The following is a 72,089-nucleotide window of genomic DNA, read 5'->3' on the forward strand; positions in this document are numbered from 1 at the left end:
CTCTGTTGTCCGGATCCTCCCGCTCTGATCCAGGTTGAGTATGGTTGGATGGGTAAGATTTTACACTTTTCAGATGGCTTGATCCACTGCCGTGACACTCTCCACGTTTCTGATGGAGCGGAGACCTTGACTGGCCCTTGTTGGGCGAACTTTTCGTATGTTTTTGTATGTTGCATGTTTTTAGTTTTACAGTTTGCAATATTCTTCTATGCAATACTGGTCTGTACTGGTGGTGATCCTCGTTCCCCGCCGGCTCCTCGCGGTCAAATTTTGAGTTGAATTTTTCATTTTTTCATTTTTTTTTTATTTCCGCTAATTTTTTTGTTATACTAGGATTTGGATCCCCGACTCCTGCTGGCTCCTTGGGTTTTTTTTGGGGGGCGTGTTATTGTACCTCTTTATATATATACCTGGGGCCTCCCTGGCTTATGGTCCTATGCCTTACATGATTGGTGCCAGCTTCAGATCTAACGGGGCCGTGACCCGGGAATGCCTCATTTCTATTTTGCTGATATGTCTGTGTACCTGTTTAAATTTTCTTTATATATTATGGTGTCATATTATGCATTCTTAAGGTAATATACTTGACGTTGCCTTTTTGCCTGTTATGTTCCTCCCCCCCCTTTTTGTATTATATTGTTTATGACGCACCCATGTGCTCGGTGGTAGAGCCACCCCCTATATGTGTCCTTACGGTTGGGACGCAATTTCCACTGATTGTGGTTTCATTACACTACCTTAGAGTGTACATTTTCTTCTTCTGTCTCTTGTTTCTTGTCTGTTTTTTTTTTTCTCTTTTCTCACGGATCCGGGGCAGCCCAGGGTAAGGTTGCATTTGAGGATTGAACTGTTATTCCTAGCGTACTTTGGCAGCTGAATTCCCCTGACTCAGTATGGCTTCAAAAAACCTTTGAAGATTTTTTCTCAAAATAGCCATGGTTTTAATTCTCAGACCAAGCGTTCTAAAGTGTTCCATCATCTTAAGTCCCAAGACGTGGATGTAGTCTGCCTGCAGGAGACAAGTTTTTCTCAATCCTCTGCGCCGCGCTACCTCTCCCACCATTATCTGACCTTTTTCTCTGCTTTGACCCTTGAGAAGCATAGGGGCATGGTGATTGCTTTTAGACGCAATCTGCTGTTAACCTGGAAACAGCTGACCCCACCGGTAGGTATTTGCTCCTCCGGAGTACCCTTTGGGACCAGGAGGTGTCCCTGGTGGGTTATTATGTGCCAAATAGATTTCAACACAAATTTTTTTCTCACTTGCTGAAGGTGATTTCGCACCACCAACGTGGTATCCTCTTATCACTGGGTGATTCGAATGTTGCTCTTAATTCCATCTCCATTACCCGATGGGAGGAACCCCTAGCCACGACCTTTCTCAGGAACGCTGCAAGCTTACGGTTTGGTTGATGTCTGGCGGGAAATGCATCCTACGTCACGGGAATACACTTTCTATTCGGCCCCACACTTGAGTTTTTGTAGAATAGATCACGTTTTCATTTCCTTCCAACATTTATCTTTAATTCAAAAGATTGTCATCTCGACCTCACACTGGTCTGATCATGACGCATTGGTCTTTTCACTGTCTTTCTGGTATGGCTCGGCCCTCTTTTCTGTGGAGACTCCATGATTCCCTGCTCACCACTCAGGATTCTTGCTCCCAGGTTCTTTCGCACATTCAATCCTATTTTACGGACAATGTGGGTTCTGTATCCTCGGCCGTTTCTCTGTGGGAGGCTCACAAAGCCACCATTAGGGGTCATTTGATTCAAATCGCCTTGTCCACGAAACGGGCCAGGGAGAAGAGGATGTTGGAATTGACCTTGAGATTTGCCGTGGTAGACTCTATTTAGAAAGCCTGCCTGACTACGGCCAATAGGAAAGCTTGAGATGTGGTGGCTGCGGAACTTTTTCTTCTCTCCACTACGTGAGCTGAGAAGGCCTTACGATGGGCCGGACATAGGTTTTATACATGTGCCAATAAACCGGGGCCAATGTTGGCCAAGAAACCTAATTCGCTTGGTCGCACGCATAAACCTGTTCAGCTCCGAATGAGGGGCGGTGGCCTCACCTCGGACCCTGTGAAGATTAATCATAGATTTGCAGATTTTTTGTCCTCTCTTTACCAAAAACCGAACACCTTTGTCGCTGAACATGCTGATAGCTTTTTTGCTGAGCTACACCTACCCTCTTTATCCGTTGCAGCCCGAGATGCCCTGAATGCAGATATCTCTGAATCTGAACTCTACCAAGCCATCAAATCTTTGAAGGCCTCCAAGCAGATGGGTTTTCTGGGCTCTACTATAAAAAATTTGCCACAGTTCTGGTTCCTCATTTGATGGCCAGGGTCTCTTTTATCCCTAGACATTTATAAAGGGTTCTATTCACTTTCTTGGGAATATTTGACATATACGCTGTCTAGATGGGGGTTTGGTGATGCATTTCTGGCTTGGATCTCGGCTTTATATTCGTCTCCCTCGGCCTCTGTTAAATATGCAGGTTTTTTTTCCTCATCCTTCTCTATTTTCAGGGGCACGAGACATGGAAGACCATTATCACCTGCTCTTTTTGATCTCGCTCTTGAACCTTTAGCTGCAGCCATTCAAAATCACCCGGATATTTCTGGTGTCCCCTATGTCGGCACTCAATACAAGGCCAACTTTAATGTGGATGATGCCCTTTTGGTTTTAACCAATCCTTTCATCACTCTCCCCAATCTCCAGGTCATATTGGACCATCTTTCGACTATATGTGGCCTTCGCATCAATTTTTCTAAAATCACGGCATTGAATATTACGCTCCCTGCCGACCTGGTTGAACGGTTGCAGACACAATTTCCCTACCGTTGGGCATCCCATTCTCTGGCTTATCTTAGCGTTACACTTACGTCCTCCTATTGTGCCTTATTTTCGGCTAATTATTACCCCTTATTGCGCTCTGTTACTTCCCTGCTTCATTCTTCGCAGTCTCCTTCTTTATCATGGATTGGCCGGATGCATGCTGTCAAGATAACTATCTTGCCAGAGATCCTGTACTTATTCCGTACTCTCCATATTCATGTCCCTGCGTGTTTTCTTCCTGTACTACAGAGCCAGATTCTCAGTTTTATTTGGGCTTATAAACCTCCCAGAGTGCCTAGAACCACTCTGTATACTCCAATATTACAGGGAGGTTTGGGAGTTCCACACGTTCCTAGATACTACTTGGCTTCTCAGATTTCCCAGTTGTCTATGCTTCATGCCACGACAGATATCCCGTTATGGGTACTCTTGGAATTACCCAACTGTGCTCCGCTTTCCTTAACTACATTGCTTTGGCTCCCGCCTAAGTTGCGCCCTCCGGATTTGAGCCCTATCATGCTTCACAGTTTACGAACCTGGGATTCTGTAAAATATTCGGGTAATTTGATTTCGTCATTTTTACCTCTTTTGCCGATTACGCATAATCCTTTATTTCCGCCAGGCCTAGCACATCCCCCTTCTTTCTCTTGGTGGACCTCCCATGTCTTTGTTATTGTACATGATTTTCTGAGCGCTCGTACGTTTCCATCATGGGAGTCTCTTCGAGAATCAAGGGGGGTCCCGCCTTCACTCCGTGTTATAAAGAGGTGGAGATAGCCACAGGTATGTAATAATTTCCTCTAATGCCTTCTACCACAGGTTTACAAAACTGTTGACATAGCAATTGTTGAGAGGACTTTGTGTGATTTGGCATTAGGAAATAAACCACAACTCCCTACAGCTTTCAAGTAGGTATTAAACTAATGTAAAGTGTTTCTGCAGTTTAATGTCTTTTTGGTACCTTTTTGTTTCCTTTGCTTTGAAACTAACAACAAGCATACATAAACGTATTTCATGTTCTGTGTGGAAAATTCTAATTTAGCTTAATCGTCTATTCTTTAGTTACTGGAATTCGTGTTTTATAATTTTAGTACGTTGTTTATCATTATGATCTATGAAGAAGTACTACCTATGTTAAAACAAATATGCCCCTCCATCCCCAGCAACACCCTTGTCTATGGGAGTCTCAAAACTTGAGGTTACCTGTAGTATGCCACTTCTAGGTTTAAGACACTCATTACTAAGAAATGCACACAGAGTATCCTGTAATCCAATGGAGGCATATCTCAATAGATTACTGAAGCCTCAGATTTCATGCAGGATGTTCTTTAAAGCAATCCTCAGCATTCATTTTTTTTCCTGAATCAATCTTTGCAAACTGCGGGTGCATTGGTTTCAGGGGTGTTGGGAATGCTCTGCAACATAACAAAGTTATCAGCATCAGTTGGCACTGGTCGGTTTCTACTTACATTGTTAATATTGATGTAGTGCCCTCTAGGTAAATAGTATTTGTTGTTTTCTTTAGAGGCTTGTTAGAAGCTTGGGATGAGTCAGCCTGGGAGTGAGATAGTGAGTTCACCTCAGTACAGGCTGGGAGGCTCTACATGTCAGGGCTTCTGGAGCCCTCCCAGCCTTCCAGAAACTTCTGACAATTTCTGGAAAAGGGGCAGAGGAGAGGAGGAGGCCCAGATTTGTATGTTTAGGAGGCAGGAGGCTGGGCAGGGTGACCAAGGTCAACACTTAAATATGACAGAGCCGGTGCAGCAGGGGAGCTGGGTGGAAGATGGACTGAAGGAAGGTGCTGGAGAGTGGAACCTGGGAGGGGGCCCCAGGGAGGGGAGCGTACCTACAAGCTGGTTGCTGGAAAGAAGGATCTACATTGTGCCAAGTCACCTAGGGAGGACAATCCTGTCAGCAGGGAAGGAGCCAGCCAGTATAAGGCCTGAAAGCAACTGCGACCCACCAAGCTAACCGGACAGGACAGTGTAAGTACTTCTACACGCCATGGGCCAGATAAAAGGAAGAGGGCGTTCAGTTGCAAGACCCAACTAGTTCTCATCCAGGACTACTTAATTGGCAGATCTTGGAATCCCTTGCCCAGGGATACCCTCAGTGTAGCTGGGTGAAAGAGGAAGGATTCATCTGGGGTCTGAGGAGGTACATCAAGGGGACTTCAGTGCTCCTTAAAGAGACAGTGCTATTTTTGCTGATCCACATTTTTGTACCGTGTACAGTTTGCTACGATGTTTGTCCTCAAGTTTTCAGTTCCTTGGGCATCATATATACTCCTAGACCCCATCCAAGTTGTTAACCCCTCAATAAAAACAACAAAAGAAAACAGCTGAAGGACTGTTTTACTGATTCTTTTTACTGTGTGAAGATGTGAAAAATGCACAATGCCTGGCCACACAGAGCTTGGGGGTACCCAATCAAACATAGTGGCTTCTGTGGGGATAGCACTACATTAGTTTTGGTAAAGTCTATAAAGGTAAGAGTGAAGTCCAGGAAATCAGCCAGTCTGTAAAATGCGTTGGCATACTATAAATGCATGCCACCTCGTGGACTTTTTACATGTTTACGGGGCTCCGGGAATGCAACTATCGCAATGCTCCCGGTACACTGAGAAGGGAGATGCTGCCTTTTCATCCACTGCATCTTTGCCCACCCTCCTTTCTGCTGCTCATTCATTGTATTTTGTGAATGAGTTTACATAAAATGAAGCACTCTATGACTGGACAGGTGGAGAGGAGGGGCAGGCAGAGTGGCTGCATTGAGAGGTATACTTCCAGTTCTCCATTAAAATGTAAACTGTAAATTTATGAAATAAGTCCATGAGGTTGCATGCATCTCATTGGGCCTAACCCCTTGTAATTCAGAACATTTTTTAAAGTGACTGAATTCTTGGAATTCAGCTTTAAAGTATATGTAAACTCCAGCAATGAATTTCTCCAATTTGCTGCTATTTGTCCTGAAAGTGCTTTGTTTTCTCTTTATCTAAATTGAAACTTTCAGGAGTTTAGATCTCCAGGGTCCCTTCAACATTCACTAGTTGCCTTCTCTCCTTCATGTATTACAAAGTATAGTAGTGACATGGAAATCAGCAGGAGACTTTGGGAACAGCTTTGGGGTACCCAGGAGATTGATACTCCTGAAGTGTCAGTTTCTATACAGACTTCAGGGAGGAGATTTATACTGAATGGTGTGTCATTTTAGTGGTGCAGACAGGGGAATGGTAAATGTTGTCTTTTACTGGTATGTTTATTTTTGCATTTTTTATTTTATCACAGGGACCGTTAAGATATTCAATTATTACAGTCATCATGGCCACAAATATTGGCACCCCTGCATTTCTATCAGATAATGCACCACTTCAATCAGAAAATTGTTACAATTACAAATGTTTAGGCATTCTCATATTTATTCTTTGGTTTGTATTGGTATGACACAAAAAAGTGGAGAAACAAAAAGCCAAATATGACACATTCCACGCAAAACCCCAAAAATGGGCTGGACAAAATTTGACGCCTTCTCAAAATTGTAAGAAATAATTGCATTCCAGGTTCATGATGCTCCTGTAATTTGTAATTGAACTCACCTGTATCAATTAACAGATCTTAATGTTCCTGTGTTCACTGTGTTCAACATTGTCAAGAGGTTTACAGCCCATGGCACTGTAGCTAATCGCCGTGGATGTGGATGAAAAAGAAAAATGTGATCAAACCTTGCAATGAAGGATTGTTCGAATGGTGGATAAAGAACCTTGATCAACTGGAAAGTGGTGCATTATCTGACAGAAATACAGGGGTGCCAATATTTTGGCCATGACTGTATGTTGTCTGCTAATTTCATGCATGTTAAATGAACTGTTAACATGGCAAACATAATTATTACCACTTAAGGAGATCACAGAACTTCCCCTGACAATGTTTTCATCTTCCTTTCTTTCCAAAAGGCTGGCACCATTTTTGTTCAGGCATGTTACATGGGCAGCATCTAATTTCTAGACAGAAATGCTTCCTCAGGGGGACACAATCATATATTGTGGTGTCTTTATGTTTTTGGCTGTGTGTGTGCAAGTTGTCTCATACAGTTAAGTCGGTTAAATATTTCTATTTTACAGTCTGAGTGATTGGCTTTTTTTGTTGTGTAGAGAAAGGACAGGCTTTTATCGCAGAAGAGACTTGTAAAGTCTGTTTTGCACCCTGGTGCACTGAAACTGGTGCACTCAGAATCTGGTGCAGCCATGCATGGCATCCAATCGGCTTCTAACTTTGTAACTGCAGCTTGTTTAATTAGCCTTTGACAATAAAACCTGGAAGCTGTTTGGTGCAGAGCTGCACCAGATTTTGTACCATGCAGTTTTAGCAAATTAACCCCCCTTTTCTTCCTAAATTTATACTTCTTGAGGATAATCAGAGTTAATTGTATAGTCTGCCATTGCACTGCCCTCCTAACCTCAGGCTACTTGTTGATTATCACTGCTGCAAATACAAGTAGGTGTCACTGATACCTCTGGCAGTAGAGTGAGAATGTACAGTGGTTTTGGATTATGACTATTCATATCCTTCTCTGGCCATCAACTGAGAGTTTTCTTGCCAGTGGTGCATTTATGCGAGTCTCCGACCTGACATAGTACTGAATTTCAATGAATCAAAAAGTTATAATTAAAATAACAAATGCATTTGCTTTATTCGGATGAAGTTACATTATGCGATAGTAGTTTGAGCCCATAGAGAAACAAATTCAAGTTTCAACTTAGTTCGATAATTTGAATATGGATATCGAATGGATCTGAATTTTGTTCCATTCGTTTATTCAGATGCACATGACGCCAGTAGATATTGTCCAATCAGCTCATTCTGTTTCTGCTGGGGAATCTGACTAGCGTCCCAAAATATTGAACCCTTCCGATTTGAATCCATCCAATTCAATAATGTATTGAATATATAGCAATCTTCTGGAAAAATTGCTACATTTTCTGAATCCAACAACGAATATACAAAATGAATGCCGAAGATACGAAATTAATTCTGAAAACGAATCAGTTCAACATAATAAATATGCATGTTCTCCCTGTGCCTGCGTGGGTTTCCTCCCATACTCCAAAGACATGCTGGTAGATTCATTGGATCCTGTCTAAATTGGCCCTAATATGTGTATGAATGTAAGTTAGGGACCTTAGATTGTACACTCCATGAGGGTTAGGGACTGATGTGAATGTACAATATATATGTAAAGCTCTGCGTAAATTGACGGTGCTATATAAGTAGCTGAAATAAATAAATAAATGACAAAACAAAATTCTTCAATGAACGAATTCATACCAAATGAAATTAAAGTTCCTGATGCGCACATATCTAGCGCATGCTGGGGGAGGATATATATTTATGGGCTGACGTAGAGCATGGTCTCTACATGGTCTCTGTGTGTGGTGTTCAGCTATCCAGCTAGGTCTGTAGCCTAGGAGGGCTTTTGTGCTGCCTAGTGCAAAGCCTACATGTATGAGTAAGTTGCCTGCTACTGCAGGTCCTGGGGACAAGGAACCACGCAGAGAGGCTGGTAACTTGTTTTGGAGGATCACAGAAACTCCTTAAAGTACAACTAAAGGCAAAACCTTTTTTTTTAAGTTTTGGATAGAATGGAGAGGTATTAGAACACCTGTCAGTTTTTATTGCAGTCTGTGCTCCCATTAAGCTGATTCACCCTCTTTATTTGTCCTGTTTATCATTATCATTGAAAGTGAAAGTAAAAGAAAATTCCACATTTTGGGTTGTCCCCAGAAAAGTAATAGAGGGAAAATCTTCCAATGGGGACACTAGTTCTGGTGACCTGGGGGTTCCAAAGGAATTCCCTTAATATACAGGGATTTCCTCTCACTTCTTGTTTGGCTATGGGAGAGAGAGTGAAGAGAAATCTGCGCAATGGGACACAGACACAAAAATCTGAGAGTGGTTATTACTCTAGCCAAAATGAAAAAAAAAAAGTTTTGCCTATAGGTATAAAATTATATATGGAGTCTTCCATCTGATTGTGGTTATTTTGACCCACTGTCTTCTGCATGGAGAGAAGGTCGTGCAAAATAAATAAACTTGACTATGCATTATATTTTAATTTTATTATTTTTATTTACAGTATAATAATGTATTTTTGTTGTACATTACATAACCAAATAATTGTTTTCATCACAGTTTTCTGGTGCATTACTTTGCTCTGCATTTTCATCACTTTTCTTTTGATTTCAAAGTGGGTCATACTTTAGCGTGAAGCTGATTTCACCACTAGGTGCAAAGAGTGCATATCTGGCTGTCTGATAGATGATGGGTATTGTGGACGATTCACTAGCTGCTACATCTGGACACTCCGCTCATATTCATAGGTCATTGCTTGTCTTTTCTACAATAAAAAAGGGAAAGAGGGTATTAGAACACTGGCGGTGTGCCTATTTTACCCATAGTAATAATAATACTAACCATAGTAGCAAAATTAGGTCGGAATAAAAAAGAAATTTATTATACATGCAATACCTTAATTTTGTATAAACTTGTATAGTTAAGTTAAAATGTAAAAATATATTAACATTTTCAATTTATATTTTATTTATTAGACCAGTTGTGGTATAGTTTGAGAATTTAAGTTTAAAGTGATGGTGGTCAATATTGTCAAATTTAAATGTGTTAGATTTAGATATGTTACCATGGTAGAAGATATTTTTGATTGACTCTAGAGGTAAATGTATTTTGTATATGTCTATTTTCTCACGTACCTTATCCTTTACACTATATTTAATGCTCAGCATTGACTACAGCTAGGACAGTTCACCAATCAGGATCTATTAATAACATAAGGTAGATTTGTCATTAGGCCTTGGACCCTTTTAGCTGTTCATCTGTGTTACAAGAGCTACCCTGGCTTTAAGTGAGAGGGATGCTGTTTATGAGAATAAGTGCAAGCAGCAGTTAGTTTTCTTACCTGTTGTACTGAAGTAGTGATACCCAACTAGACTCTCTGTTGGTATAGATACTTATATAGAATATACTACGTAGTCACATTACCCTGATTGAACCACAGAGGCATTGCAGTGAAAAATTCATGTTTGTGCAGCCTCTATAATGTTTATTTCTTATTATTTCGCAGTATATGCATGTTCTTTGTCAATGCTAACCTGGTTTGCATTATTGCTTATAACGTTGCACCTATTAAGCAAACGTCAAGTTACAGCTACTCCCTGATCATTTGGCCAATTACCTATCCTGTTAAACATGGCATATGCAAAAAGGATCAACTGTGTCAGACAATGGTAATGGTATTGTCGCAAAAGCAACACCCGATAGTATGACTCTAGATTGAAGCAGGCAACCTACCACCCTTGCAATAATAACCATCTTCTAGCTGCAAGACTAACCCTGCATCCTTCATTGGAAGACAAGGATTGCCTCGACAAGATAATTAACCAGTTTGAATTGTGTATAGCTATAACAGTCAGGGATCGTAATCGAGAGAAAGCAGAGAGCAGAGTGCAGCTCATGAGCCATTTGCATTGAAGCACTGACAGGAATACTTCTCTAAGGAGCAAGGAGGGGAATCGCTGTCATGGAGAAGTCGGAGAGACACAGAGAAAAGATCTAGTAGAGACAATACTTTTGTAGCTGTGGCCCAGTCCCAGAGAAAGATTGAAGCTACTTCCAGCAACCAACAAACTGCTGAATCAGTGGTCCCATCTTGACCCGATGGATGGTATAATCAAACCACATATAATACTGCTCCAGGGTTCACACTTGCCACAATATAATTGGTTGTACATACAGCTCATGACTAAAAATCCTTGAAACAAAATAGTGAATGACCACACTACAAAAATTAGATTTCTTTATTGATGTATATCCATAAAACGAATACAGCAGGAGTAGCGATGCACTTCATGCCGATTAGAGATGAGCGAATCGAACCAGGCGAACCGGAATTCGAGTCGAATTTCAGGAAATATTCGATTCGCGTCGAATCCGAAATTTTGCCTACTTCGGGTGCGCGAATCGAACATTTCCCGATCGGCCGGCAAAAGTGTCCCTGCAGTGAGCTCCGCTATTTCTGACAGTTCTCTGACAGAAGGAACACATGTTTAGCGGTTGAAACATTGTATCTATTAGTTTCCATTTAGGATACAGATGTTTCAACCGCTGTACATGTGAAGAAGCTGTCAGAGAACTGTCAGAAATAGAGGAACTCTGCACATACACTTTTTGCCGGCTTGGAATTATTCTTCTTTTCATCCTACTTCTTCTTCTTCTTCTTCTTCTTCTTCTTCTTCTTCTTCATCCTCATCCTCTTCTTCTGAGGATGAGGATGAAGAAGAAGAAGAAGAAGAAGTAGGATGAACAGAAGAATAATTCCAAGCCGGCAAAAAGTGTATGTGCAGAGTTCCTCTATTCTGCAGATACACTTAGAGGAGCTCTGCAGATACACTTAGAGGAGCTCTGCACATACACTTTTTGCCGGCTTGGAATTAATCTTATTTTCATCCTACTTCTTCTTCTTCTTCTTCATCCTCATCCTCATCCTCAGAAGAAGAAGAAGAGGATGAGGATGAAGAAGAAGAAGAAGAAGTAGGATGAAAATAAGAATAATTCCAAGCCGGCAAAAAGTGTATGTGCAGAGTTCCTCTATTCTGCAGATACACTTAGAGGAGCTCTGCACATACACTTAGAGGAGCTCTGCACATACACTTTTTGCCGGCTTGGAATTAATCTTATTTTCATCCTACTTCTTCTTCTTCATCCTCATCCTCAGAAGAAGAAGAAGAGGATGAGGATGAAGAAGAAGAAGAAGAAGTAGTAGGATGAAAATAAGAATAATTCCAAGCCGGCAAAAAGTGTATGTGCAGAGCTCCTCTAAGTGTATCTGCAGAGCTCCTCTAAGTGTATCTGCAGAATAGAGGAACTCTGCACATACACTTTTTGCCGGAAACCGCTGTATGGAGGGAATGTCCCATAACTGTCAGAAATAGACTATTTCTGACAGTTCTGGGACATTCACTCCATACAGCGGTTTCAACCGCTGTATGGAGGGAATGTCATAGAACTGTCAGAAATAGACTATTTATGACAGTTCTGGGACATTCACTCCATACAGCGGTTGAAACATTGTATCTATTTTTTTCCATAAATGACATTCTGCAAATACACTTAGAGGAGCGCTGCAGATACAATTTTGCCGGCTTGGAATTAATCTTATTTTCATCCTACTTCTTCTTCATCCTCATCCTCATAAGAAGAAGAAGAAGAAGTAGGATGAAAATAAGAATAATTCCAAGCCGGCAAAAAGTGTATCTGCAGCGCTCCTCTAAGTGTATCTGCAGAATGTCATTTATGGAAAAGAATAGATACAATGTTTCAACCGCTGTATGGAGTGAATGTCCCAGAACTGTCAGAAATAGACTATTTATGACAGTTCTGGGACATTCACTCCATACAGCGGTTTCAACCGCTGTATGGAGGGAATGTCATAGAACTGTCAGAAATAGACTATTAATGACAGTTCTGGGACTGTCCTTCCATACAGCGGTTGAAACATTGTATCTATTTGTTTCCATAAATGACATTCTGCAGATACACTTAGAGGAGCGCTGCAGATACACTTTTTGCCTACTTCTTCTTCTTCTTCTTCATCCTCTTCTTCTTCTTATAAGGATGAGGATGAAGAAGAAGAAGAAGAAGTAGGATGAAAATAAGATTAATTCCAAGCCGGCAAAATGTGTATCTGCAGCGCTCCTCTAAGTGTATTTGCAGAATGTCATTTATGGAAAAAAATAGATACAATGTTTCAACCGCTGTATGGAGTTAATGTCCCATAACTGTCAGAAATAGACTATTTCTGACAGTTCTGGGACATTCACTCCATACAGCGGTTGAAACCGCTGTATGGAGGGAATGTCATAGAACTGTCAGAAATAGACTATTTCTAACAGTTCTGTGACATTCCTTCCATACAGCGGTTGAAACATTGTATCTATTTGTTTCCATAAATGGATCCATTTATGGAAACAAATAGATACAATGTTTCAACCGCTGTATGGAAGGAATGTCCCATAACTGTCAGAAAAAGACTATTTCTGACAGTTCTGGGACATTCACTCCATACAGCGGTTTCAACCGCTGTATGGAGGGAATGTCATAGAACTGTCAGAAATAGACTATTTATGACAGTTCTGGGACATTCACTCCATACAGCGGTTGAAACATTGTATCTATTTTTTTCCATAAATGACATTCTGCAAATACACTTAGAGGAGCGCTGCAGATACACTTTTTGCCGGCTTGGAATTAATCTTATTTTCATCCTACTTCTTCTTCTTCATCCTCATCCTCATAAGAAGAAGAAGAAGTAGGATGAAAATAAGAATAATTCCAAGCCGGCAAAAAGTGTATCTGCAGCGCTCCTCTAAGTGTATATGCAGAATGTCATTTATGGAAAAAAATAGATACAATGTTTCAACCGCTGTATGGAGTGAATGTCCCAGAACTGTCAGAAATAGACTATTTATGACAGTTCTGGGACTGTCCTTCCATACAGCGGTTGAAACATTGTATCTATTTGTTTCCATAAATGGATCCATTTATGGAAACAAATAGATACAATGTTTCAACCGCTGTATGGAAGGAATGTCCCAGAACTGTTAGAAATAGTCTATTTCTGACAGTTCTATGACATTCCCTCCATACAGCGGTTGAATCCGCTGTATGGAGTGAATGTCCCAGAACTGTCAGAAATAGTCTATTTCTGACAGTTATGGGACATTCACTCCATACAGCGGTTGAAACATTGTATCTATTTTTTTCCATAAATGACATTCTGCAGATACACTTAGAGGAGCGCTGCAGATACACTTTTTGCCTACTTCTTCTTCTTCTTCATCCTCATCCTCTTCTTCTTCTTATAAGGATGAGGATGAAGAAGAAGAAGAAGAAGAAGTAGGATGAAAATAAGATTAATTCCAAGCCGGCAAAATGTGTATCTGCAGCGCTCCTCTAAGTGTATTTGCAGAATGTCATTTATGGAAAAAAATAGATACAATGTTTCAACCGCTGTATGGAGTGAATGTCCCATAACTGTCAGAAATAGACTATTTCTGACAGTTCTGGGACATTCACTCCATACAGCGGTTGAAACCGCTGTATGGAGGGAATGTCATAGAACTGTCAGAAATAGACTATTTCTAACAGTTCTGGGACATTCCTTCCAGCGGTTGAAACATTGTATCTATTTGTTTCCATAAATGGATCCATTTATGGAAACAAATAGATACAATGTTTCAACCGCTGTATGGAAGGAATGTCCCAGAACTGTCATAAATAGTCTATTTCTGACAGTTCTGGGACATTCACTCCATACAGCGGTTTCAACCGCTGTATGGAGGGAATGTCATAGAACTGTCAGAAATAGACTATTTCTAACAGTTCTGGGACATTCCTTCCATACAGTGGTTGAAACATTGTATCTATTTGTTTCCATAAATGGATCCATTTATGGAAACAAATAGATACAATGTTTCAACCGCTGTATGGAAGGAATGTCCCAGAACTGTTAGAAATAGTCTATTTCTGACAGTTCTATGACATTCCCTCCATACAGCGGTTTCAACCGCTGTATGGAGTGAATGTCCCAGAACTGTCAGAAATAGTCTATTTCTGACAGTTATGGGACATTCACTCCATACAGCGGTTGAAACCGCTGTATGGAGGGAATGTCATAGAACTGTCAGAAATAGACTATTTATGACAGTTCTGGGACATTCCTTCCATACAGCGGTTGAAACATTGTATCTATTTGTTTCCATAAATGAATCCATTTATGGAAACAAATAGATACAATGTTTCAACCGCTGTATGGAAGGAATGTCCCAGAACTGTTAGAAATAGTCTATTTCTGACAGTTCTATGACATTCCCTCCATACAGCGGTTGAATGTCCCAGAACTGTCAGAAATAGTCTATTTCTGACAGTTCTGGGACATTCCCTCCATACAGCGGTTGAAACCGCTGTATGGAGTGAATGTCCCAGAACTGTCAGAAATAGACAGAAACTGTCACAGAACTGTCCTTCTTCTCATCCTTCTCCTTCTTCTCATCCTTCTCCTTCTTCTCATCCTTCTCCTTCTTCTCATCCTTCTTCTCATCCTTCTTCTCATCCTTCTCCTTCTTCTCATCCTTCTCCTTCTCCTTCTTCTCATCCTTCTCCTTCTTCTCATCCTTCTCCTTCTCCTTCTTCTCATCCTTCTCCTTCTCCATCTTCTCATCCTTCTCCTTTTCCTTCTTCTCATCCTTCTCCTTCTGCTTCTCCTTCTCCTTCTTCTCATCCTTCTCCTTCTTCTCATCCTTCTCCTTCTTCTCATCCTTCTCCTTCTTCTCATCCTTCTCCTTCTCCTTCTTCTCATCCTTCTCCTTCTTCTCATCCTTCTCCTTCTTCTCATCCTTCTCCTTCTCCTCATCCTTCTCCTTCTTCTCATCCTTCTCCTTCTTCTCATCCTTCTCCTTCTTCTCATCCTTCTCCTTCTCCATCTTCTCATCCTTCTCCTTCTCCTTCTTCTCATCCTTCTCCTTCTGCTTCTCCTTCTCCTTCTCCTTCTTCTCATCCTTCTCCTTCTTCTCATCCTTCTCCTTCTTCTCATCCTTCTCCTTCTCCTTCTTCTCATCCTTCTCCTTCTTCTCATCCTTCTCCTTCTTCTCATCCTTCTCCTTCTCCTTCTTCTCATCCTTCTCCTTCTCCTTCTTCTCATCCTTCTCCTTCTCCTCATCCTTCTCCTTCTTCTCATCCTTCTCCTTCTTCTCATCCTTCTCCTTCTCCATCTTCTCATCCTTCTCCTTCTTCTCATCCTTCTCCTTCTTCTCATCCTTCTCCTTCTCCTCATCCTTCTCTTTCTCCTTCTTCTCATCCTTCTCCTTCTCCTTCTTCTCATCCTTCTCCTTCTTCTCATCCTTCTCCTTCTTCTCATCCTTCTCCTTCTCCTTCTTCTCATCCTTCTCCTTCTTCTCATCCTTCTCCTTCTCCTCATCCTTCTCCTTCTCCTTCTTCTCATCCTTCTCCTTCTCCTTCTTCTCATCCTTCTCCTTCTCCTTCTTCTCATCCTTCTCCTTCTCCATCTTCTCATCCTTCTCCTTCTTCTCATCCTTCTCCTTCTCCTTCTTCTCATCCTTCTCCTTCTCCTTCTTCTCATCCTTCTCCTTCTCCTTCTCCTTCCTGATCTCCAAGGGCATTTAAATTAAATGTACAGTGTTCTGCACTAATTTAAAGGCTGTCTGAAGCCTAGAAACCCTTTTTATAAGCCATCTTCGTAGCGAAGAAATTCGCATCGAATCGAATTTCATACTGGAATTCGCCGAATCAGCCGAATCGAATTTTTCAATACTTCGCTCATCTCTAATGCCGATATGTGAAGAATGATTCTAGTAACCATTATTTTGTTTCAAGGACTGATGAATGGTATACTGTGCTGCAAAATAATGTTCCTTCATGACTCATCACTGAACTGGCAGATCATACTGTCAAGAGCCTGGGCCCTCTCTGAGGTGGTGAGAATCTACATGGAATTAGGACACTGTTAAGTCCTCAAAACATTCACCTGGTCCAAGAGAAAAATCATGTCTGTGAGTTTGTTCCAGTTGGTTAAACAAGTCTTCCAACACTGTGTGGTTTGTTCAGTGTTGAAGGGTGCTGCAGCCCGAATTTCTAACTTGGGACACTGTCCTACTGGAGGTACTGGCCATAGACTTTCTTATACTTGAAATGTCAGAAAACAGATACTATCACATTCTAGGCATGGTGGACCACCAGTGACAATACTGTCCTCTGACCACACCACCAACACTGCCGTCCTGATGGTGTTGGAAGCACTTCTGCATTCCTTATGGCTGTTTGCAGAAGACACATTTAGAACAGGGATTTTAAAGAAAGCTCTTCAGCCTTATTCTACCCCATGTTTCCCACAGGGCAATGGGGTATGTGTGAAGTTCAGTTACATCTTGATGCAACTGTCTGACGTCCAACTGTTTGTTTAATACCAGTCATGGGTTGAGCAAAGAGTGTTGGAAGCATCAGATCCTACCCTTCAACCTGAGGTCAGAGTGCACTCCAGCAAGGAAAATTGCAAACCGTGTGGGAAGAAGTCCCTGAAGTTGTCCTACAACAAATCATTCCATTACATTACCGCTGTGTCTGGTCAATCACATGGTGTTTTACCATGTGATTGCTGTGTCCGATCACAGCAATCCCATAGTAAACACTAGAAAGTGAAAGTAAAGTTTGGTTCTCTCTGTGAGAGCATAGAAAACCAATGCAGCATTCTGTAAGTTTACAGAAGCCTGTCAGGCTGCTTGTACACTCACAAACTGCAGTGCCAGCCACTCCAGTGTCAATGATCATTACCCCTGTATCTCTGATCACTGCCCCTTGTAGTCCTAATAAATAATGCAGCCAGCACCTGTCCCAGCATTCACAATAACACTGCCATAAACCATACCAATGTCCTGATCACCACTATGCCATCGTCCTGATCACCGCCGTACCCCATACCAACACCCTATTCATCGCCATACCAGCACTCTGATCACCTCCATACGCTATACCAGCACCCTGATCACCGACATACTTCATACCAGCATTCTGATTAACAGCATCCTGATCACCATCATACTCCATACCAGCATTCTGATCACCGCCATACCCCATATCAGCACCCTGATCACCGCCATACACTATATCAGAGCCCTGATCGCCGCCATACCAGCAGCATGATCAACACCATACCAGCTTTCTGATCACCACCATACCCCATACCAGTGTCCTAATCACCGCCATACCCCATACCAGCATCCTGGTCACCCCATATGCCATGCCAGTGTCCTGATCACCACCATACCTCATGCTAATGTCCTGATTACCTCCATACCCCATACCACTGATCACTGCCATATGTCATACCAGTGTCTAGCGTTTTAGGGTCTCAACTGATCAATGTTCCAAAAAAATATATATACCATAGTTTGTAGACTCTATAGCTTTCACACAGACTAAATATACACTATTATGGGTTTTTTACCAAGAAAATGTAGCAGAATACATTTTGACCTAAATTAATGAGGAAAAAGTATTTATTTGCAACATTTTAGACCAAAAACTAAGCAAAAATATTTTTTTTCAAACTTTCCAGTATTTTTTCATTTATATAGCAAAAAACCCAGTGGTAATCAAATACTATCAAAAGAAAGCTCTATCTGACTAAAAACAATTATAAAAATTTCATATGGGTACAGTGTTGCATGACTGAGTAATTGTCACTCAAAGTGTGATAGTGCTGAAAGCTGAAAATTGGCCTGGACTGGAAAGGAGTGAAAGTGTTCAGACTCGAAGTGGTTAAAGTGGACCTACATGGTTAGAGAAACCTAAGCAACCCCCCCCCCCCAAAACTAATGGACTGATGGTAATTACTCAAACTGATCAGCAGTTCTTAGCTTCCTCTAGCGGCTGACCCTGAAACACAGATGCATCGAGAATCATATGGGGTCTCATGAGTACTGTCAAAGGATACCTCTTAAGGTGAGAGAGCCACTCAGTGATTTTCCTTGAATATGGAGGGAGTTCAGTGCTACTGGTAGGAAAGCATTTCAATAATGGGAGTGGAAAATAGCTCAGGTTTTTTTTAGAGGCTCTACTTTTTTAAGAAACTGCAAGTAACCGTGAAAGAAAAAAATGTCATTCTTTTACTGTATGCCAATTCCTCCTATCCTGTCAATGTTTCCTCTAAGAAAATAGAATGGAAAACAGCAGTGTTGCTATCTCTGTGTCCTGTATCCTGTGGAGCTGGAATCCCTCTGTGATATGTTTTCACAGTATATGTTACATTTAGACTACTGCTTTGTGATAGAGGTCTTCTGTTGTAAATTGAAAATACATTTTTTTGTCAAAGTAGATGGCCTTTTAAAAATATATTTGGAATGAAACCTAGCCGTCCTAGCTATAAACTTTGTATGACAAAATAGCATCATTTTAGATTGTCATGACCTTCCTGTCATTGTCTTCTTCAGGGTTTTTCAATTCTAGAGGATGAGAATTCATTTCATTAGAATGCACTGTTCTTCCAAATCGCAGTGGTAATGTGGCAAGGGAGTGAACAAAACGGTTGCTATATTGTGATCTTCCGAACCTCTGTGGTAAATTAGCCACTGACTGGACATTAGCCTTGCCAGACAAGTAACGCCCAAACCGTTGAGGTAGATTGGGAATGCTTTTGGCTATTTTGTCAAGATTGGGAATGCTTTTGGCCATTTTGTCATCAGATGCTCTTCCAAATCTCAGAGGCAGATTTGCAGCAGGTTTAAGGTTTCGTTCCTGTCGAAATTCCCTCTCAGGCTGCATGGACAGGCTGCTGAATCTGTTCATGTCATTTAGGCTGTTGGATCCCCAGTACAGATATTCATCAGAATTAACATTCCTCTCATTCTGGAAGTCTTCTTTGGACTGTAAAGATAATAAAAAAGAAACTAAATATTTAATAACATTAAGTGAATAAGATAGAGTGGTAGATTTGTTTTATTTTAAATAATGTTTATTTGTTATTTTGCATGTACAGCTGTCCCCATGTCTAATTACAACCGTAAGACCAGAATAAACCAGATAATCATCTTTACCTTTGGTAACAGGAAAATATGTTTTATATATTTTGTGTAACACCCTGCTACAAGTGACTACAAGATGTTAAAACAAACACAAGATGGGAGTGTCCTGCAGAACAATGGCATCCACTCTCTGTGGAGCAGCCCCATGGAACATGAATGCTGAACCGCAGGATTTTGCAAAGGGACAGTGTAGTAAAAGAACTACTATTCCCAGAGGAGCTGACATGTAGGCTGGGGTGTATATGTGTGTGTGTGTGTATATATATACAGTGGGGATCGAAAGTTTGGGCACCCCAGCTAAAAATTTGTATTAATGTGCATAAAGAAGCCAAGGAAAGATGGAAAAATCTCCAAAAGGCATCAAATTACAGATTAGACATTCTTATAATATGTCAACAAAAGTTAGATTTTATTTCCATCATTTACACTTTCAAAATAACAGAAAACAAAAAAATGGCGTCTGCAAAAGTTTGGGCACCCTGCAGAGTTAATATCTTGTACTGCCCCCTTTGGCAAGTATCACAGCTTGTAAACGCTTTTTGTAGCCAGCCAAGAGTCTTTCAATTCTTGTTTGAGGTATCTTTGCCCATTCTTCCTTACAAAAGTCTTCCAGTTCTTTGAGATTTCTGGGCTGTCTGTCACACACTGCTCTTTTAAGGTCTATCCATAGATTTTCAATTATGTTGAGGTCAGGAGATTGTGAAGGCCATGGCAAAACCTTCACTTTACGCCTCTTGATGTAATCCCCCATGGATTTCAAGGTGTGTTTAGGATCATTATCCATTTGTAGAAGCCATCCTCTCTTTAACTTCAGCTTTTTCACAGATGCCATCAAGTTACCATCCAAAATTTGCTGAAATTTTATTGAATCCATTTTTCCTTCTACTTGTGAGATGTTCCCTGTGCCACTGGCTGCAACACAACCCCAAAGCATGATTGATCCAACCCCATGCTTAACAGTTGGACAGAGGTTCTTTTCATTAAATTCTGTGCCCCTTCTACTCCAAACGTACCTTTGCTCATTCCGGCCAAAAAGTTCAATTTTAACCTCATCGGTCCACAGAACTTGTTTCCAAAATGCATCAGGCTTGTCTATATGTTCATTTGCAAAGTTCAAACGATGATTTTTGTGGTGAGGACGTAAAAGAGGTTTTCTTCTGATGACTCTTCCATGAAGACCATATTTGTACAAGTATCTCTTTATAGTGGAATAGTGTACCACAACTCCAGTGTCTGCCAGATCTTTCTGGAGGGATTGTGCAGTCAAACGTGGGTTTTGAATTGTTTTTCTCACAATCCTGCGAGCTGTTCTGTCTGATATTTTTCTTGGTCTTCCAGATGTTGCTTTAACTTCCACTGTTCCTGATGACTGCCATTTCTTAATTACATTCCAAACAGAGGATATTGACATCTGAAAATGCTTTGCTATCTTCTTATAGCCTTCTCCAGCTTTGTGAGCGTCAACTATTTTTAGTTTCAGTTTTCTAGACAACTGCTTAGAAGAACCCATGGTGCTGATTGTTGGGGTAAGGTCAGATGAGTCTGGGCATTTAAAACCTTTGAGAATGAAATCACCTGGTCTTCCCAGACGATGATTGAGAACAATCCATGACACTGGCAGGTCTCAGCTTGGCAAAGGGGGCAGTGCATGCTATAAATTCTGCAGGGTGCCCAAATTTTTGCAGACGCCATATTTTTATTTTCTGTTATTTTGAAAGTGTAAATGATGGAAATAAAATCTAACTTTTGTTGACATATTATAAGAATGTCTAATCTGTAATTTGATGCCTTTTGGAGATTTTTCCATCTTTCCTTGGCTTCTTTATGCACATTAATACAAATTTTTAGCTAGGGTGCCCAAACTTTCGATCCCCACTGTATGTATATATATATATATATATATATATATATATATATATATATATATATATATATATAAAAGCCTGGGAGAAGAGACAGGAAGTGGGAAGGGAGAGGTCTGGAGAGAGTAGTGTTCTGACTGTGGGAGGGCTGGACCAGGCTGTGGAGAGAGAGAGAGAGAGAGAGAGAGAGAGAGAGAGAGAGAGAGGAAGCAAGGGGAGTCTGCTGTTCGCTTACCTTGCCGCATAATGGAGAGAGCTAATCTGCTAGCAGGTAACCAGACGGAACGCTGCCAGTGGGACCAGAGAGTGTGTTTAGGCCTTATTATAAGAGAGAGAGACCACCAGTGTTCGCCAGACGCCATCCCTCAGGTGAGAGAGTCCCAAGCATTATCAAGAACAGAGAACACTGACACCTGCTCCACCTTTTGCTATTTCCCTGCACACAGTTGCAGACATTGCATACAGTGATTAGAATTTCCTTCAGCTGCTATTGTCTGACTACTTTTAGCACAGTCTTATCATCAAAACTGGTAGCAGGACAGTCAATCCACAGGCTGAACTACCTCTGTTTCACCATCATCATCTATTCACTCTACTAAGGAGACCTTTTCCTATTGTACCAATAGTCTTGCAGTTCAAAGAAGAGTTGTCCTGTGCCAACAATCACTTTTACCAGCTTGGCCGCTTGTTGCTTCAGTTTCTCTAGTGACTAGTGCCGTAAAGAAGGAACATTACATCAGTAAAATTGCTTCTTTCAGGGGGGGGGGGTGTTATTCTTCCCTTTCTTTACTGCATTGTTCCTCAGAGAATTACAGTTCTCACTGTGCACCAACAGGGCTCCATTACGCGCACAGAAGATTCTTCATTGCCTATAAAGAACATTGGTTGTTTTGAGGTAAAGAGCTCTTTTCCTTATTTTAGGCAGTGCTATTTTTATGCTTTAATAGCTGTATAATTTATATTTATGAGGAAGTCCTTTTTAGGACTGTCCACAACATGGTCTATTCTTTTGGGATCCCCCTGTCGACTTGTCTGGGCAGTGGATGCCTTATCCCCCTCTGTAACCCCTGCAACGATGCCTGTGGTTTAAGGTATATTCAGAATATGTATAATGATGAATGATTGACAATACAACATGTTATGTTATATCTATACCCACTTTTCTCTTATGTAGTAACTACTGAAGAAGTGATATTCTCGCGAAACATGTTGAGTCACTATGGTCATTGACACCTGATTCATGTTTCCTGATACCCATACCGTGATACTGTATATTTGTACGGATCAAAAATTTTTATGTATCTACGAGATTTGTAACTGCATAGAATGTACCACCCCAATGGAGGTCTTACATTCTTAGCAGATGTTTATGTACTGTTGTGTAATTGTGTACATTCAAATAAAGAAACTATTTTAATGAATATTGTTGCAATGCCTCTAAAACTTCTGGCCTTTATCCTTTGGTCGATCTATATGTATTCCAGTTATGAGTGTACTATGGTATCAGCAGGGGTTTGGCTTTTTAGAGAGGGGTCCAGATCCACAGGGAACCTGAAAACAATTCAGCAACTCCCAAGGGGGTAGTGCTACAATAATGTAAAAGTAAACATCTAACAGTGGTGTCATTGAGCATTATACATTTTCTAAAGAGAGAACACAACAGTAGCTTTTTCCTTTCACACTATCACTCTTCAGCTGAAGTTCTCTACAAAGCTGTATAGAACTGGAAGAAAGGGAAAGATGAGGAACTCAGACTAAATCATGTGTAGGCAATTTCTACTTCAGTTATTGAGCAACAGGCTTTTTTATTAGCAAAGCAGTTCTAATTAGACTGGTAAACACATTAAGCAGAATCTAGTGCTCCCTCTTTTGGCTGTAAAAGCTTTAAGATTGCCTAATCCTGTCTGTGTAGAGGAATAACATTTTTGTATCCTGCCTAGACTCCTTTCTGTGGGTGGTGAGAACTTCTGGCAAAAAAGCAGCCTCCAGTAACAATGACCAAAGCACTAAATCACTCTAAGAATGCATCCATTCACCATTGATGCAGGCCATTTATTGTTAGCTGTAAACAGCAAGCACATACGGGAAAAATGAAAATGTTCAATTTTAAGAGAGCTAATTTTCCAAGGCTGAGAGCTGCTCTCCAACACTTAGACTGGGAGGGAATATTGGCATCAACGAACACAACACAGGAATGGGAGTTCTTCCAAAAGACTGTATGTGAACACACTGCAAAATATATTCCCATGGGCAACAAGTTTAAAAGGCTAAAAATAAAACCAATGTGGCTTACGGCCAAAGTTAAACAAGCTATAGATAATTAGAAAAGAGATTTTATTAAATATAAAAATGAAGGAATGCTATCATCATTTAAACATTGCAAAGAATATAACAGAATATGCAAAAAAGAAATAAAGGCCGCAAAAATTGAAAACGAACAACAGATTGCAAAAGATAACAGGACCAACCCCAAAAATTCATCAAATATATTAATAGTAAAAAGGTCCGGTCCGAGCATGTAGGCCCTTTACAAAATATTCTAGAGTGGCTGACTGCGGACAAAGAGAAGGCAAATTTATTAAATACATTCTTCAACTCAGTGTATACAAAGGAGCATGGGGGGCTTTTGTCCATAATGGGCATGGGATTGACACAGCTCCACATGATCCACATTGGCTCACAATTGATATGATCCAAAAATATTTAGACAGAACAAAGGTGAATAAAGCACCTGGATTGGATGGCATACACCCACAGGTCCTTAAAGAATTGATCTCTGTCATTTCAAAGCCATTGTTTCTAATTTTTAGGGACTCTTTAGTGACTGGCATAGTACCACTGGATTGGCGTAAGGCCAATGTGATGCCAATATTTAAAAAGGGGTCAAAATCTTTACCAAGTAATTATAGACCTGTTTGTTTAACTTCTATAGTTGGGAAGATACTGGAGAGTTTAATAAAAGACCACATCGTTGAGTTCTTGATGGAAAAAAATATTTTAAACAACAGACAGCATGGATTCATGAAAGACAGAAGTTGTCAAACAAATCTGATTTCTTTTTATGAGGAGGTGAGCAAAACCTTGGACAGAGGGGTGGCAGTGGATGTGGTACACTTGGATTTTGCAAAAGCGTTTGACACAGTTCCCCACACACGGCTAATGTGTAAGGTAAAGTCTACGGGCTTAGAAAAATCTGTATGTAAATGGATAGAAAGCTGGCTAAAAGATCGTATTCAGAGAATAGTGGTTAACGATTCATACTCTGAATGGTCTAGGGTTGTCAGTGGTGTACCCCAAGGTTCAGTGTTGGGACCCTTACTTTTTAATATATTTATAAACAATATAGGGTCTGGGATTATAAATCCCATTTCAGTCTTTGCAGATGACACCAAGCTGTGCAGTGGAATAACGTCCTTACAGAATGTCTTCAATTTACAAGCTGACCTCAATGCACTGTTTAATTGGGCAACTATGTGGCAAATGAGGTTTAATGTTGATAAATGTAAGGTTATGCACTTGGGGGCTAAGAGTAGGCATGCATCGAACATACTGGGGGGGTACAATTGGGGGAATCAATGGTTGAGAAGGATCTGGGAGTTCTGGTAGATTACAAGCTTAATAATGGCATGCAACGCCAAGCTGCGGTTTCTAAAGAGAGCAAAATCCTCTCCTGTATTAAAAAAGGTATAGACTCCAGAGAGAGAAAGATATCATATTACCCCTGTACAAATCATTAGTAAGACCTCATCTGGAATATGAAGTTCAGTTTTGGGCACCAATTCACAAAAAGAACATTGGAGAACTGGAAAAAGTACAAAGAAGGGCAACCAAACTGATAAGAGGCATGGAGGAGATCAGCTATGAGGAAAGATTAGAGGAACTGAATTTATTCTTTCGTGAGAAGAGGAGATTAAGGGGCAATATGATCAACATGTATAAATATATCAGTGGTTCATATAGTGAACTCAGTGTAGAGTTATTATCCCTGAGGTCATCACAGAGGACAAGGGGGCAATATTTACGTCTGGAAGAAAAGAGATTTAATCTCCAAACACGGAAAGGTTTCTTTACAGTGAGAGCTGGGAAAATGTGGAATAGACTCCCTCAAGAGATGGTTCTGGCCAGCTCAGTGGATTGCTTTAAAAAAGGCCTGGATTCTTTCTTAGATACACAGAATATAACTGGATACTAACATTTATAGGTAAAGTTGATCCTGGGAATATCCGATTGCCTCTCGAGGGATCAGGAAGGCATTTTTTTCCCTGCAGGAGCAAATTGGATCATGCTTTCCTGGGTTTTTTTTGCCTTCCTCAGGATAAAATGTGGGTATAGGATTATAACTTTTTTTTTTAATGGTTGAACTGGATGGACTTTTGTCTTTTTTCAGCCAGACTAACTATGTAACTATGTAAAACATGCATTTTCTGTGCAGATTGCCATGCGTTCAAAAACACATAGATGTGAATGAATAGAGCCCCCTGTGATCTACACAAGATTTCTTTGAGGAGCGGTTGGACATTTTGCCACTGTTCTCTACCCGTATTTGGGAGCCCATACAGGACTATTTACAGCCCACCTCTCCGACACCACAGAGTCTGCCATTCCTGGACAGAGGTAAAGAACCTACACTTACCACAAGCAGAATTAAGAACAACCATGCATGCTTTATGAGAAAAGTCAGGGGATTCAAACTTGAGTTTAATATGCTGCACCAGGATCTCCAGAAAATATGGGGCAGACCAACTGCAACCAAGCAATGTATCAGAGAAGTGCAAGATACAGTACAACCTCTTCTGTCACATCCCCTGGTTTATATACTAAAATCAAATAGACTGAGGATAAAATCGAGGACATGGAAAACAGACCTCATCCTAATAACATACAAGTAGTTAGCCTTTCAGAGAGAGTAGAGGGAAATAACCTGGAGACGTTTATGGCTCTTTGGTTTCTCACTGATTTTGGTAAGTCCATCATTTTAAAATGCTTCATTACAAAAAAGGGCTCACCCCCTGCTGCCAATCAACCCCTGGACACCCTCCTAACCCCATAGTAAATTAAAGAGATAGAGACCATATCCTCTGTTAAGCTTGAATTAAAGGTCAATTACACATTGTAAATTATCAGGTTTCATCATATCAAGATCTCTCCACTGAGTAGCACATGCTTCAAGTACAGATTAATGCTGCCAAGCAAAATCTACAAAGCCTCAGCCTTCAATTTGAAACACCTTTTCCTGCAAAGCTTCAAATAGGACACTATGCATGAGCAAAATTTCAGCATTCCAGAAAGCATTCACTCTTAGATCTAGAACTAATCCCATCTGTTAAAGTCATTGGAAGCCCGATCAGTCACTTGGAGTACAGTATAATTGATTACATATTCTTGCCTCTGACCTATTGGTAACTCTGCTTGTCTACTCATTTACGAAACTGGCACAGTGTGAGCGCTAGGTGAACAACTTCTACCTCCATTTCTAGATCCACATTTCCTGCTGTTAATTCTAGTTTGGGGGAAGGATTAACTGATAGGTCATGCAAATGTATCTGACTCAGCCAATCCCTGATGGTGTTGTTCAGACATATGGTTTGGAAAGATGGTTGCTTTTTTTGCCAGAAGTTCTTTGGCAGGTGTTTGGGAGCACCTTTTTCAAAAATCTCTCTCTCTCCTGGGGTTTCTCTTTTGGAAGAAGTCTACATGAAGAATTTCTGTCAGGGCCGTGCCTCAGCATGAGCCTTATGCTGAGTGCCTTGGATATCAAATTACTTACAGGAGTGTATGTCTGAAGAGAGCTGGACTGAACAGAGATACTCTTACCAGAATCGGGTCAAAGAGTAGCCAGGTAGAATCTGCCATCTAAACCTACAAAGAGGGATTTTTGCCCATGGACTCTGCTTACAGAGAAATAAAAAACAGATTCAAGAGCAAGAAAACACTGATGGCTTTCAAAGGATTACAGATTTATCTGGCTGTCCTCTATCAGCATCTATTTTAGAAGCTGCTTACATAAGACTTGAGTGCAGATTCAGTTTATTTTCTGCTTTTTGGATATCCTGTGCTACTGTACCCTCTCCACAGTTTGAGTGCCACAATAAATGGTAGAAAAACCCAAGTGACTGGAGCCTGATTATCGTCAGAGCTTTGTCAGTGAGCTGTTGGACCCAATTACAGGGCAAGTAGCCATGGGGCAGGTAATGAAACCCAATTATTTCTTACAGATCCCTAGGGATTCATCTCTACATATATCCACAGCCTGATTTCCAAATATATAAGTGAACATACTTTTACATTTCTAAGTCACCTAGTAGGGTCGCTACAGGGTCATCTTCTTAAGGCCCATAGTCTCCAAGAGGCACATCTCCCTGGACCTGAAAAGGTTTTTGGCATTTCACTCCACATATTTCATTTTTCCAAGGGGTGTTTCAATACTTATTCTTTTGAGTGCCTCAGAATGACTTGTGGCTCTGGAGATCAATATATATCCTATTGTTTTATTCGCAACACTACAATATTGCTAGTGGCAATAAATGTACCACTGCCTGCAAACCTTGCTATTTTACCCAAGCTGAGTAAAAAGGTCTTCCAATTGTCAGGATGCCCTAATAATATTGCTGGAGATTTTATTTTTGTGATGGACCCTAAATGTGATAAGCTGAGACCATTGCAGTCAGAGACCTCCTTTTTTTTCTTCAGTGGTGTAAGGTGTATGATTTCTGTGATATATAGAAATGGAAAAACCCTAATGCCAGACAATGTTCCAGCCAGTCTAAATCTTTTAGGGCCCTTTTAAGGACTGATCTGGCAATACCTTCCTCAAACATATTGCCCTGGATGCTTGATATCAGCTATATTACCCAGTCTCTCTCTGACCATTCTCCAATAAAACTGCATTGTCTTTTTAGCACATAAGTCCCAAATTAGAACCTGGAGATTAAATCCCTTATGGCAGTGGTTCTCAACCTTTCTAATGCCGCGACCCCTTAATACAGTTCCTCATGTTGTGGTGACCCCCAGCCATAAAATTATTTTCGTTGCTACTTCATAACTGTAATTTTGCAGTGGGAGGACTAGCGCCCCATCACTGATGTCAGTGGGATGAATAGTGTCCCATCGTTGGTATCAGTGGGAGGAATAGTGTCCCATCATTGGTGTCAGTGGGAGGAATAGTGTCCCATCATTGGTGTCAGTGGGAGGAATAGTGCCCCATCATTGGTGTCAGTGGGAGGAATAGTGTCCCATCATTGGTATCAGTGGGAGGAATAGTGTCCCATCATTGGTGTCAGTGGGAGGAATAGTGTCCCATCATTGGTGTCAGTGGGAGGAATAGTGCCCCATCATTGGTGTCAGTGGGAGGAATAGTGTTCCATCATTGGCGTCAGTGGGAGGAATAGTGCCCAATCATTGGCGTCAGTGGGAGGAATAGTGCCCAATCATTGGCGTCAGTGGGAGGAATAGTGCCCCATCATTGGCGTCAGTGGGAGGAATAGTGTCCCATCATTGGCATCAGTGGGAGGAATAGTGTCCCATCATTGGCGTCAGTGGGAGGAATAGTGCCCCATCATTGGTATCAGTGGGAGAAATGGTGCCCCATCATTGGTATCAGTGGGAGGAATAGTGCCCCATCATTGGTGTCAGTGGGAGGAATAGTGCCCCATCATTGGTGTCAGTGGGAGGAATAGTGCCCCATCATTGGTGTCAGTGGGAGGAATAGTGCCCCATCATTGGTGTCAGTGGGAGGAATAGTGCCCCATCATTGGTGTCAGTGGGAGGAATAGTGCCCCATCATTGGTGTCAGTGGGAGGAATAGTGCCCCATCATTGGTGTCAGTGGGAGGAATAGTGCCCCATCATTGGTGTCAGTGGGAGGAATAGTGCCCCATCATTGGTATCAGTGGGAGGAATAGTGCCCCATCATTGGTGTCAGTGGGAGGAATAGTGCCCCATCATTGGTGTCAGTGGGAGGAATAGTGCCCCATCATTAGTATCAGTGGGAGGAATAGTGCCCCATCATTGGTGTCAGTGGGAGGAATAGTGCCCCATCATTGGTGTCAGTGGGAGGAATAGTGCCCCATCATTGGTGTCAGTGGGAGGAATAGTGCTCCATCATTGGTGTCAGTGGGAGGAATAGTGCCCCATCATTGGTGTCAGTGGGAGGAATAGTGCCCCATCATTGGTGTCAGTGGGAGGAATAGTGCCCCATCATTGGTGTCAGTGGGAGGAATAGTGCCCCATCATTGGTATCAGTGGGAGGAATAGTGCCCCATCATTGGTGTCAGTGGGAAGAATAGTGCCCCATCATTGGCGCCAGTGGGAGGAATAGTGCCCCATCATTGGTGTCAGTGGGAGGAATAGTGCCCCATTGTGGGTGTCAGTGGGAGGAATAGTGCCCCATTGTGGGTGTCAGTGGGAGGAATAGTGCCCCATCGTTGGTGTCAGTGGGGGGAGGAATAGTGCCCCATCGTTGGTGTCAGTGGGGGGAGGAATAGTGCCCCATCGTTGGTGTCAGTGGGGGGAGGAATAGTGCCCCATCGTTGGTGTCAGTGGGGGGAGGAATAGTGCCCCATCGTTGGTGTCAGTGGGGGGAGGAATAGTGCCCCATCGTTGGTATTAGTGACACCAATGATGGGGCACTATCCCTCCCACTGACACCAATGATACTTACCTTGCTGACTCCTGCTCCAGCCTGGGCTCGCTCTCTCCCTCTCCCATCTACAGCCTGCATACCTGGCTGCAGCAGCAAAATTTGCACTTACCTGTCAGCTGTCTTCCTTCTCTGGCCTCTCTCTTCACTCGTTCCTGCAGCTCCCTCGATCTTCTTCGATGTCCGCGCGCTGCCGCTCGGCTCCTCCTCTCCAAGCTCCACCTTCTCGCCGGTGATTGGCCGCCTGTGTGCCTCTCCTGAGCTACAGTTCCGGTGGCCAATCAGCGGCGAGGAGGCGGTGACAGGGGCAGCATATCATCCCGCCCACACATCGCCGGAGACAGGAGCGGCGTCTCGGTTCCTAAGACCATCGGAAATATGTGTTTTCCGATGGTCTTAGGCGACCCCTGGGAAATGGTCGTTCGACCCCCAAAGGGGTCGCGACCCCCAGGTTGAGAACCGCTGCCTTATGGCTATGGCTGGAAAGTGTAAACATTGTAATAAGGAACGATATGGAGGAAAATGTATTCACTTTAAATGTATTCATTATTTTCATTATACTCCTGCAAAGCTAAACCGCATGGACCTACTCTCCAACGCTGCTCTGAATCTCAGTCTATTGTTTCCATTTTTTTTGGACGCTTTCCCATACTAACCCATACTTGACTCGTAACCTTCTATTGCCTTTCTGGGTCCCAAAACACCAGTGGAAAACTTTTTGGGGTTGACTGACCTATGCATCCTCCATTTCTAACAAACCATGATTTGTGACTACAATAGAAAAATTCCAGTCCACCTGGCATTAGGCTGATGGTTAAAATTATAAATTATTTGCTATCTAAACTTAAAACTATATCAGAACAGCATGCCCTCAAAGATTTAAAAAAAAATGGGTAACCACGGATAGACATGATGCATGACCCCACCTTGCATTCTACCCCCAGTAATGGATCTACCTGATGTACCTAAACAGAATATTTATGAAGATCATATATTTCTGTACTCTTTGCCACATTTTAATTAATATTTATAAGATGGTCCCCTCTTGCATTTCCCCCCTTTCTTTATAATGTTGGATGGAGGTGGAGAACAATGAGTGAGTGTGTTATTGTGTGTATGAGATGTTGAAAATTTCTATTATGTTGATATTATCACACCAACTGCTGTCAGATTTCTTTATTACATAGTATTTTATATTTCTGTTTTGTAAAACTGGAACTGAAACTTCTCAAGTTATGTGCAGGGACCTCTAGGTCCCTGCATTTTATACTTGTTAGCACATTACATTTTTTCATACAAAATCACTTTTAAGAAGAATTCAGGTCTAAACCAGCTTCTAAAAATACAGATTTTAAGATTCTTAAACATAACCTGTTAACAATATTAAAGGGTTTTTTATAATATGTAAATTAGCTGAGCTCCCTATTTTAATATTGAAAGTCAACAGCAAGCAGTGACATTTTGATATTTCCATCCCAGTAGGTTCCCTTTAAGATATCATCAAAACATTGAATACTTACACCACGGTTTACTCAAGGTATTAATTGCCCCTAGTTCCCACCTTACATTGAATTAGGTATGCACAGAGAAGTTCAGTTTTGTTAAAGGACAAAACAGGATTCTATGACAATTTTATGAAAAACCCCTCAGCCCCCCCATCCCCCATACCTAATCTCCTAAACTACATTAAAATGAAACAAATTGTCTGCAGATGCATACCTCCTCCAGGCTGTCTGTACTTACACACCAACTTTCCATTGATGTGAATGGGGCGTGGTGCTTCTGTGGTATGTCCCACACAAGCCTATGGGATGTTAGAGCACAGGTGCTACACCCTAGCACTAGATTTTTACCAGCTATTCTGTAAATGACATGTGAAGCTGCTGCTATTGGAGGAGGTAAACACCTGTGGATGGTTGGCTCAGTTTAGGGTAGTTTAGTGTCCTAGGGAAGGAGACTGAGGTGTTTTTAAGGAAGTTCCAAACTGGACCTCTAAAGGGCCACCATAGAGAAAACAATTGTACTCTGGTAACCGTATGTTGTTAATATCTGTAATAATAAGTAGTATTTGAATTCCTGTTTAATTTCAAATACATTTCTTTATTTTTTTATCCATCTTTATCTGCAAACCAAACTGTCCAGAAAAAGTGACAGTTACATGTGTTGACACAAACCAAATAACATTGACAAGGGTGCTTACATTGGGCATTTTTATTCATATGGTTTAAACCTTTTTTCCAAAAGTAAAAAAAACTTGTTCCTCTAACTGCTTAAAAAGTGTTAACCGGGGTTTCAGTTTTAATTGTTTGTTGATTATTTAAAGCCCATTTAAACCTATATGCCCAACTGAGACTACCCTGTCAACATGGTGAGAACACTGCTATGTGATTGAACTGCAGATCAAATTGCGTTTTCACTGTGTTAAAGGAAGTGGAAAATATAGATCTACTGGCAGAATCAACAGGTATTAGGAAAGGGTAATAGCTGAGACTGGAAAAAATGAAAACCACTGTACTCATTCTAGTGTTGTATCATACAGTATATGTTATTTGTTCTTTTGCTTTTAGAGTCAATTTAATGCTTTTTTTCTGTGTGGAACTCCCCAGGAATCCATATTGCAACAATTATTAGGTAAAATGGCACAAATACACTGACCCCAAGACAGTACAGTTTAGATATGACACAAGACACCCAGCTACATGTACTTAGCTGTACATAAAATGTACCCACAAAACAGACTTACCTCAAACAAGTCATTATATGTCTCTTGACTTTCTAGATTAGTTGCTTTAGTCTCCTCAAAGCAGGTGGAAAAGGCAAAAAGAGTGAGGAGGGTGCACAGCGTGAAAAGCATGATGGTTCTTATGTCAATGTGCCTATTTTCAAGTGCATTCAGCTCATTTGGAGAGGTTGCTGCTGGGTATCCTTCATTATATATAGGCTTTGAACAAAGAGCACCTGTAAACATTGCATTCTTAAGCCGTCTCAGTTTTAATTAATATGAAAGTCCTAAATTAGATCATAAAGAATTAGAAGAATTTGTTTGTGAAGAGCTTACAAACAAATTGACTTAAGGAATAGAATTGTTGAAACCCAATTAATTATGACTCTTTGGAGGGCATAGCAATTAAGGGCTACAACAACAATGTTCAGTTAGTACATAGTCCAGATTTTAATTGTGCTAATTTAGGTTAGTGAATTCCTTTTATTTATATTGTATTTTATTAGCATAAAGATCATTTTAATTAAAGATTATGCATGCAGATCATTTCCCAAACAGATGTATTTGGCTCTGACTGTGGAACAAGAAGGTGAAGAATAGAAGCCATATATTTATGGTGTGATGAAATATTAAATGATACAAAGGCAGCAGTTTTATAATTACATATTTCAGACCATTGCTTGTATTCATGAATGTCTAATTACAGAGCTCATGACTGTTCTACTCTGTGTATGTATGACCCTGAGAAAAGTGTTAATAATTCTGAAAAACTTTGCTGATTTTCAAGGGTTAATACACAAGTTTAAATCAGGCCTAGACTGGCCATTGGGTAAACAAGACATTTGCCCAGTGGGCCAGGGCCGCCTGGCTTAAAAAGAGCGGCCTGTTGATGACTGGGCTGCACAGCAGGAGGTAAACGGCGTCCGCAGTCTGGAAGAGGCTAACACAGACCGTGGTCATGGCTCACTTCCCACTATGTCTAAAGCAGTGCCGACAGGCGGAGTGGCTCCAACGACAAGCAGGAAGCACCGCCGAGGACACACAGACACCTCCCCAGCCGGACGTTGCAGACACAGCCACACTGAAGGGACAACGGAGGCCTCTCTCCTTCACCAGCCAGCACACTGTGACAGCTCTGTAACGGCAGTGGATGGCCTATCTCTTTGCTTTACAGGCTGTCTCTTTGCTGGACAGTCTGTCTCTTTGCTGGACAGGCTGTCTCTTTGCTGGTTGAGCTGTCTCTTTGTTGAACGGGTTGCCTTTTTGCTGGATGGGATGTCTCTTTGCTGGATGAGCTGTCTCTTTGCTGGATAGGCTGTCTGCTGGACAGGCTGTCTCTTGCTGGACGAGCTGTCTGTTTGCTGGAAGGGCTGTCTCTTTGCTGGACAGACTGTCTCTTTTCTGGGCAGGATGTCTCTTTGCTGGATAAGCTGTGTCTTTGCTAGATGGGCCGTCTGCTGGATGGGCTGTCTCTTTGCTGGACAGGCTGTCTCTTTGCTGGACAGGCTGTCTCTTTGCTGGACGGGCTGTCTCTTTGCTGGATGAGCTGTCTCTTTGCTGGATAGGCTGTCTCTTTGCTGAGCAGGATGTCTCTTTGCTGGATGAGCTGTCTGTTTGCTGGATGGGATGTCTCTTTGCTGGATGGGGATGGTTTTTTCTGGATTGGGATGTCTCTTTGCTGGGTGGGGATGTCTCTTTGTTGGATGGGGATGTCTCTTTGCTGAACTAGGCTGTCTCTTTGCTCACTTGGGTCCAGCAAAGAGACATCCCAATCCAGCAAAGGGACAGCCCAATCCAAGAAGGGACATCAACCTGGTATAACCACTTAAACTTCAGTCAAATACCAATACATCGCTGGTCCTTGTTGGGTATATATGCTATGTTCTTTTTTTTTATGCAGCCTGTGGGCTGGATGAAAAAAAAAAAAATCTCTGTTAGAAAAGGTGTGTGGTATGCCCACCATTAGAATATACCACCCTGCATCCTCCCATTTCTAATGCTGGGCACACATGAAATGTGCCAAAAATTTTATAAAGTATATATGCCGAAGCATAAGGGCCATCCACCCACTGGCCACCCCAGGCCCCCATGCTTCGGCATATATGCTCTTTTTTCAACTGTGGATGAAAAATCTCATCCAACAGTGCTGCACACAGTGACTTATGTATATTCTGAAAGCAAGTTCCTGTTGTTGTCATAATAAACAAGTCGATGCTGCAGCTGAATAACATTCCTGCAAAGAAAACAGCAATGGTTAACAATAAAACAGTAAAATCATAACAGTAGAACAGTAACAACAACAAAAAAACCCCCAAACTATTTTTGGTTTTTAAAACTTAAATTTTTTTTGGACTTGAACTTTTTATTTATTTACTTATTTACATTTCTTTCTTTTAAACTTTAACTTTTTAAAACAGATTGTAGGGTCTCTCAAAATGTGATAGCCAGTTTCCTGACTACCTAACATCTTTGAGACCCTGTGTAAATATGTGCCCTGAACTGGGCTGTGCTGTACCCTATACTAATACTCCACTATTGTGTGGTAGAGATGGAAGCAGTCCTTGAGGCAGAGAACAGGTTGGCCAGGACAGGAGGGACAAAAAAATTGGGTGTCGCGTCTTATTCCGTGTCTGCTACGGACACAACATCTTCTTCAGGGTGACCTTTGGGTTGGGGTACTGGAGAGGACGTCTGGAAAATGCCTCTTATGCAGCCGGATAACTGCATCTGGATTTGAGGATTGGGCCACAGCACCTTCTGGATGCAAAAGGGCCGTGATGATCTTGCCCTGGAATTTTAGGAAGGATCCACTTCATCCAGTTGCTTTGTAAATTACAAAAGCGTTATATATAGCCAATTGATTAAATAAATATACACCTTTTTGTACCAGTGTCGAGCTTTCCGGGAAACTAGGTACGGATTCATCATTTGGTCATTGAAGTCCACCCCCTCCCATGTTAACCAGTTCCCTACCTCGCTATAGCCGAAGGACGGCTACAGCGCGGTTGTCTGGTTCTGGACGTCATTCCAGAACATGCCCCCTGCTCGTCCCCAGCAGCGCGCACCCAGCGCCGCCGGTGATGACTGTGTGCTACGAACACAGATGATCACGGGATATGGTAAACGACCAATCACGGTGGCCTTTTACCACATGATCAGCTGTGGCCAATACCACAGCAGATCAGCGGTTAAATACAGTTGCTGGTTATCAGCTGCACTTTCCTCACGCTGTCACAGCGTGAGGAAAGTACTGCCGAGAACTGGCAATTGTCAGCGAAGGGATCGGCACTTATCATCAGGGCACTGATCATCAGTGCCCTGATGATCAGTGCCCAGCAGTGCCGCCCACCTGTGCCACCCACCTGTGCCCAGAAGTGCTGCCCATTTGTACCCATCAGTGCCATCCACCTGTACCCATCAGTGCCACCCACCTGTGCCCTGCAGTGCCACCCACCTGTGCCACCCACCAGTGCCCATCAGTGCCACCCACCTGTGCCCTGCAGTGCCACCCACCTGTGCCCAGCAGTGCCACCCATCAGTGCTGCCCATCAGTGCCGCCTATCAGTGCAGCATCATCAGCGCCAGCTCATCAGTGCAGCTTATCAATGCCACCTCTCAGTGCTCCTATCAGTGCCCATCTGTGCTGCCTATCCATGCCACCTCATCAGTGCTTATCAGTGCTGCCTATCAGTGCAGCCTTATCAACGCACATCAGTGAAGGAGAAAAATTACCTGTTTGCAAAATTTTATGATAGAAACAAAAACTTTTTTTTTCAATTTTTTTTGCTTTTTTTTCTTTATAGCGCAAAAAATAAAACACCCAGTGATGATTAAATACCACCAAAAGAAAGCTCTATTTGTGTGAAAAAAAATTATAAAAATTTCATATGGGTACAGTGTCACATGTCCCCGCAATTGTCATTCAAAGTGCGACAGCACTGAAAGCTGAAAATTGTTCTGGGCAGGAAAGGGGTATAAGTGCCGGTAGGCAAGTGGTTAAGGTTATAGTCGTGGACACAGAGAGGTTTCTCAACAATGCCAGATACCGTGTTAATTTGGACCGTCGCGTCTGCGTGAATGGAAGACAGGACGAAAACATCTTGTTTGTCCTTCCACTTCACTGCGAGCAATTCATCATTCCTCAAGCAGGCTTCCCCCCCCTTTCTAAGTTGGGTATTTACAAGCTGTTGGGGGAAGCCCCGGTGATTAGCTCGCACGGTGCTACATGACCAATTCCAAGATTGTACAAATGTCTAAATAGTGGCACGCTTGTATACAAATTGTCCACGTATAAGTAGTACACCTTACAGAACAAATAGGACACCAAGTTTCAAACTATCTTGCCACTGTTCCCCATGTAGTCTTGGCAGTCGGGGAGCTCTACTTTGCTGTCTCTTCTCTCATAAACCCTAAATTTGTACGTATAGCCTGTGGCCCTCTCACAGAGCTTATACAATTTGACCCCATATCTGGTATGCTTGCTGGGGATATACTGCTTGAATGCAAGGCGGCCAGTAAAGTGAATGAGGGACTTATCCATGCAGATGATTTGCTGGGGCGTATACGCATCTGCAAATTTCTCAGTGAGGTGGTTTATGAGGGGCCGAATTTTGTAGAGCCTGTCATGTTCAGGGTCACCTCGAGGATGACAGAGTGTGTTATCATTGAAGTGCATGAAGTGCATTATCATCTCATATCTATGCCTGGTCATGGCAGCAGAGAACACGGGCATATGATGAATCGGGTTCTTTTTTGTAATGCCCATGTTGAGGGTTAGACCCAAAAAAGTTTTAAATTTGGAAACCATAATGGGTTTCCATGGGAATGGTCTGGCAAGGTTTTAATTTGAGTTTGTGGTGATATATTGTTGAACATATAAAATGCTTTGGCCCACAATCAAATTGTACAAATCTTCTGTAAAAAACAGCTCCATAAAATCAAGGGAAGTAGTTAAATTTGTTGTTTCCACCTGAATTCCGGGTTGGGCAGTGAATGGGGAAGTACGGGTGCTGCAGAATCTGTGGGCTGCCAATCAGGATTTGCAATCACGTCCGGAAGGACACTAGGGGCTCTACGGGCCTGTGTGCGAATTCTTGGTGGCTGAGGGACACTACTTGTGCTCGCCACCACACCAGCTTGTACTGCACTTATGGGACTTTCCATGTTACCAAGTGATACTGCAGTGCTGGTATAAAAAAGACCAGGATATACTAGGCCGCTGGTGCTCGCTGGTTCACCAAAAGGTAGTGCGACACTAGTGCTGGCACTCTTCTGCATATGAGACAAGTTATGCAATCCTAGCACGTCAGCTTCATGGCGTTGGGTACGCTTGATCTTAACAGGGACCTCTTCTCCATCTTCTGAGCTATCTGTCAGGGTGCCGCTGCTGTCTACAGGTTCGTATTCTGAGGCTGATTGTGTCAGGGAGTCTTCCCCTTCGCTCTCACCTGACATGCTCAGAATCCTGTAGGCCTCTTCACTAGGGTACCTTTTGTTGGACATTTTGGACTCTAAATTTACAGGTACCTAGTGCGACGGGAAAAAGAGCACCTGGCTGTCAGGGACTGATTGAACCACTACAAAAAAATTTACCGGCAAATGCTAACCGAGATCAGGCCTGATTCTGCGAACACTGCGGTTTTGTGTGCAATGTATTACAGGTGACAGTGATCAGAAATTATATTGACATTGAACTTATTGCTAGGGTGGGGGGGGGAGCGTTGGGGCTAAACGCTAGTGCTGGCAGCAAACGGGATCATCCTGCTAACACTGTGATTTTGGGAACACTAATACTAAAGGGGCACTGGTATAGTTTTGTTCGTGATCAATATATCGTGTTATAGTGTGGGCAATCTAATGCTAGCTGACCCTAGCAGGGAGGGACACTAACTAACCTTGACGCTATCTGATGTCGTTAGTGGCACTAATACAGTGGTCTGTGAAAAATACTGTACACTGACTCTGTACTAATGGCACTGGCAGGGTGGCAGGGGGAAATCTAAGGGTTAACCATTTCCATACCGGGCACTTTTACCCCCTTCTCTCCCAGGCCATTTTCCAGGTTTCAGCGCTCTCACACTTTGAATGACAATTGCGCGGTCATACAACATTGTACCCAAACTAAAATTGTATAATTTTCTTCACACAACTAGAGCTTTCTTTTGGTGGTATTTAATCACCGCCGGGGTTTTTATTTTTTGCTAAATTAACAAAAAAAGATTGAAACTTTTGAAAAAAAAAACAGGTTTTTCTCTGTTTCTGTTATAAAAGTTTGCATATAAATAATTGTTCTTCATAAATTTAGGCCAAGATGTATTCTACTACATGTCTTTGGTGAAAATAACAAAAATTATGATGTATTTTTTAGTTTGTAGGAAAGTTATAGAGTTCACAAACTATGGTATAGATCTGAATATTGATCAATCCTGAAGTACTGACAGCCAATCTAATTTCTTGAGGTCCAAGAATGTCAGAACAGCACAGATATCCCCCAAATGACCCCTTTTTGCAAAGTAGACAGTCCGACGTACTTCATAAGAGGTATGGCGAGTTTTTTGAAGTTGTATTTTTTTGGTCATAATTTTTCAGGAAAATTAAAAAAATTAAAAAAAATATTTTCACTATTTTTTTTACATACTGTCACCAGTGCAGTACAGCATCATCATATAACTGGCATGGTGGTGATCAGGGACACTGACTGGTGACAGTATGAAAAAAAAAAAAAATATATATATATATTTTTTATTTTTTATTAAATTTTTTACATTTTTTTTAAATTTTTTTTTCATATTTCACTATGTCCAAAGTCGTACAATGTTACCATAGTCACATTGTACTACTTTGGGGAAGTGATCAGTATTTTTTTTTTTTTTACACAATTTGCTTATAGCAAAGAACTACTTTGCTATAAACAAGCATTTACCTGAATGACATCGATTCATTCAGAGTTTTTTTTTTGTCCTTAGCTGTGATTTGGCCACAGCTAATCACATGACATGTGCATGTGATCGCTGTGACCATTCACAGCTAGACACTAGAATACAATGGATGGCATGAATGAAGCCATCCATTGTATACAACTGTCATGTGACCTGCTGTGATTGGTCACAGCAGGTCACATGGTACCGGCAACGGGGGGCCGGTACTCAGATCTGTCATCGGCCATGTCCGAGGTACACGGCCGGTGACAGATCGCGCCGCTGCGCGGCTCTGCAAGCGCGAAAACTGTGCATGCCCGGGAGGACGTCATATGGCGTCCACCCCGGAAATCTACAGCATTTTGCCGGCCTCCAAACAGATATTGGCCGGGCAGCTATTGGTTAAATGTGGCAATCAAGGGGTTAAGATGACTCTATCTAACATGTGTGGGTGCAGTGTGCTGCTTTTACTCACGTGTGATATCTTTCTTTTCTCTCTGGAACAAAATGGTTCCAGAGATCCATGGAGAGAAGAACCAGCTAGATCCTGTGCCTGTATTTACAAATACAGCACAGCCCTGCATCTCCATTTGCTGTAGGAGATCGACAGAGTCCTGGTCATAATCACTGGCTGAGACCTGCAGACATACATCTCCTACAACGAATGACAGCGGGGGTCAGCGGGGGGGCTCTAAACTCAGAAGAGCAAAGCGACGTACGGGTACGTCGCTTTGCCTGCAGCTACCGCCCGTCCGCAGTACGTTGAGGGCAGGAAGTGGTTAAAGATCTGGTTGTGGGGCCATAAAAATCACCTGGAATGCTTTCAGAAATGTTGAAACTGTTTTTGAGGACTACAGAGCACAAAAATATATTCAGCTGGTTGACACACTTCTGACAGCATACAAAACAATGAAGTGCAACATGTCACTTAAGAATAATTATCTGTATTCACATTTGGACTTCTTTCCCAAAAATGTAGGTGCAGTCAATGAAGAACACAGGTTTTACCAGGACATTGCCACAATGGAAAAATGGTATCAGTGCTGGATGCCAATTGATAGACACTGAAGCAAACTTTTTGGAAAAACAATTGTTGTTCTGTGGGGCCTGTGTGCAGCTGCGCTGTAAGAGGAAATGGTCCACCCCTGCTCGCAAGGAAGCCAATCAACCTACTAATATGCTGTTGGAATGCTTGGGGGAGACGGGACCCACATAAACACTAGATGCAGGTGGTACCACAGGTGAGACAAGAACTCAGGGCACAAAGATACAATGTTAACTGCTTAGGTGCTGGACTACAGAAACTTGGAGAAATAGACTTTTCCCTTTTTACAATCAGTTTACTTTCACTTTCTGCTGTTATGCTGAATGTTGTGTTTCACTGTGCCCTCAAGTCAGCAGAGGGAGAACTATAGCCAAAAAAACCTATGGAATCCTATGCAGAACACTGAAGATCGTGGGATTAGAAGTCCAAAGGGTAAGCCACATTGTGGCGCTATGAACCCTTTGCACTATAATTCTCAAGAGACACTGGGGCAAGGAAGAGTGGAGCTGTTTTCTGAAACTTTCTACAGAGAGAGATCACAGCCACATGACAATGACTGGTGAAAGAGTACTGTCCATTGTGCACATAGCTAGCATGGACTGGAGGCAGGACATTTAGTATACTGCACCTATACTACACCTATACTGCACCTTCGCTGCATTTTCACTGCACCTAAACTGCATGCTGGTTTGTTGAAACTTTTGTTTATTGTACCAATGCTTCTTAAAGGGCTCCAACGGTAGCCGGCAGAAGAACAGGGCGGCATCCTGCAGGTCCCCTTTGTTCCCTTCTCCCCTTTCCTTCATTTTTATGAACAGTGCACATCCAGTCGGTCTAGGCCTTGCATAGTCACCAATAATGCACTTAATTACTGCTTACTGCTACACTTTAGGTGACCTTGCTACTGCTTGTTTTGATCTGGATGCTATGGGGTTTATTTACTAAACTTGGTTGACTCAGAATCTTGTCCACTTCTGCATAAAAACCAATCAGCTTCCAGGTTTTATTGCTGAAGCTTAACTGAACATGCTAAGGTTAGAAGCTGATTGGCTACCATGCACAAGTGCCCACGATTCTGAGTCAACCAGATTTAGTAAATCTCCTATTATGTGTCATCTTATGCCTAGTCCTTATCACTAATCACCCTGTAGGCTAAATTGTGTTATTACCATTGTTAACCCATTTCTATGCTTACTTTTGTTACCAAGCATATCAGTTGACAATACATTAGGTTTGCCTTTGCTAACTGGTTCAATGATTGTTTCTGTGATATAGTACTACTACTGGGTACTAAGTATTACTTTCAGTTATTATTTGTGATATTAATTGCTTTGCACACTCAATCTAGTGTGTCAGAGAGGCTGAAGTTCTTAATTGGTCAGGGCAAAGAACAGGGAACCCATCCTAACCAGCAGCTTTTACAGGGGTAGTGCTACACAAATATGCCATGCAGTGCCTTTTAGATTTTTAGAGTTTTAATTTGATCCATGTCACATGGCTGGGAGTTTGTGAAATCTCAGTAAAGGGTTAGGAAAGCTTGCTATTTACATATTCTCTTTATTGACCTTAGTGGGCAAATTTGATAGACTCTGGGAAAAAAGCCCTACAGAGGGATCAAAGCTAAAGGAAAGGCCCAGGACCAAAAGAAATGTGACTCATAATGAGCGAATCTAACAATTGATCTTCCTCTGTATATGTCTCCTGTAGAATTGAGCCACTCTGTGCTCCTAAAGAGATGTGACTGTGGAAGATAGACTCTACACAAACCTTTGGCATTTTTTTAAAGATTTGTTTTTTTTTACCATAGCATTAGGCTTTGGTGTCATTCTCACAAAGCAGTGTGAACAACTTCAGGTTATTGTACGGATTTATTGCTTTTCTCTGTTGGGTAAATAGCAGTGGGGTGGCATCATAAATTCACTACCCAGTCATGTGCCTTTTTGACCATAAAAAACTTTTCTGGATAGGCTGGCCTAGCTTACATTCAAGGAATCCCCCCTGCCGGTTTTGCTTTGCAGAGTTGTTTTAAACTGGCACCTCTTTTATTGAAACCGTAAAGAAAGAAGATAGAGCTATCATTGTTTAATGTTTAAAGTGAATACTCTAACAGCGGACATGGTCTGTTGTAACCACAAGAGGGAGCAAGATTCATAGAAATAGCTAAATCAACTAAAGGCGCTGCAGAAATCTACTTCACTTATTTCAAAACTACATTAGAGAAAAAGCAAGTTGAAGTTAATACTTTTACTGTAACCCGTGGCTTACACAAGGCTCCGAAAATCTGAAGTTGATTAAGTCAAAGCAATTTTCTTTTATTTTGCTACATTTTGCAAGCGTAAAATTATTTGAAATATCTGCTGTAATCACAAGATTTGTCCAAACAGCAGACATACAACCATAAAGTCTTTTCTTTCTGCATAGTTAAATAAACGGCATATTTCATGCACTATTTCACTTGTAGTGTTGTATTTCTCCATTTCATTATAGGACAGGTATATTTGTTCTTGCTATGCTATGTCTGTGATATGGATGTTATATCTGTTTTAGTGAGTATAACTTATAGACACATACAATAACATTAAAGCTGAACTCTGGTAAACAGTAATGTTGCATTAGTACGATGGTTACCTCCCTGTTTGCTCAAACTTTTGTTAGTTTTGTCAATTATGCCTGAGTTAGAGAGCAATTCAGCTTAAAAGTTGCCATCAATTTTGCAGTCGGCAGAACTTTCCAGTAAATATGGCCAGTCTCTGCTGCTTTCTCCCATTGAACAGTGCAACCAGTCATGTGACTGCACTTACAGTGAATAAAAGGCAACCTGTTCTTATATCGCACCCTCTAGTGTTCTACTAATGTTACTGAAGGTAAATTTATTATGTTATGACTCATGGTAACTGTGTGAGTCTGTAATTAGGATGGGTTACTGCAGGTCAGGCTGGGTGACTCAGCAGGTTTGGAGTCTATCGCCTCCACCTGGATCTGGAGGACCATGGAAGCTTCCAGAAGCCAGTGGGTGGAGGGGATAAAGACCTAAATCTGCTAGTTTATGGGAGTCTAACCAATCCACGGCTTGGAGGCCCTGGTTGCATGGTGAGGCCACCCCATAAATATGGGAGAGTCAGGCTACCAAGGGAGTCGAGTGGAAGATGGAGTGCTGAGGAGGCTGTCGGTGGCCTGGGAGGGGTCCACCAAGTCTAGGGAGGCTGGCCTTCAGGCTGGGCTTGGGCTGGCTCAGGAGGATCCATTCAGCATCATGGTATTAACAGGATCAATGCCTGGGAGCAGTGGGAGCAAGGAGGACAGAGTGAGTACACCAGCACACTCAAGGATTCACAAGGGAAGAGACTGCCACGTCTTCAGGCTGGGGAGCTGGGAGCAGTTCTACAGGGGAGAGGAGATATCTCTACATATAGTTCACAACAATCTAAGCTAACTTTCAGAGAGGCTGAGAGTCCCTAGCCCGTAACGGGCTTTTGCTACTGATCTGTCCATAGAATTAAGAGATTACAAAAATGTATTTTAGCAGGTAAAAAAGTCTCTGAATCATCATGACAGGCAACTGCCATTTTTCCTGAAGTAGATGGCAGGCTATGTTTTTCTCTTACAACAAATTTGCTTTAAAGATAAACTCAAGACAAACAGCTAAACATGAAACATGTTCACACTTGCAATGCACCACAGCATGGTCCTGGACCTCTTTACAGACTACGGCAACCAGGTCCAGGATCCAGGCCAATCTGCGAGTGGATAGTAAAGTAGCAGTGGATACTGATGAGGTCATCCCTGTGTTCTCATGTCTATTAAGTATTGTGTTAAAATTACAGCATTGTGTAAAGTAACAGAACCCTGACTATCTCACCCAACACTCAAAACAGATTCAAGTACTAGTTGATTGTAAAAACGAATGTAAGTATCCAATTTTTTTTTAAGAGTACGTTATATATGTCTGAATTGTAGCTTTATTGTATCGTAAAAGCTACTGTGGGTCTTGGACAACATTGCCATGCAGTGCAAAAAACAGCAATGGACAGGACCTCATAAATTTCAGCTTTCTTTGATTGCTTCCTATAGGTCATTGGGTTATGTACATTGTTCCTTTAAGTACATATGTTCTTTAGGGGATACATTAATGTAAATGCATATAATTAATATCCAAAAGTATACTGATTTTCTTTGCTATAAAGAATGTCTGGGAACTTGTAATCTGAGATGCAAGGTTTTTCCTAGGGTCCTAATAGATCTGGGGCACTCAGTTATGGAAGAGTTGGGAGAACCATCTGTCCCTTTGGAAAGCCTGTCATGTAATACGCAACATTTTATCTTGCAAACTAAGCTGGTTGCACAGAACCAATCATATGCATCTTTCCTGCCAAATCGTGTGACTCTAATTGGAAGAGGAACAACTTGTTTCCTTGTTTAGCCCTGCAGGTAAGTGAAGATGACATAACTGCACTGGGAACCATCATCATTTAAATTACATAAGATCAATTTATGCCTGCTAGGAATCTCTTGGACTCGGTGTGATCTTTAGAAGGCCGTAAACTAAACTGAAGCCTCTCAGTACCTCCAGCTCTCATCTGCTAATAACTAACCCCTAGTCTTTATGTGCATGTCTGCTTTTTCTCAGTTCACACATGCTTTGTATAGTGAATGACTACACGCAGACCAGTGTTGTCCCAAACATGTTCAGAAGTCCACAAGCAAGCCATTGGTTATAACAAAGCAGAACCTCATGTGTATTGTTAGTTTTACTGCCAAACTGTGCACCCAAAAAAAAATTTAGGTGACAGGATGCAAGTTATTTTCCAGTCTTTGAATGGCAATTCTGGAGAAAAATGTCCAGGTACTGACCCAGTATTTCAAGCCAACAGATCACAACAGTTACTTGCCCTGGCTTACTGGGCATCATCCTTTATGGCTTAAAAATATACCTAAAGGTCAAATATTGCGTGTAAGGAGAAATTGTCGTGAGGATAGTGACTTCCTAAAGCAATCAAAGTTATTTATGGAAAGGTTTGTTGAGAAGGGATATGAACGGGAAACCCTCCAGGATACAGTTAACGAAATACTCAATATACCTAGGGAGCATTGTCTGAGAAATAAACAAACAAATATAGATAATGATAACCATCAGTGGGAATTTGTATCTGACTTTCATGTTTAGTTTAAGAAAAATATACGCTAAGCATTGGCATGTATTACAAATGGATAAGCTATCAGGCCCATTATTGCCGAACAAACCAGTGTTTATATATAGAAAGGCCCCTACGTTAGGGGACAGAGAGGTCAAAAAAATTATAGACCCACCATGCAAATTAGAAATGTTTGGGAACAAAAAATGTTTCTTTTCATGCCGTAAATGCTCAGCGTGTAATAGGATGAATAATAAGTTTAGGGGACTTACTAAATTTAGGACAAATGGGAAGCTATTTGAGATTCCCGTCTTATAAAATATAAATCGGTGTCCAAAAAATGTATACACTCTATAATACCCTGTGAAATAACACTAAAGAAAGTCCCACTTTCACCCTTGAAAGTATAAATCATTAATAATAAACCTTTCCAGTGTCCATACTATTATTATGTGAAAAACCCAAAATGAAAGTCCATAAATCTTTCTTCCACTTTCTGTAAAAACTCGCCATATGAATTCAGTAAATGCCGTGTACCTCAAAATAAAGAAAACTCAATAGTGTATTATCCTAACAAAATTAATTAACAAATTAATCAATAATCACCAAAACAAAAATTATTTTCCAAAAAAGTCCACATTATGTTCATGCAAATTAAAAAAACGTGAAAACACGTGATAGTGAAACACTCTGTGTGATAGTTCTAAGTGAACACTCAGTGTACACATCTAAGTGGCTGAATTACATACCCTTACCCCAGTGAATAGTAAGCCAGCCTTATAGGAATAAAATAAATCCAGAGAAGGATATGGATCAACCGGAACCTTATGGATACCTTCTGATCCCTCAATACTCTCTCCAGTACTCTTGCCTCCTTATACTCCAAAGCATTCATAGAGAGAAAAATAAAGCCATATAGTGCAGTATGTTTGAGATTCTCAGATCTCCGCTTTAATATAAATATGCTTACATAAAACACCATAAACACTGCATAAAAGATCCCATGACTCCACCTCAAGCAGCTTCCAGGAACACCAAACAGTAATACCACACTCAAGATGGCCGCTCCACTACGTCCAGCGTCACGTCCCTTGACGTGTTTCATCACTTCCTTGACTTCCTCATAAGGGGTGTGTCCGTTGGAGTGGCGGCTGCAATTTATCTAGGTCCGGCTCAATGACTATGAGTCCTCCGCCGCCATCTAAACCCCTGGAGGGAGCGTCTGCAGATTGTTAATCCCTGCTGCCTTGAAAACAGAACAGGCGTCCTATCTGCTCCTCTGAACCTTTCCCAGCCTCCTCCTTTGAGATTCCTGCTTTCATAACGTGCAAGACAACTCATGTTGTCTACGCATTAGAGTGCCCAAGTGGTCTGATCTATATTGATGAAACCAAAAGACAGCTTAGGAAAAGGATTAACGAACATTTACACAATATATCCGTTGGATATAAATATCATAGTGTGGCATTTCAGAAAGTACCATAATAAGGATCCATCTTCTGTTAAATTTTGGGGAATTGATACTATCCCCCGTTCTTGGCGTGGCTCCAATAAGGTGAGGGAATTATCCAAAAGGGAAACCAAATGGATTTACCTTACTGATGTTTTAACACCCAATGGTTTAAATATCGAATTAGATATTAACTGCTTTATTAGTGATTATTGATTTGATTACTAATTAGTATACTAGTTCTGATTTAAATTTGCTCATAATTTATTATTTTTCATTAGTTATGATTTATTTATATTTATTATTTTATTTAATTTCCAATTTAATGTGATCTAATTTAATTTAATTGAATTTATTTTATTTAGTTTTATTTATTTTAAAATTTTTATGCATTAAATAATTATTTGCTTGTTGTTTTTGATCTGTAATATTGAACTGTTTTGTTGGTTACAATTTAAATCTGATGCGATGTATTTGACATGTACAGGGACAATTTAAAATGCCCATGAAGTTAATTGTCGATTGATCTATTTTATCTTTGTCATCTTGAATATATCCACAAGGTGGTATTCAGGGGTTGAATTATCTAACCAATAGTTTAACGAGTGGCCTTATATAAGACTGCTCGTTCTCACGTATAGCCACACCATCAGAGGAAGTCGGAATGACGAAACGCGTCAGGGTGTGACCATCCATGACGTCAGCACGCACGCATGCAGGGACAACGTGATCGCTGTTGCGAGATCATACAGTTACCAGTGTGCGGTGAGACTGTCACTAGCCGCAGTGAGTGGTGGCCATTTTATTGGAAGGTTTAACTAAAATGTGCATTACCTTTTTACTCAATGTGAGAGTTTTTCTTAAGGGTGTTTTTTTCATGGCAATAAATGTCTTTTACGGTATCACACTATGTGGCTGTTTTATTTAGCCCATATATGGAATTGATATCATCCACTCTGGATGAAGAGTAGATCAGAGTATGAGAGATTAATAATCTACTGATTGGAGGTTCTTTTGGGCTGCTGGCTGATTATCCAATTTGAGGTTTCATAACCATTCACTATTAAGTAGATTGATCTTCTACTGATTTTCCACTGCTAGTTATTCACCAGCTTCTGGTGAGTGTTGAATTCAGTGGGGTGTTAATCACTGCAGGATCACATGGATGGTGGATCATCCTATCTCAAAGAGATATAACATCACTGAAACAAATTGAACTTTTCACATTTCTTGTTTTTTGGTGGAAGTTTCTTTTTTATTTCCTCTTATTTTTTGATTGGATATGGACTTATGTTAGAGTTTTTTATGTTATGACATAGTGCCATTTATGTGTATTTTTCTAGTCACTGAATACTGATTTATTTGTTATTTAAAACAGCAGCTTTGTTTGTTAGTGTTTATTTGCATTTCACCTTTCACCATTTCTTTAGCGCGGTGATATAGGCTGTTTTCAGCCTGTATATATTTATAAATAATTGTAGTGGTGTCCAGTCATATTGTTGTGTGCATTTCATTCCACTCCAATAGGAATTAATTGCAGCTTAGCATACATTTATATATATCTGAATAAAGGTTATATTTTAGATTCATCAATTGACCATATGGTGTGTAGGCATAGATTTGTTATTTTCCTCAAGGTACAGCCCTGATCTGATCGCCCTTGCTGGATGCCTGTGGTATCCCTGACACACCTGCTGAGCGAATTTCCTAAGAAACTGTTAATTTGGACAGTGTATAGCCAGCTTTAGTGTCCATTTCACTATATGTGACACAGGCAGGGAGATGTCACCTTGTTGTGTCTTACATTATGACTGTACAGTGAACCTTTTTAATCCCCAACATGTGATTATAGTGGCATCTTCATAATCTGCTAAACATGCTTGTTCCCTCTTTCCCTAAATTGTATAATTGAAACAGATTAACTAGGCAATTACTGGTATGTAACTTTTAGCTTCTTTCAAAAGTCAACAGATAGGCCCTCAACTCCATCTCTTGCCACTTCCCATTGCCATTGATGCATGCAGAGAGCAGTGGCACATGACTGTCAAAGGAAGGACAGAGGTGTCTTTTGACATACTGTCTTCACCTCTTCTCTGCTGTGAAAAAAAGGTAACATGAAAGTGCCCAAGGGGGATATAGGCTGAAGTAGAGTTTTTGTCACTGTGCATTGATAAGTTATAAACTGAATAACTGACATTTAGCAGCATTTGCTGTAAACATAGGCTTAAAAGAAATGCAGATGGAGGAGGAGGGAAGCGGTAAAAACAGATCATTGAGCTGCAGTTTTACAGTTCCTCAACCACCCCCTTACATTAAACAGGGTAGTACACATCACAGCCATGATGCTTTGCTCAGCAGCTGTGGAAAAAATTATATTTCTTGTTGTGTTTGATAGGCAGTACCACTGTTTAACGTTACCCATTCAATTGAACAGAGCAATCCTGCAACTGCCCTGCAACCATATGTAATGCATGTGGTTGTGGCATAGTGGTGCAGCCTTTTGGGGGTTAAAACAGGAGGTGAGGAAGCAACATATTGCCTCCCAGTCGACTGTCAACTGCCCTCTGAAAAGTGATCCATGGTGGATCATGTTTTAGAGGGATGGCAAGGGCTGCTGCATGTGTGTATGAGCCTATAAAGAGATACTTTGACCCCCCCCCCCCCCCATAGTCAGTTTTAATATTAACCCCTTCTTACCTAGTATGTTGGGTGAGCTGAAAAGGTATGCTTACCTGCCAGCAAATCCAGAGCTGTCCTGCTGTTATCCACCAAAAATCACTGCACATTGGATCCCAAGCTGTGACATCATTAGGAGACCAGCTGTCCTCCTAATATTGCTGCACTGGGCATGCAAAGTGGGTTTGTTACAGCCTTGAAGCATCCCTGGATCTGTGACTATCACAGGAAGCTTCTAGCAGGTGGGAGTCTCACCTAGACAAGATTTGCAGAAGTGTAGGCTGCACAGAGCAGAAAATGGCCTCTAAAAAAAAAAGATAGCAGAAAGAGGGTTAGGAAGAGAAAATGTAACTAACGTATGAAAAGTGAGTGATGGTCCACTTTATTATTATTATTATTATTGTTCAGAATTTATATAGTGCCAACAGTTTGCACAGCTCTTAATATAAAGGGAGACAGTACAATTACAATACAGATCAAAACAAAAGAAATAGTAGTATACAATATAAATTGTAACCATGCTACAGTGAGGAACAGAAGTATTTGAACATCCTGCGATTTTGCAAGTTCTCCCACTTAGAAATCATTGAGGGGTCTGAAATTCACATTGTTGGTGCATTCCCACTCAGAGACAGAATTAAAAAAAAAATTCAGGAAATCACATTGTATGATTTTTAAAGAATTTATTTGTCTTGCACTGCTAAACATAAGTATTTGAACACCTGAGAAAATCAGTGTTAATATTTGGTACAGAAACATTTGTTTGCAATTACAGAGGTCAAACGTTTCCTGTAGTCTTGTCTTGCACTGCTGAACATAAGTATTTGAACACCTAAGAAACAGCAAGAATTCTGGCTCTCAAAGACCTGTTACTGTGCATTTAAAAAGTCCACCTCTACTCCACTCATTAATCTAACTTAGTAGCACCTGTCTGAGCTCTTTAAAGACACCTGTCCACCCCACAGTCAGTCAGACGCCAGCTACTACCATGGGCAAGACCAAAGAGCTGTCAAAAGACACCAGAGACATAATTGTGGACCTCCACAAGGCTGGAAAGGGCTACTGGGCAATTGCCAAGCAGCTTGTTGAAAATAGATCAATTGTTGGAGCAATTGTTAGAAAATGGAAGAGGCTAAAGACTACTGTCAGTCTCCCTCGGACTGGGGCTCCATGCAAGATCTCACCTCGTGGGGTATCACCGATGATAAGAAAGGTGAGGAATCAGCCCAGAACTACAAGGGAGGAGCTTGTCAATGACATGAAGAGAGCTGGGACCATAGTTTCAAAGGTCACTGCCGGTAGAACACTACGCCGTCATGGTTTCAAATCATGCATTGCACGGAAGGTTCCCCTGCTCAAGTCATCACATGTCCAGGCCCGTCTGAAGTTTGCCAATGACCATCTGGATGATCCAGAGGAGGCATGGGAAAAAGTCATGTGGTCAGATGAGACCAAAGTAGAACTTTTTGGTCTAAACTTCACTCGTCGTGTTTGGAGGAAAAAGAAGGATGAGTTGCATCCCAAGAACACCATCTCTACTGTGAAGCATGGGGGTGGTAACATCATGCTTTGGGGGTGCTTTTCTGCGAAGGGGACAGGATGACTGCACTGTATTAAAGAGAGGATGAATGGGGCCATTTATTGTGAGATTTTGAGCAACAACCTCCTTCCCTCAGTCAGAGCATTGATGATGGGTCGTGGCTGGGTCTTCCAACATGACAATGACCCGAAGCACACAGCCAGGATAACCAAGGAGTGGCTCTGTAAGAAGCATATCAAGGTTATGGAGTGGCCTAGCCAGTCTCCAGACCTAAATCCAATAGAACATCTTTGGAGGGAGCTGAAACTCCGTGTTGCTCAGCGACAGCCCCGAAACCTGACAGATCTAGAGGAGATCTGTGTGGAGGAGTGGGCCAAAATCCCTGTTGCAGTGTGTGCAAACCTGGTCAAGAACTACAGGAAACGTTTGACCTCTGTAATTGCAAACAAAGGCTTCTGTACCAAATATTAACACTGATTTTCTCAGGTGTTCAAATACCTATTTTCAGGAGTGCAAGACAAATAAATTCTTTAAAAATCATACAATGTGATTTTCTGAATTTGTTTTTAACTTCTGTCTCTCAGAGTGGGAATGCACCTACAATGTGAATTTCAGACCCCTCCATGATTTCTAAGTGGGAGAACTTGCAAAATAGCAGGGTGTTCAAATACTTCTGTTCCTCACTGTATGTAAAACTAGAGCTATTTATACATTCAATAAATCAATTAATAAATAAATATATATCCTTTAATTATTTATTATTGGTGTAAAAATAAATAAATAAGATTAAATAATATTTACAAAATTCCTAAATATGCCAATATATAAAATATGTAACTGTTAGAAAAAATTCATGTGCTAAAAAACCCCCCAAAAATCAGACGATTCATATAAAGTGCACTTGTGCTGTTCATATAATCAGTGAGTCCACAAATGCTATAGTGCTAAAAATTGTCCAAACAGTTCAGTCCAAATTCCTTCATGATCACCACGTGACCTCTCCCTGAGCACAGAGTGTACTCACCAACTGGGAAAAATAATTATCAGATAAAGCCCACATGATTATGCTATCATCCTATTTTTAAAACAAGCAACAACAATCGTGCTAATGCTAAATGGAAAGTCCTCTCCATGCATAGAATGCATGAAGGTAAAAAACCTAGAGACTTTAGAACCACTTTAACCCCTTCACGTTGGCGCCTCCCGAGTTTCAGAAGCTGGGACAGGGGGGGCGGGTTTAGGGTCATGTGACCGCCATGACAACGCCTCATGGTGGTCACATAATCGGGAAAGGTCCTGATCGAAAGAGGAGATCAGAACCTTTCTGTGAGTACCGGACATGTGTGCTGGGAGCGCGCAGAGCGCGTGCTCTTGGCACATATGTCCTTTTTTAATAGAACACAAATGTGCGGCCGCTCAGCGTCTAGGCCCAGACGCTGGGAGGCCGCACATTTGCGTTCGACCGACATAAATAGGTTAAAGTCAGAAATTGCTCAAGGAACCCCTAGCAACCCCTAGAGAAACCCTGGTTGAGAAGTTGGCAGTTTTACATAATTACATAAAAATATGTGGTGCATATTTTAGTAAACATGAATTCATATACATTGCAATGATAATACAAACAAGCATGGGCCAAACATAATGGTAACCCCTAAACCTCCAGTGGGCACACTGGTCCAGTTCCTAAAGACCATGTGGGCTGTGATCAATGTAATATAGGCATAAGCCCAGCCCTGAATATAGGTGTGGCCTATATGGCTAGGGTCTGTAAATGTGTCAATATGGAGGAATGTAGAAAGAAAATATTTTTAGACCAATTTGATGATAAAAAGGTATAAGATTAAAGCATATGTAGTATATACATTTACCTTCATTAGACTCAACTGAGACTAATGTGCCATATTCTGCTTGTACACAGGCCATATTGCCTTGCAACATTCATGATTTCACATTTCACTTAGCAGCAATTACAATTATGCATGAAAAAAAATGTATATTATTTTCCTAAAAGCAGCATAAACCATCTCATATTTATCATCCCTTTAATGTAATGCCAAACACCTAACACATGGACATACAGTACAAAATATGTTATAAATAGAAGGTGGGTTAGAAAAACATATGGGGTTGTCTTTTCTCCAGAGAATTTCTGAGGCTTTGCCATTACACATACAACAAATATTTCACATACCAGTAACAGATTTAAATATTCAGTGAGGTTAAAAGGGTTGAAGCAGGGTTGTTCTCTGCACACAAATTACCTTCTAATAAATTTACTCCTGTGTCCTGTCATCTCTGCACCATATACCATTCACCAGCCAATTGTGCTATTATTGTATGGCTGCCACCATTTTGCTGATGACTATAATTTCCAGGAATTAAGCAGGAAATATTATTATTAAAGTAATCACTGGCACAATTGCATCCATAAAGCCTCCTCTATTAATTCATGCTTGGCAAGGTCACAATTATGACATCAAATTGATTTTTTTCCCCTTTGTTCGATATTTGCAAAGGATACTGGCAACGTATATACTGAGCTAGTAACACTAAACACAAGACTTGTTGTAATTATCCTGTAGCCATTATTGATCAAAGTATAATAAAGGTTTTATACTGATGTGAAATGGATGAGTTTGACCTTTAAATGTCAGTCGCGTCCAGAAGATCAACAATGTTTCGTTTTGTATTAACCTGCTGTGAAAACAGCACATCTAACAATTTATCATTTAAAGTTCCTTTAATTGGATTATTATTTTCTGCAGTTCAACTGCTGTCTGTTTATGTTCACTCATCTAAAGTGGGGTGTGCTGAAATGATGTCTGGGGAATTGATCTTCTGATGATGACTAATGAAGATCAAAGCCAATGATGATCATTTTCTGGTCCAAATTAAATAGCTGAACTTGAAACCACCATAAGTAAGGCAGATCCTTAAAGTTCTCTAAGGTGGGAGGGGTCTAAATTTTATTTATTGGGACCATTTAAGTAGCACTAATATATTCTGCAGTGGTTTGACAGAAGGATAGCTGGATTTATACTCTCCATTATATGATGCAGAGCTTGGAAGTCTAGAAGTGTCTTGAAATATAGCTGCTGACGAATAGATTGGACAGGTGCCTATGGCGGTAGTATCGGTATCTTGCAGAAATGTGTGTGGGATGAAGTCAGAGCTGCTTGTTTTAACAACCATATAAATAACCCTCAGCAGTTTTTTTCCCTATAAAACCATGGCCCCAAAACTAAAATGTTGTGACCACACCCCAATTTTACACTACATCTGCATGCAGATTCTTTGGTTCATGGTATTGCAGATGTTTCCAGATATAGTCATCCCTCTACCTTCCCATCTGTCTGCATGTTCCTTGTCATCACGTGCACTGCAGCACATCTGATTGGCCCCCAGAGCTGGATCTCTTTCCTCAGTCTTCAGGTCTGGTTGACAAACATATTCACAGCTATTTATCCTTTTCCAGCGTTTGTTATTATAGTGAAGAAAATATATCAGAAGTTCTTTTTGAATCTATTGGTTTGATTCCCGGTTAACACTCTCCAAAGATTTGGCGATAAGTGCACCTATACCTTTATTATCATAAGTGTGATCCTGTTAGGCTTTGATATATTCCAGATCATACCTTGCACATGCTATATGATGGGTGCTCTTCTTATTGTGATGTTTTCATAGGGTTGCGCTTTATAGGTATAAAAATTGCCACTGATAACTACGTAATGCACTCTTCTCAACTTATAGATGTTCACTTATATGTTCTCTGTTTTTTTTGTAACCGCAACATGTATGAAGCATATGCTTTGAACTGTTTGGAAAACTTTATTAACCACTTCCCATCCACCCTATAGCAGTAATACTGCTACAGGGTGGCACGGGTGCACAAAATCATGTATAAATACCCGCGCCACTATGCACGGCATTGGCTGTCAATCACCGGGTCCCTGACGATGATCGTGGAGGACTACCGACGGGGGAAAGAACTGTAAGTAAATAATACAGTTATCTCCCATGTCAACTCCTGCACACTGCTATGCATGGCTTTGCAAAGCAGATCCATGATAGCAGTGTGCTTGCAGTGAAGCACAAACACACAGCACACAGTTAACCCTTTGATCGCCCCACATGTTAACCCCATCCTGCCTAGTGCCATTAGTACAGTGTCAGTGCTTTTTATTAGCACTGATCACTGTATTGGTGTCTGACACCAAGTCAGTTCCCCCCAGTGTCAGAATGTCCACCGCAGTTCCGCAGTCCCGCTATATGCCACTGATCGCCGCCATTACTAGTAAAAATTTTAAAAAAATATATCCCAGTATATATACCGCCATTTGTAAACGCTATAACTTTCACGTAAACCAATTAATTTACATGAAATGAGATTTTGTTTTTAGCAAAGACATGTAGCACAAAACATTTTGGCCTAAATTTATGACGAAATATTAATTTTTTTATTTTTTTACTGGACATGTTTAATAGCAAAAAGTCAAAAATATAGTTTTTTTTCTCAAAATTACCTGTCTTTTTTTTTATAACATAAAAAATGCACAGGCGATCAAATACCACCGAAAGAAAGCTCTATTAGTGGGAAAAAAAGGTTGTAAATTTAATCTGGGTGCAGAATTGCATGACTGCGAAATTGACAGTTAAAGTAACGCAGCGCCATAACGCAAAAAATGGCCTGGTCACGAAGGGGATTAAATCCGCAGGAGAGCGAGTGGTTAAACAGAATGAAATACAACACTTTCCATAGCCTGCTATGTGTCCCTCTTGTGCTTGGGGTGAATAAATATATTATTACATCATTTTAGCCAAAAGACACACACATTAGAGGCACATTGCTAGTGTTACTACTTTGCACTTTATAGGACTGTAGGCAGCATTCTTTATTCTATAACAATAAAAGACCACAACTCTTATTGTTTGGTACTAACTTGGCCATGGCCGATTTATTATTGGTGTAAATATAATTTTTTATAATCTCTTTATTTTTACATATTAGCTTACTAATAATTTGAAAACATTTTATCCAGATGTAGTGGAGGGCTACAAAACTCCCATTTTCCAAACTCTTCCCCATTATATTGGTATACCATGGGGGGGGGGCTTAAAACTGTCCAGGTGTAGTAGGGGGCTACAAACTCATATTTTCTAGACTCTTCTCCATTATATTAGTATACCATGGGGGAACTTGAAACTTTAACATGTTTTTCTCCTCACACCAATGGGGGGGGGGAACTAAAGACTCTACTGACCTTCTAGAATGTTCTCCCACTGTATAAATACAGTGGGAGGACTTGGAACTTTATTTCTCCTGCCATAGTCTCATAAGAAATTAGGGGCCCCTATTAAATCCCCCTTTTCTTTTCCTATTCGTGTTACAAGTCCCCATTCACATAGCATAACAAATATTTACAAATTGGAGCTTACATTTTTAGATGCTCTATTCTAGACCCTCCAACAAAGTAAAATCACTTCTCTCTCTGTTCATGAGGGGGATGGGCAGCTGTGTTGATTGGGGAATCAAGCATTTTTCTTTCCTTCAACCCCTGGTCGAAGGAAATAAAAATTGCATAATGTATGGCCTGCAGTTTAAAAGCTGGGCTTCTTCCATTGTATGCTAACCTCTTCATGCAGGTGCCTCCCGGCCCTTTTAGGGGTTTCAGACACCGGGAGGTGGGGCGGGGTTTTAGGGTCATGTAACCGCCGAGATTCGGTGTGAGTCACATGATCAGAAAAGGTCCCGATCACAAGGGGAGATCAGGACTGTTCCGTGAGACACCAACATATGTGCTGGGCGCACGCCCTCAGCACATATGTGTTTTCAAACAGTACGCAAATATGTGGCCGCTCGGCATCAAGGCCCAGCCACCGACAGGCCGCATATTTGCATACGGTCGGCGTCAAGGGGTTAATGAAGAAAAATTTGGGACAGACTCTCTCTAACATTGTTCAAACACCTTGCAGTCAGCCATGTCATCTTGTCTTGAGAAACATAGAAGGTAAGAACAACTTTTTAAGATTTAGCATGTGTGTAAATGGGAACACATAACATACATACAGTATAGTGGGGGGGGTTCATAAATGCACTCTGACACTGTTGTGCCTGAATGTTGCACAGAATGTACTAGCCGTCAGACTGCATCCTCTTGCTGCCAGTATGTTTATTGAGCTATTTGTCTCAGGACGTTATCTGACCTGTCGGGTGAGGGGCACTTGGCAAGGGGCTAGAACTATCTGCAAATGTTAGGCCTCATGCACATATGCGTATTAAAAAAAACCTCATATCTAGAGAGAGTTTCCTGCCAGGTGAGGGCAAAAAATCAAGTGCAACAATTCTCATTTTGAGCATAATTTACACACTTTTAGCCACATACGTGCGTAAATTATGCTCATAAGCTTCTTTCCAAATGAAGCTTTAAAGGCATATTTTTGCCTCTAAATACTGCTCTTCAAATATGAAGAAGAAAATAGGAAAAAGTGTCATCATAGAGTGTCACTTGAGTGACAACTTTGATACTTCTGAGGTTGCTAGCATCACATTCAGGATGGCAGTCTCCAGCAGTAGTCTCAGGACTTTTGGATTTATACATAAGGGAAACTTGTAAATACCAAGTGTAAATATGTTATATGCACATATATGGAACGATTTTTGTTACAATGATTGGTTTGGTGACAGGGTCTCTTTAACAAGTTGCCTATGACTTTTTATGATGTTTAATTTCCAGATTACTTTTGTCACTTCATACTGTACACAAGTATTCTTACTAAAACATCCCCAAACTTCATCTTTTTTTTTTCAATGTGTTTTGATAATGAGTGTGTCTCTGCAGTGTAAAATGAATGGCTTTAGTAGGTGATGAAAGAGGAGATCAGCTCATAAACTCTACAGCCTCCACACATCATTTACGATTGGTCAATGCTGCTCATCGATCTGCAAAGGAAGCTGTTTGAGAACTCAGCAATTTACCTGGGAGAAGATAAAAAGATATACAGTAGGTATTGGTGTCCTTAAATCCTCTCTTACAGGGAATGTCATCACCTATTGTGGATGAGCATAATAGACAATGACGCCATTGTGTAATACTATAGTCAACTATTTTCTTGGCTTGGAACATTAGTTAACCACTGTCTGATCTATTAATATAAGGTTCAGATATTTTCCACCAATTTTCACTGTTTTAAACCGTAACCATTTCAGTTGCAGCTTCATGTTTTTTCCACTTCCACATCTGGATGATAAATGTCATTTTTTTCTGAACAATTTGGGGATGAGGTGCACAAGATTTTAAAGATTATATATACAACACTAGAATTATATTGCGCTATCCATGATTTTTCTGCATAGCTCAGTGCCTCTTTTTAAAGATCTAGTTGTTTGAAAATTCAGATTACCTGCAAACTGGGCAAGACTTTTTAGTGTATGGTAAAAGGTATTCCCAGCTTTCAGTGAACATTTGTACTACTTTTTTCTCAGTTGATGATATAGTGCAATAATGTGAGTGAAAAAAAGTCAAGTCCTTTTATATTTATACTTATATAAGCACATTGAAAAAAGTAGATAACCCATCTTGGTTAAAATTTGCTTTAAAGAGACAAACTTTGAGAGATGATGCCCCATTGCTATAGCCTCTAGCAGTAATCATTGTTCCCTATCAGCCAGGAATGCTTCCTACTCCCTCACTGACAGAACATGTGGGTGGGTGCAGCGTGATGTGGTGGCAGTAAATACACAGAGTCCAGTTGCAAATAACAGAACTTGTGTTGAAGTCCAAGGAACCAATGAATCAAGAGAATAAGAAAATAAGGAATAAAGGAAAACACTGTATTGTATCTGTATTGCGGCACTCAAGCTCAATGACCATTCACATCAGAAAGATTCATGATACCATTGTGGGCAGTTTTCACTATATAAACCTATTCTTGTAGTGGGGCCACTATATTAGCTCCTATTGTGGTAGAGGGGCCAGGATAGAAACTTTGGTAAATGGTACCAGAGACTGACACACATAGAAAGGCTCACCTGGTTTAGATACCAGGTGAAATAAACTGCAGCTAGAAAGGCTGATTATATCCACATGATGGGGGTTACAAAGGAATTCAATTCAGCAGAAAGTTAATTCAAATGAAATTTCCAGTTTAAAGGAAGTAATGGTTTAAAACTAAAAGCATTTCAGAGCGAAATCACTCCATCTTAATCAGTAAAAAAAAAAAAAAAAAAAAAAGGAATATAACCCTATAAAAATATAATCTAAAAGACACCCCCAATGCTGTGTTACAATTAGTTATCCACCTGATGATTAACTCAAAAGAAAACATAACATTAGAAATCCAATTACACAGGAGAGCTTTGATTCTAAGCAATCAAAGGCTTATATAGTGAGGAGTGCCCACAATGGAGTCATGAATCTTTCTGACGTGAATGATCATTGTTTCAGCTTGATTGCTGCGATACACATACTTGTGTTTTCCTGGCCATTCAAATAGGTGAGCACTACACACTGATACATTATCAATTGTGGATTGGCTGATACCCTTAGAAGCTCCTCATCTCTTTGTTATTTGTTTTAAGTTTGCATCCATCTTTTGCAGTTATGTGACTGCTGCCTATGGACTATTGATTATTCAAGAGTCTATGTTTATATACATGCCCTCCTTGTTTTTCGGGGGTTTTCATGACTTTAGACTACTGTTAACAAGCGAGTAAGAAAAACTCAGAGGTGTGACTGGCTTCTGAACTGGCAGAAGTTAGGTCTGATTCAGCATCTAGTCTACGTAGGAGCTCTTTCGTGAGATCTTGGAGAGATTTTACCAGTCCAAAATGATCTATCTCCAGCATTTTCCTCTCAGCATTTCATTCCTTGAAGCTTTTAGGGACTCTCTGGTCTTGCATCCCTATGATGAAGTGAGCCCACTGGCACCTGAGTTCTTTCCAGAAGGAAAGGGGAAGGAGTCCTAGCTCAGAGGGATTGAGTGTCTCTCCATCAATTCATCAAGGTATCTCCTGCCATGCAGAAAAGTCTTTGGTGGTGGACAAACCCCAAGTACCTCTACCGCTGGTAATTCTTAGGCCTGATATGTTGTATCATTCTTACCACAGATGGCAGCTGCTGGTGGTGGGCTGCACATCTGGAAGACTTCATGCCTTAAGGAATGTGATCCTGCAACTCAGCTCCCCCATATTTTGGAACTCAGGGCACTGTGGGAGGCCCTTAACACCTTTACTCCAAGACCCTGAGGGAAGGTGGTCCTGATTTAGATGGACAACTAGGTAGCTGTATCCTGTGTTCAACACCAGGGTGGAATGCACAGCTAAAGTCTGCTTCAGGAGGTGACTCCTACTCTGGAGTGGGCTGAGAGGAGCCTGGAGGAACTGAGAGTGTCATATATTGTCATATGTTCCAGCCTACTGTCGCTCCACTTTATAGACAATAACAGTTAATCCCTAAGCAGAGTTATTTGACCAGATATACCTTTTAGAAAAGGAGGAGCAAGTTCATATGGTATTTTGACGAGAATGGTACCAATATCCCAACTTTATTTCAACTAATACTACCCATAACTGTAAGGAAACTATTGGACTAATGGTACCATACAATTTTTAATTTTTTTTAAATAAAATCATACTTATTTGTAAACATATTTTAAAAGAGTAGAACACTTGCACAATAAACTCAATGAAAGACATAAGTAATGCTGTTTATTATAATTGTATACAGTAGATACCATGTATTTCTCCCATAAACCCCAATACACGTTTTTTTACATAAACGAAATGCTGTATGAATTTCTATTGTCATATCTCAGAAAATGGGGGGACTTTTATTCAATGCGTTTCTTGGGTCAGTAGTACATGATCCCAATGCTGCTTACCACTTATGGTCTGACCTACCAGCATGTTCCTACTAATAATGGAGTTTCCCAGCAGTTACTGACACTTTGTGGGCTGCTCTGAATCTGGTGACCGAAGGGAATTGAAAACAAATCTAGTCCTTAGTCAGAACATGCTTGTACATCAGTTCTTTAGTCACCAAATAGAATGTGACCAGTAACAGATTATTAAAGATGACCAAAGGAAACCATAGATATATTTTTTTTAACAGAAGTACCACACATATATTTACTTTTATTTCTTTAACTTCTCCTCAACTTGTTTTGACTTTTTTATTGACATCCGAAGTGTAAATTCACTTGCTTGTTATATAATCCCTTGTTTCTAATCAAAGGAAAGTTATTTTACAGGATTCAGATGCCACCGATCATTCGGGGAGCCGTTTATACAGACACTTAGGTGGAAAACAGGAGTTTTGAATTTTAAGAAATGCACAATATTTACATAAAACAGCACGCCTGGGATACACTATTTCATAAAGTGCAATAAAACAGTATAAAGTCAATCATAATACTTGTATTAAATTTCTTAAATGGTTTTCTTCCCAGTGGAATCTGTAAAAACAACAAGCCCCGACAATATCCCCTGGAATAATGAACAATTAGAGCAGTATGGGCAAATAAATGATTTCTGTTGGAAAACATTCTCGTTTTAAAATCAGTATGTGACATCCTCTAAGGGAGTTTGGCATTTTCTTAATGTAGTTTTGACAGTATGAGATTCCTGTAAACAGACCATTTAATTGTAGAATGAAAAGTTATAAATAATCAGAAGGGCAGACCAAACTTCTTTATAGGCCTTCTTTGTATTTTAAAATAGTTAGATTTTTACAATGCATGTATGGACCAGGCCTGGATTGCTTGTGTGGCAATCCTGATATTTACCAGGGAGGCTGGGGAGCCTGCAAGGATGTCAATGCACAATTCAGTTAAGCATATAATGAACATGTCACTACACAATTATTACTAAAATTATGCCAGCCTGTAAAAAAAGATTGTATATACTTATCTTTCTGAATGCCCTTGTCTTCAGAATCCACCACGCTGGTCAACCCTGGCCACTGTAGGATTTCAACATTTCAGGTTGTGCCAATACCTTCTCCTCCTTGCGCACACTTTGGTTTATCTTGCTGGCTTTCATGTCACTAGAATATATACCAGCTATTGAAAGAAAACAGAGTGTGCAACGGGGGAGAGCAGCTATTAAACACACCTGAGTTTTTAAAAACCTGAAGTGGCCACGTAGCAGCAACATGGTAGAGTTTGAGGGCTGACTCACACTTGCAGTCTGATTTTAACAGCGAGTTGATTTGAATGGGTTGCCAAGTGCATGGAACCGTGCAAAAAGTAGTGCAAGTGCTACTTTTTCAGATTATAGTTCTAGCTTTGCTTTCTTAAGGAGCTATGGTGCCTGAAGCATCTTCTGCATATGACATTCTACTCAGTGTGTCAGATGCCTTGTTATCCTGCTGAGATCTGTGGTTCCATTTACCAGCCCCTATGCAACTACAGTACACAGTAGTGATGTTGGAGTCAGTGAATGAAACCACAGCAGATGCAGGTGACCAGGGCTTTAGACACACCAGGTAGAGTATTGGATGAAGATGCTTAGGGCACCATAATTCTTCCAGAAAGTAAAGATAAAACTCACCAACTGCTCAAATGTAAATGAGCCCTTAATGTGCCTCTCCTTTCCCCCATTAATTTAGTTTGTTTGGAATGAGCAGTGCATGTTACTTGTTGTGATGTGTATTGCATTATGCACACCACAACGTCTGCCATAGTCCATAATTCATAAACACTAGCCCCTCTCGGGAGCAAGCTGAAGAGGGTGGCTACATTCCTACATACAGTGGGACCATGGAGAATGAACGTAGCCACCCCCTAACAGGAAGTCAGATCCCAGAAGCAAAACAAAGGAATTTAGAGATTTGGAGGGGGCTGATAGTAATAGAAGGTACTTTTTCGAGTTAAGAATATCAAGCTTAAATATATTTCTCTTTTATTTTTATACTAAAGTTTAGTGTCATTATAAGTATATAAACGTCTCCCTTTTAAACTGTATTACCAACCAACCTGAGAGTTCAAACGGGTGAAATCTAAGGCCAGCCATAGACGGTTGAATCTCGGCTGGTTCAGCAGGAACTGACCAGGATTCAAACCCTGTATGGGCAGGCTGAATGTACTAAATTGATCGATTGATCAACTTGGGTACAACCAGCCTTACTCGCAATTTACTTGTGATTATTGCTTGCGGCTGCTATAGTCGCTAGTGATAATCACTGTCTTCTCCAGGTGGGCACGGCATCCCCCGCCTGTCCCCACCCCCCCTACAAGAGAAGACAATTGCTCGGCAGGAGGGATTCCTCTGTCAGCATTGACTGTGTTGATGGGGGAATCATGCAAATTTCTTTCCTGCAACCCATGGTTGCAGGAAAGAAATTTGGCCTGTATATGTCTGTCCTAAGAGTGCAAATATTTAACTGATGCAAAGCCTAAAGAACAACCTCTGGGTACTGATAGTCAAGATATGTTGTCATCAAGGATGGTTACTGATGTCAATTCTCCTTATCACTTTCTCCTAAAGTCCTGAATGACTTCAACTCCTCATTGTGATCTCCCATTGGAAAAAGTACAATGGAAAATGTTACATTATATTGTCAATGTTTCTTCAGTAAGATTAAAATAGACTTGGTACAAACATTATGCCTATTTCTCAACTACTATCTGACAATGGTAAATACCCTCAGAGGGATTCCCTTGAAACGTGTCAGCCTTGCTTTGGTCCTAAATATCTCCTTTAGGCATTATTGGGTCCATAGGTACTCAGCGTACTTTATCATGTGTTGACACTTGTTCTGTGAGCATTTAACGAATATGTTTATGAGTATTTTTTATCTTATTTTCTAATAAATTGATCCTTGGATAATGCACTAGGCCGGTGTGCTTTCTGTCTATTTATTTGCAGTTGCCATGTTGGACCACCCCAGCCGTTTTGTGAGAGCAGTAAAGCCCATCACTTCCATTGGTCTACTTCCGTCATTCATCCAGTCCATGTGGTACAAAGTGGCCTATAGTTCTTCCCACCCATGCGCAGGAGAGATTTTTTAACTATTTCACTCAGGGTTTAGCTAAGGCAGGATTCAGGATTGGGACTTAAATATGCGCTTCCTCCACTGCCACCGATGCAAAATACCTGTGCTTCTGTGTTTGGTGGGGCATATGATCTCTTCCCATAATACAGATGCAAAAGTCACATGATGGAGGCAATCACACTTTCACCCCATGTAAGCTCCAAAGTTGAATATTTTGTAAGGACTGTAATGGAGCAAGAGTGATAGATGACACTGTGAAGATAAAAATAAGGCAGTCAATAAGTGGAAAACCTGTATTTGGCCCTAAATAGACAAGGTGACAGGGTCTCTTTAATTAACTCTGAAAATTGCATATTATAGTACAAAACATCTGCTCTGTCCTATTCTTCTGTAAACACTGACTATGTGAAGTGCAGAAAGCAGGCAAAAGCATGTGTCTGTGCTCCCAGGAGACAACTGATAAAAGAACCTAACACCAAAATGATTAGGTGACCAGTGGAAGGGCAAAAGGGCCAGAAGGTCTCCTCTTTCACATACCTTAGATATGTGGCAAAACTGTCCCAGGCTACAAATATGAATATGTTATTACAGTAATATGCTGAATATAAATGTATTTTAAAGTTCCAATAACCAGAACAGACTATACAGTGTGCATACATAGAGATGGATCAGTGTAGTTTTCTTGCCAGTACTGCTCTATATTCCTTATCTCCTCTGGTGACTAAATAGAGTGGAGGAATGGATGAAGAGATAGCATTCATTCCTAGGGCCAAACCTCTGCATAGACAAAGTGAGGGAGTACACACAATCAGAGAATTGGATGAAAAATACCGCTTTCGAAGCGATCGAACAATAATCTGATCATTAGTACAGAGCTTTCATCTGAAATTGTTAGAAGGGACAAACACAAAATTTTTTTTTGTACGATACCAGATCATATGATTTTCATTTAACCAGTACAGTATTCGTCCATAAAAAATTGGAAGCGCAAGACCACATATGATCAACAACGAAAGGATACATTACAATACAATACAACACATCTCTTCTGAAGTTGTGTTCATACGAAAATTTTTGTAACTTTAGTAACCTCTTCATTTTCGATATGAGACTAGCCTGCAAAAAAAACCCAAAACGATGATCATTCATCTGATATTGTCATCATGTGTGCCAAGTTTTACTAAAAATGGTTCACACAGAATCTGGTGCAGCCCTGGATAGTAACCAATCAGCTTCCAGGTTTTATTGTCAAAGCTTAATTGAACAAGCTGAAATTAGAAGCTGATGAACTACTGTGCACAGCTGCACCAGATTCTGTGTGCACACGTTTTACGAAAACTCCCTCTATGTCAAGAGTACAAGAGTTGGCATTCTCATGTATACTGTATTGCCAAAAGTATTGGGAAGACTGCCTTTACAAACGCATGAACTTTAATGGCATCCCAGTCTTAGTCCTTAGGGTCCACTATTGAGTTGGCCCACCTATTGCAGCTATAACAGCTTCAACTCTTCTGGTAAGGCTGTCCACAAGGTTTAGCAGTGTGTCTATGGGAATGTTTGACCATTCTTCCAGAAGCGCATTTGTGAGGTCAGGCACTGATGTTGAACAAGGAGGCCTGGCTCACAGTTTCCGCTCTAATTCATCTGAAAGGTGTTCTATTGGGTGAGATCAGGACTCTGTGCAGGCCAGTCAAATTCCTCCACCCCAAACTTGCTCATCCATGTCTTTATGGACCTTGCGTTGTGTGCTGGTGTGCAGTCAGGTTGGAACAGGTAGGAGTCATCCCCAAACTGTTCCCACAAAGTTGGGAGCATGTCAGGGTCCTGTCCACGGCAGAAGTTCTGGAAGATCTGGCATTTCTGCCAGTAATCTGCATGGCCGCAGAAGCAGGCATCAGCCTCAGTTTGGTGCCAGACGGCCTTTATAAGGAGGCTCATCACTTCCTCAAGTTGCCGGATGATCTCTAGCTCCTCATACCTTGTTCCTGTTTCCTGTGTTATTGTGACCTGTGATTTCTCTGATTCCCACCTGGTACCTGACCTTGGCTTGAACCGGCTATTCAGTACTCCTCTATTCCCGGAAGGGCTTGCATACCTTGCACAGGTGCTACCTGTCTGCAGACCTCATCTCCGTGCATCAGCTGTGCTTCTGGGTGGATCACCAACATGCACTCCTACAGACGACCTGTGCCACTTTGGGCCTGACTCCCGCTTTCCCACTCTCAGGGGAGTCTGGAACTCAGTCGCAAGGGAAGCCCTCTCTCCATTGGCCTCGATCAACAGGTACATGATAGTATCATCCAGCCAGTATGTCCGAGGCCGAGAGAGGCGCTTCCGCACTAGAGGCCCTGTGCCAACAGATGACGGCGCTTACTCAAGCAGTGAAAGATCTACAGCAAGGATACTTCTAGCTGGAAGGGTGTCTTCACTCCCTCACTACTTCTGCGGACCAGGTTCCTTCCGTCAGTTCTAACCCTGTAGCCGCACCTGCCAGTCTGTCTCCTGCTACCACTCCTGCTGTGGTGTTACCACCTCCGGAACCAAGATGCCTACTCCTGAACGTTTCCTAGGGGATCGACGTAAGTTCAGAGCTTTCAAAAATGCCTTTGAACTGTGTTTTGCTCTACAACCCAGAACCTTTTCACTGGAAACGGTCAAGGTCGGGTTCATCATCTCCCTCTTGTCTGAAGAACCTCAGTCTTGTGCACATAGTCTACTGGAACAAAAAAACCCAGCACTGTGAGTGAATTTTTTGAAGCCATGGCTGCTCTTTACGATGATCCCCAGAGGACCTCCACTGCTGAGTCTGCCCTCCATGCTCTACTACAAGGTCAGCGGCCTGTGGAGGACTACATAGTGGAGTTCCACAAATGGTCAGCGGATACTGGTTGGAACGACGCAGCATTAAAGTACCAGTTCTGTCTAGGCCTGTCCGAATCACTCAAGGATGAGTTAGCTAGGGTGGAAGCTCCCTCCTCCTTGGAGAACCTTATTCTGCTTTCTCAGTTGGATCGGCGTCTATGGGAAAGACGTGCTGAGCGTACTCAGACCTTTCGACCCACATGGGTTCTGCCAAAGGTTCCAGGACCAACAGCTCCTGCCCCTACTCTGCAACCCATCAGCATTTCTGAGGTAGAACCAATGCAAATTGGCCTTCTCCGACCTGCCCTAACTTCGGAAGAAAGGCTACGCAGGCAGCAAGGCAATCTATGTCTCTACTGGCCATTTCTTGTGTAACTGCCCAGTGCAACCAAGTAAATCCAGCCAGCCCCATCCTTCGTACCTTCAGTTATCCGTAACTTTAACCACGTAAGTCATTCTCCCCATATCATTGCAGGTGGCTGGAAGGAACGTCACGTTACAGGCAGTTGTTGACTCAGGAGCCTGTAGCCATTTTTTGGACATCAAACTTACCAAAGACTTACATATCCCTCTTCTGCCGAAGAAACAGAGACTTGACGTATTACTAGCGGATGGCACTACTTCAAGTTCAGGACCTGTTACCCAGGAAACCATTCCTATTCTAGCAACAACTGACTCCGGCCATCAGGAGTTCATTCATTTTGACGTCATCAGATCCCCCATGTTTCCAACCATCCTAGGACTACCCTGGTTGCAAGCCCACAATCCACAGATCAATTGGCCCAAGAAAGAAATCATATTTTCATCAGAATATTGTCTGCAGCACTGTGGTGCCCCTACTCTCACCAATTCTTCCGTTTGTCTCTCAGTCCAACCTTCACCAGAGACCAGTCAATCAGTTCCCTCTACTTATCATGACTTCCTTGATGTGTTTGATAAAAAGAAGGCCGACACATTGCCTTCTCATCGGTCTTATGATTGCCCAATTGAGTTACTTCCAGGGGCAGAAATACCATTTGGGCGAATTTTCCCGTTGTCTGAGCTTGAACTGGAAGCCCTCCGGATTTACTTAGACGAGAACCTCGCTAAGGGATTCATCCGCCCCTCTTCCTCTCCTGCTGGTATTTTCTTTGTTGAAAAGAAAGATCTGTCTCTCAGACCTTGCATTGACTACAGAGAGCTTAACAAAATTACCATTAAGAATCGGTATCCTCTTCCTCTTGTACCGGAGTTGTTTCAGAGGTTTCGAACAGCCCGATTGTTCACTAAATTGGACTTACGGGGGCCTACAATATAGTCCGCATAAGAGAAGGCAATGAGTGGAAGACCGCCTTCAGAACAGGCTTTGGACATTTCGAGTACCTGGTGATGCTGTTTTGGCTATGTAATGCCCCTGCTACGCTTCAACACTTTGTAAACAACATCTTTAGAGAATACCTTGATCTCTTCATAATTGTCTACCTGGATGATATCCTAATTTTCTCTACCTCACTGGAACTCCATTGAGATCATGTTAGGAAAGTGCTAAACACTCTAAGAATGCATGGCTTGTACGCAAAGGCGGAGAAGTGGGAGTTCAAAAAGCAGTCCATCCAGTTCCTGGGGCTCGTAATTTCCACTGAGGGAATCTCCATGGACCCTCAAAAAGTATCTGCTATCCTGGAATGGCCTGCACCTTCAGACAGGAAAGGGGTCCAAATATTAGTAGACTTCGCCAATTTCTATCGGAAATTTATTAAGGGCTTTTCAACCATCATTGCCCCTACTACTCAACTCACTCGCCAGCATACACGTTTCTGCTGGAGCCAGGAAGCTCAAATAGCATTCGAGCAATTAAAAAAATCTGTTTACTTCCGCTCCTGTGTTACAGCATCCAGAACCAACACTTCCCTTCATCCACGAGGTGGATGCATCTGAAGTGGCTACAGGAGCCGTACTCTCTCAGCGCCAGGGCCCAAAGGCTCTGCTTCACCCAATAGCCTTTTGTTCGAGGAAACTGAGTCAAGCTGAAAGGAACTGCGAAGTGGGTGATAGTGAACTTCTAGCAATCAAGATAGCCGTCAAAGCATTGAGATACCTCTTGGAAGGAGCCAGCCACCCAATTATGATTTTCACGGATCATAAAAATCTGGAATATCTAAGATCCGCCAAGTGCCTAAGACCTTGGCAGGCTAGATGGGCTTTATATTTCTCCAGGTTTAATTTCCACATAACCTACTGCCCAGGATCCAAGAATGGGAAGGAAGATGCTCTTTCCCGTATGTTCCCGGACCCAGAGTAGCCTTCTCTCCCTACACCATCTTCTCGGCCCAAAATTTTTTGCTGATTCAACCCAGCCTAAAGTCTTCGATCAAACCTCTGCACTATGTTCTGAACAAGACTCTTTAAGAAGGCAGGATGGTCTTCTTTGGCACAAGGATAAGATGTTTGTACCCCAAGAAGTAAGATCTCAAATTTTCAGGACTTTCCATGATCATCAACTGGCTGGACACTTTGGAGCCTGTAAAACAATGGAACTGATCCAGCGATCCTTTTGGTGGCCCAACTTGAATCAAGACTGTAGAGCCTATATGTGAAATCTTGCACAGTGTGTCTGCGTAGCAAGGGAGACAAAACCAAAGCTTGGTGGTTACTGAGGCCCCTGCCCATTCCTGATTGTCCCTGGGAGATGGTCGCAATGGACTTCATTGTGGACTTGCCGCCCTCTGAGGGGTTTACTACCATTCTAGTAGTAGTGAATCGGCTATCCAAGATGTTCCACTTCTTACCAATGGTGGGTACTCCATCTGCGCCAGAGACTGCACTTACCTTTATCAAAGAGATCGTTAGGTTACATGGTCTGCCCAGTAATATTGTCTCAGACCGAGGGGTGCAGTTTACTTCCAGGTTCTGGAGAGCCCTCTGCAAGGCCCTGAAGGTGGAACTCTGCCTATCGTCTGCCTACCATCCTCAGAGTAACGGGCAAACGGAGCGAACAAACCAGACTTTGGAGCAATACTTACGTTGCTTCTCTGCTTTTTCCCAGGATGATTGGGCATCCCTACTCCCATTGGTGGAGTTTGCCTACAATAACTCAGTCCATTCAGCCACAAACCAGTCATCATTTTGGGCCAATTATGGATTCCACCCTTCCTGCATACCGGACACCATTCCTGAAACTTCAGTACCCACAGTACAGGACAGAATTTCCATGATACAGAGCAACTGTAGAGTTCTCCAAGAGTCTATACAGAAATCCCAGGCTGATTATAAGAAGCACTATGACAGGAAACGGAGAGGAAACCCTCCTCTGAAGATCGGAGACAAAGTTTGGCTGTCAACTGCCAACCTAAAACTCCCTTGCCCGTCACGAAAGTTGGGATCAAGGTATATTGGCCCTTTCCGGATCAAAAGGTAAATTAATCCAGTGGCGTATGAGCTGTTTCTTCCTGAATCATACAAGATTCATCCAGTTTTCCATGTCTCCTTACTCAAGCCAGCTGTTCCTGATCCATTTCCAGGGAGAGTAGAGCCACCTCCTCCGCCGATTACAGTTAGGGAGGAGGCGGAATACGAGGTTGAAGCAATTCTGGACTGCAGAAGGCGGGGAAGACAAATTCAGCACTTGGTCAGATGGAAGGGGTACCCACCTGAAGAAAGTTCCTGGGAACCAAAAGGCAATGTACATGCCCCCAGGCTTCTCCAAGAATTTCGTTCCTGAAAAGTATCCTGAAAAGATGGCCCAGGTGGGCATCCAAAGGCTGCCCTTTGGGGGGGGGGGACTGTCAGGGTCCTGTCCACAGCAGAAGTTCTGGCATTTCTGCCCGTACCCTGCATGGCCGCAGAAGCAGGCATCAGCCTCAGTTTGGTGCCAGACGGCCTTTATAAAGAGGCTCATCACTTCCTCAAGTTGCCGGATGATCTCTAGCTCCTCATACCTTGTTCCTGTTTCCTGTGTTATTGTGACCTGTGATTTCTCTGATTCCCACCTGGTACCTGACCTTGGCTTGAACCGGCTATTCAGTACTCCTCTATTCCCGGAAGGGCTTGCATACCTCGCACAGGCGCTACCTGTCTGCAGACCTCATCTCCGTGCATCAGCTGTGCTCCTGGGTGGACCACCAACAAGCACTCCTACACGCGACCTGTGCCACTTTGGGCCTGACTCCCGCTGTCCCACTCTCAGTTGAGGGAAGCCCTCTCTCCATTGGCCTCCATTACCAGGTACGTGATAGAGCATGAAATTGTCCAAAATGTCTTGGTATGCTGACACCTTAAGAGTTCCCTTCAATGGAACTAAGGGGCCAAGCCCAGGCCCTGAAAAACAACCCCACACCATTACCCCCCCTCCACCAAACTTTACACTTGGCACAATGCAGTCAGGCAAGTACCGTTCTCTTGGCAACCGCCAAACACAGACACATCCATTGGATTCCCAGTGGATTGCTCTAGAGTCCAGTGGTGGCGTGCTTTACACCACTGCAACTGACTCTTTGCATTGTACTTGGTGATGTAAGGCTTGCATGCAGCTGCTTGGCCATGAAGTTCTCTGCACACTGTTGTTGTGCTAATCTGAAGGCGACATGAAGTTTTGAGGTCTTTAGCTATTGACTCTACAGACAGTTGGTGACTTCTGTGCGCTGTGCGCTTCTGCATGTGCTGACCCCGCTCTGTCATTTTACATGGCATACCACTTCGTGGCTGAGTTGCTGTTTTCCCCGTTGCTTCCACTTTGTTATAATACCACTAACAGTTGACCATGGAATATT

At 41.6% G+C, this 72,089-nt stretch overlaps 1 protein-coding gene across 1 annotated transcript; it reads right to left on the reverse strand.

The window, feature by feature from the left end:
* Positions 1-8,943: 8,943 nt before the first annotated feature.
* NPVF (neuropeptide VF precursor) lies at positions 8,944-32,897 on the reverse strand. Its single transcript, XM_089673224.1, has 3 exons — positions 32,749-32,897; positions 18,893-19,348; positions 8,944-9,236 (listed from the first exon to the last, which is right to left on the reverse strand). The coding sequence occupies exons 1-3, from the start codon at positions 32,857-32,859 to the stop codon at positions 9,189-9,191; spliced, it is 615 nt and encodes a 204-aa protein (XP_089529350.1). The 5' UTR covers positions 32,860-32,897; the 3' UTR covers positions 8,944-9,188.
* Between the last annotated feature and the right edge of the window lie 39,192 nt (positions 32,898-72,089).

Source organism: Staurois parvus, unplaced genomic scaffold (genome assembly GCF_062004578.1).
Source record: "Staurois parvus isolate SC_StPar_1 unplaced genomic scaffold, SC_StPar_1.0 ptg000136l, whole genome shotgun sequence".
In the NCBI taxonomy this organism is placed as follows: domain Eukaryota; kingdom Metazoa; phylum Chordata; class Amphibia; order Anura; family Ranidae; genus Staurois; species Staurois parvus.

What these genes read in the sequence shown, in the direction of transcription:
- NPVF (XM_089673224.1), bottom strand. Translation starts at nt 32,859, where the DNA reads ATGCTTTTCACGCTGTGCACCCTCCTCACTCTTTTTGCCTTTTCCACC. An exon ending in CATATAATGACTTGTTTGAG is followed by an intron (nt 19,349 to 32,748) that starts GTAAGTCTGTTT and finishes TTATCTTTACAG; the next exon opens with TCCAAAGAAGACTTCCAGAA. An exon ending in AAGAAGACAATGACAGGAAG is followed by an intron (nt 9,237 to 18,892) that starts GTCATGACAATC and finishes TTTTTATTGTAG; the next exon opens with AAAAGACAAGCAATGACCTA.